The sequence below is a fragment of the Paramacrobiotus metropolitanus genome, unplaced genomic scaffold (genome assembly GCF_019649055.1).
Source record: "Paramacrobiotus metropolitanus isolate TYO unplaced genomic scaffold, Prichtersi_v1.0 Parri_scaffold0000129, whole genome shotgun sequence".
Classification (NCBI taxonomy): Eukaryota; Metazoa; Tardigrada; class Eutardigrada; order Parachela; family Macrobiotidae; genus Paramacrobiotus; species Paramacrobiotus metropolitanus.
The window spans coordinates 95,208-161,539 of NW_026570349.1; the positions used below are offsets into that span (position 1 = coordinate 95,208).

At 42.3% G+C, this 66,332-nt stretch overlaps 6 protein-coding genes across 6 annotated transcripts; 4 read left to right on the top strand and 2 right to left on the bottom strand.

The window, feature by feature from the left end:
* Window positions 1-9,911: 9,911 nt before the first annotated feature.
* On the top strand, window positions 9,912-13,162 carry LOC129598795 (uncharacterized). Its single transcript, XM_055496850.1, has 9 exons — window positions 9,912-10,037; window positions 10,106-10,170; window positions 10,264-10,361; window positions 10,451-10,567; window positions 10,642-10,740; window positions 10,814-10,913; window positions 11,305-12,178; window positions 12,407-12,557; window positions 12,710-13,162. The coding sequence occupies exons 1-9, from the start codon at window positions 9,959-9,961 to the stop codon at window positions 12,870-12,872; spliced, it is 1,746 nt and encodes a 581-aa protein (XP_055352825.1). The 5' UTR covers window positions 9,912-9,958; the 3' UTR covers window positions 12,873-13,162.
* Window positions 13,163-18,603: 5,441 nt separating this feature from the next.
* Window positions 18,604-20,771, top strand: LOC129598797 (uncharacterized). Its single transcript, XM_055496853.1, has 8 exons — window positions 18,604-18,791; window positions 18,935-18,999; window positions 19,103-19,200; window positions 19,514-19,627; window positions 19,711-19,809; window positions 19,876-19,959; window positions 20,184-20,279; window positions 20,355-20,771. The coding sequence occupies exons 1-8, from the start codon at window positions 18,713-18,715 to the stop codon at window positions 20,512-20,514; spliced, it is 795 nt and encodes a 264-aa protein (XP_055352828.1). The 5' UTR covers window positions 18,604-18,712; the 3' UTR covers window positions 20,515-20,771.
* A 4,441-nt stretch (window positions 20,772-25,212) lies between these two features.
* On the top strand, window positions 25,213-27,288 carry LOC129598798 (uncharacterized). Its single transcript, XM_055496854.1, has 8 exons — window positions 25,213-25,414; window positions 25,560-25,624; window positions 25,722-25,819; window positions 25,942-26,055; window positions 26,150-26,248; window positions 26,319-26,396; window positions 26,620-26,715; window positions 26,787-27,288. The coding sequence occupies exons 1-8, from the start codon at window positions 25,336-25,338 to the stop codon at window positions 26,941-26,943; spliced, it is 786 nt and encodes a 261-aa protein (XP_055352829.1). The 5' UTR covers window positions 25,213-25,335; the 3' UTR covers window positions 26,944-27,288.
* Window positions 27,289-28,099: 811 nt separating this feature from the next.
* LOC129598771 (CLIP-associating protein 1-like) lies at window positions 28,100-41,891 on the bottom strand. Its single transcript, XM_055496824.1, has 14 exons — window positions 40,715-41,891; window positions 38,854-38,999; window positions 37,401-37,536; window positions 36,935-37,008; window positions 36,450-36,587; window positions 34,785-35,328; window positions 33,993-34,108; window positions 33,683-33,910; window positions 32,651-33,018; window positions 31,105-31,378; window positions 30,372-30,633; window positions 29,503-29,709; window positions 28,889-29,011; window positions 28,100-28,550 (listed from the first exon to the last, which is right to left on the bottom strand). The coding sequence occupies exons 1-14, from the start codon at window positions 41,003-41,005 to the stop codon at window positions 28,506-28,508; spliced, it is 2,952 nt and encodes a 983-aa protein (XP_055352799.1). The 5' UTR covers window positions 41,006-41,891; the 3' UTR covers window positions 28,100-28,505.
* A 270-nt stretch (window positions 41,892-42,161) lies between these two features.
* LOC129598777 (heterogeneous nuclear ribonucleoprotein L-like) lies at window positions 42,162-51,211 on the top strand. Its single transcript, XM_055496829.1, has 16 exons — window positions 42,162-42,318; window positions 42,379-42,516; window positions 42,582-42,706; window positions 43,062-43,110; window positions 43,205-43,234; window positions 43,402-43,472; window positions 43,616-43,679; window positions 44,108-44,299; window positions 44,949-45,009; window positions 46,977-47,054; window positions 47,652-47,910; window positions 48,576-48,798; window positions 48,866-48,987; window positions 49,664-49,926; window positions 50,188-50,292; window positions 50,673-51,211. The coding sequence occupies exons 1-16, from the start codon at window positions 42,307-42,309 to the stop codon at window positions 50,828-50,830; spliced, it is 1,950 nt and encodes a 649-aa protein (XP_055352804.1). The 5' UTR covers window positions 42,162-42,306; the 3' UTR covers window positions 50,831-51,211.
* Window positions 51,212-51,838: 627 nt separating this feature from the next.
* On the bottom strand, window positions 51,839-56,366 carry LOC129598774 (uncharacterized). Its single transcript, XM_055496827.1, has 4 exons — window positions 56,237-56,366; window positions 55,164-55,622; window positions 53,318-53,689; window positions 51,839-52,336 (listed from the first exon to the last, which is right to left on the bottom strand). Exons 1-4 carry the CDS (start codon window positions 56,265-56,267, stop codon window positions 52,260-52,262), a joined length of 939 nt encoding a protein of 312 aa, XP_055352802.1. The 5' UTR covers window positions 56,268-56,366; the 3' UTR covers window positions 51,839-52,259.
* Between the last annotated feature and the right edge of the window lie 9,966 nt (window positions 56,367-66,332).

A 66,332-nucleotide genomic window follows, 5' to 3' on the forward strand; every position in this document is an offset into this window, starting at 1 on the left:
CTGGAGAACCGTGTCTCCACATGGACGGAGACAGTCGCTCAGAAGATGGCCGAGCGCACTGAAGCCCAGCAGCGTTTCGAGCGTGGGAGAATTGCCGTCAAGGAGGCTGTATCCAAGCTCCCTCCTAAGATTCCTTGATGTGGCATTATCTGGCGGACTTTTCGATGTGGATTTCGCCACTATTGTTAGAATGTTTGGTATTTTGTACGGAATGCCTGAAACATCGCTTCACGTCTATGATCTCCTTGCCTTCATTCTTTTATGTGTACGCTCATGCCTCTTTGGAGATCTCATATTGTAGATTTGGCGCAGCGTTTTATCTTGTATTTTTATTGTTTTGCGGTTAGTTTTCTTCGTTATTCAAGGTTGCGTTTCGCCATATGTGTTGTACACTGTTTAGCTGGTACATTATGGTTTTTGCGCTTCGTTCCGCAAGGCACTTTTGTTGTTTAGTTACTATGCGAGTTGCGAGTTTAATAAAGCAAGAGTAGTTACCGTCCGTGCTGTCTGTCGGTAATTTTAGGGCAATCTAATGCATAACCGCACGAGGATACACTTTCGTTAGGATGTTGTACTGGTTTTCATGCAGCTGGTCACTAGGGTGGGTAGGTCACAGGCACATTCACTATTGCCTAGTGTTCGTGTACGTTTTTGGTGCTGACGTTTGTCCAATATTTTACGTAGAGCGACCCCGCTAGTATAGTAGAGGCTTCCGTTGCTTCGTCATTGGAGGTCGGAGGTTCCAGCCCACATAAAAACGCGATTTTCTAAATATCCTCATTTTTGGTTTTTATTTCATGAATCGTTATATTTTTATTCGCGGGATTTAATATGAGGAATATTGGTTGAATCGCTGTTGAGAGGTGTTAAAATGAATACTGCAAGCGGTGTTTTTAACATTATTTTTGTCGATGACTCCTGTAGTCGAGTGGTCCAGTAAAGAGGACAATACCAGGCGAATCCGTTTACCTGTTGCTGGTCCTGGGTTCCAATCCCTAAAAGTTTAAAAGCATTTTCATAAAACCTTCTTTTTCGTGCTTAAATTCTTGCATTTAGTTGTATTTACACATTCGGTGTGATACCGTTAATTCCTTATTAGTTTTCAACGAGCGGCACATAGTTGTACAGCCCTTACCGTGCGGATTTTCGTATTTTGCTGTGAGACTTCGTAGTGTAGTGGTTGTCCGCCTTATCCCTGCGACTACTCGGTGAAGTTAGGGCCTTGGGTTCGAAACCCCTACAAGTAATGCACATTTTCATACACCTTCTTTTTTGCTTTTTATATGGTAAAAGTAGCATCAAATACGCGTTGCCGTTGACCGTTGTAATTTTACGATCATTTCCGATGAGCGAATTTAAAAGTTACTGTCGTAGAACAGCGTAGTATAGTGCTTTGCACCGTTGAACTGCAGCAACGGGGAAATGAAACGGTTGCGGGTTCAAGTCCCTTACAGCTAATTTGCAATTTTGACAAACTTACCTTTTTTTTCGTTTTACATTTTTGTTCTCGTCCTGGGAAAAGTATTGACAAATAGCTCCCAGAATATTAGAATTAAACTCAAAGAGCTGGGTGTAAAATTGTATATATACTCAATGGTTAACATTGCACTTGGCCGTCTGTTTGTCTGTATTCGAATGACTTTGTAGTTCAGTGGCTATGAATGACGGCCATTCGCCCCATGTTCTACCTCCTAAACGGTTAGTCTTAATCTCAGGGTTGCATGCTGCATGTTAAAAACTACATTTTTCCTGCCCTATATTTTTTTTGTACCTTTGTGGGATGAAGAGTTAATCGTTTGGTGCCTTATTGCAGTAAGGTTAAATATACACGACATGGCGCTTCCGGTGTTGAATCTAACTCGGCTTTAACGTAGAGCACCTTGTGGCGTAGTGGCTAGACTGAGAATCCATACCGACCCGCTTCTCCCAAGTCTAGAGTTCGAATCCCTAAAAGTTAATTCGTGTAATTTAAAACCTTCTTTTTCGGTTTTATATTTTTATATCAATATGCAGTATTAGGTTGGCTTCGAGATCGCTAATTTTCCGGTCACTCCCGACGAGCGAATTTTAAGTCTAACTTCGCAGATTGTAGTGGCGTAGTGCACTGAACTGTTGAACCACAACAACAGGTGCAATGAAGGTTGCGGGTTCGAAACCCCTTGAAATTAAAATTGCATTTTCTAACATCCTACTTTTTTGTCTCTATGTTTTTACTGTCACTCTTGTGGAAATATTTCCGTTGTCGGCGTGAATTCTGCGATCATGATGGTGGTGAAATCTTAAAACTTATCAGCTGCTGCAGCGGTGAATTGTTACTATATCGTGAATTTTCGTAGTACAGCGCCTCCAGTGATTGCCAAATTAAAAGTAAAATGTGGTATAGCCATGCTAGCGTATGGGCAAGAGCAGGATTTAGTTGTCCACCTAGATGCAAGGTTCAATCCTGCGTGAATACAAATTTTGCAAGTTTTAAACGTTCCTTTCAATTCTTTTTACTTTTCCTTGGTGGTTTCTGTAACCTTGTTCCCAGGATGGAATATTACAATTGTTTTTAGCATCTGATTCACGGTTCCTGGTGTGATAATTGATTTTAAGCTGCTAATTTCTCACTCTGCACTGGAATTCACTGTTGTTACGGTTGCGCATTCTGTTACACCGATTTTATTGCGGTTATTCAAATGCTGCATAAATCCAAATTAAAAACCCGAATTAAGATCTGTCTGACCAGCAAAATTAATGACTATATGAGAATCTGTACGGAATTATGAGAATTGCCTGTTAAGACATTGATGAGATCAACTCAACGAGATTAAAAGATTAAACGGAAGAAACAAAAGTCGGCCGAAAATCAGATTCAAATTATCAAACAGCCGCGGGAAACGCATTATACGCATACGTTACAGCGCTGCTATTTAGTCCAGATCTAGATTCTCCTTCGCAGTCTTCAAGTTCGCAAGACGTTGTTCCAGCGCCTCACGGATATATGCGATATGTTTAGCATCCATCGTCGCTCGAGCCTTCAGCGTATTTACCAGCGCCTTGCAGTTATCCATAATTTCCTTCTCGCGTTCAACTTGTTCTAGTAATTTGTCGATTGCGTCTGGCTTCTTAATGGCATCCGGTTCTGCAGTGCTCACTTCATTGTCAGGCTTTTCGGCCTTCTCTTTGGTCTTCTGGCCTTTCTTTTCGGTATCCGTATTCTTTGATCGGGGGACATATTTAGGACGGCCGCCCATAGCTTTTAGTTGAGTGAGCGTGATAATTGGTTCTCTCTCAATACGCCCGTCCTTGCTTGCCCGGATTACCAGATTTACGTTGGTGGTGTTGTTCTTCTCGGGCTCGATTGCGTCCAGCCGCTCCATGACGCCATCGACAACCAAATCCCCGTCTTGTCCCACGTAACCAAAGCTGCAATCGGCGACATGCTGTTTGGTCTCCTTGCCGTTTACGATAACCTTCATGGTGCCCATTTTGATATCTGCAAAATACGTTATTTTCATAGAGAGTACGATAAGTTGCAGCATGTAGAGTGATTTTACTTTCAAATGGAATTTCACACAATCAAATAAAGCAAATATTCGTCGCATATTTCTGTCTTGGACTATTTCCTAACCGAAAATACGTAATACATACTGATGGTCTGGGCCAGAGTGGTGCAGAGACAGCAGCCGCGAATGCTTCGTAGCCACAAGTCGATGCAACTATCCACGAAAAGATTCCCATACACGACGACGACATGTTTCTGGTTAACCAGTTGGCGCAGCCCGCGCTCCAGCCAGTAGTCCACGTCCTGCAGGTGTACGTCGAACGTACAGATCCAGTGTTGGATTTCGGTGCGTGACATGGCGTATCGACCGTGGTAGAGGATTACGCGAATCATCCGACGAAACTTGCTAGTTGTGTCGATTACCTTCGTCTCTGGATCGCGGTTATTTTTCACTTCCTCGGCCACCTCGAGCACGAAACGTCCATCGCGGCTCATCTTCTTGAGCAAGATACCAGCGTTAATAGCGTCGCCGAGGAAGAAGTCTACTCGTTCTTCCGTGAAATCATCATGCATTTCCACAACGAATTTCTTGATAGATGACATGTCCACATAATATCCCGTAATGTCAGCTTCAAGAATGCACGCGTGGGCTGCCGTATGCATCGCCAATTGTCGACGGTCTCGGATGGTTTTGTTTGGCTGCAGAGGCTCTGCCATGGCAAACTGAACTGATTCGCGAGTTCGTCCCTTCCAGTATTCATAGTGGGCAATCGCATCTGTTTCGGGCGAAGGTAACGGCTCTCCAGTTGGCCCCACAGGCTGTGCTGACATGATGCTCGGATGATTAGAAGTGATTAAGATAAAATTCGGCGAAGAGAAACAAGCTAGTAATTAAATGAAACAGAAAACCCGTCACCGCGAAAGGATAAATATTGTTGGGTTCCTCGCTTTTTATGAATGAACAGCTGATATTCTCTGTGCTTGCGATGCGGCATTCTGTCACTTGCCAGCCGCCCTGATATGGCAATGCTATCGGAAACTGCGCAGTCTCTGGTCTGTGTCTTGAATATTTCCCAGCCGCGTGTTTTCATTCGGACTTTCCTTTTTCGTATCCCTTTAATTGTCATGATCCGTTTGTTGTATTAAAATCCGGTTTTTGTGGTGGATATTTACAATCATCGGCGAATTAATTCGGTTCCTGTGTGTTCTACGCCACATGATCATAGTGGGGATAAAATTCGCAAAAAACGCTGGTCGCCTGTCAACCGCCTGGTGGTATACTTCGTGAATTTTCAGTTCTCGGTGTCGGTGCCAGTCGAAATTGTCTGTTGTGCTTTTTCCCTGCACTCCAGTTCTTCAATTCTCTGAATCTGTTGGCATCGATAGTACCCTGTTTTCCCTGTGTTTTTATAATTTATCATTTTCACGTTTTGAGAATGTCGCCTCCCGCAAAGAAAGCCACTGCGCGGAAGACTGCATCGCGTACACCGCGCCCGAGTCGAGCAACAGCGGGATTAAGTTTTGGCTATTCTCCGGACAGCGATGAAGCCCGTTCTTCATCGCGTGTCACTCGATCTCGAGTCTCTCGCCGTACTTCCGCGCAACCAGTGTTTTCTGCGCAATCTTCTGGGTCATCGGGATCGGTGAGTGAAGCAGAGGCTCAGCAACCTTCAACGAGTTGGGCAGATGCAGTAGTCAATGCTTTGCAGCGCCGATATGATGCACAGCGGCGACGCACAATCTTACGACGCAATGCTGCTGTGGTTCGCCGTCAGGCCCGCCGAGGATTATTTGCTGCCAGTCCTGACGTTGAGATTCGTCAGCCGTCACCGAAGAAACTGCAGACGCAGGCAGAAAGACAATTGGGTACTCCTGACTTGACTGAAGAGGAGCCTTCATCATCTGAGACTCCGTCTGTGCGAGCAAAGCGAGGTACCGTCGTAATACCTTGCTGTTTTGGTTCCCTTTGCTTGATAATAATGATAGTCCTCAGTTTCCGTCATTTCTAGTCGGCTTTATCGATTTAAAACTCCAATCTATATTATTGCGAATCTGATTGGCGCTTCTATGTGGAATTAAAGGATATTTGGTCTGTGTTCTCGTTGCATATCCGTGATACAGTTTAGCGGGGATAATTCTTTGCCTCGCTGGTGTTAATTGTTGCTTCTTGTTTATATCAGATGAAGAGCATCTGCGTAAAGGCGGAATTTTATACGCGCCCTACAACCCGGATGCACCACGGCCGGTCTTCAAGACCAAGCAGACGGCTCGCAAACGAGCGCATTCCGGAGTATTTCCACGAATGGCTGTGGCGGATAACCGGGGTGAGCATCAGTTAGTGATTACCGAGGCTTATTTTTCCGGATTAAACAGATTTCATCGATATTATCCTCGTTTATACTTGTCGCGGTTTTTGTTTACCAACGGAGCTTTAATTAATCGATTTGATTTGTGTACCATTACGCGGTCCCTGCCCACGCCTCTCGCTTTGAATTGCGTCGCCAGTATTTATATTTGAACCCAGTTTTTGTTCGTCTGTTTGAAGTTTTGGACAAGCATCAGGAAGCGGATGCAGTTGCTCGTCAAGCGGCCATTGTATCTCCTGCCGTGGAGGATGATGATCCGCAGCCATCCACTTCTGCTGGACCATATAACTTTCGCACTCGTGGGCAAAAGCGCAAGTATAAGGAGGTTTCACCGTCCTCGTCTTCGGCGCCAAGCGAAGTATCTGTCTCGGATGATGGTGAAGAGCGTGAGGATCCTTCGGCCGTGTTATCCCCTGAGCAGAATGCTGAGGTCGAAGCTGACGAGAATGCAGATATGGTGGTCGATTGTGACGATGATGATGGATCTGATTTTGAGAAAATGGATGTTGATCCGCTGCCGTCTCTGCAGCCAGTTGCCCCGGCTGTAATGCCTATTCCGGCTGTTGCGCGTGAGGATTCATCTGAAATTGCGGAACCAGCAGTTTTTGGTCAGCATCAGCCGCACTCGGATGAACTGTAATGTTATTAATGTTTGCTATTGCACTATCTTCGCTGTATTCCTTTGGTATCGTCGGTTTCTTCAATTCGTGTCATAATGGTTCCTTTCATTTTATTCTTGCAGTGATATTTTGTAGAGTGGTATTACATTTTAGAACACAACGAAAATTTTGTCCTTCAATTTTGTTTTCCAATTTTACGCGCTGCGCTGAGACATTGAACTGGTCGTTAGTGTATTATATGTGCGCGATAGCCGCCAGTGCCGAATCTTTCGTTGTACCTGGATTAGATCTGATTTTCCGATTACGTTGAATTAAAAGGATATAGCGCGAAGCGCTGATTGGTTGCTTCTCTTACTAGTATGGAATCTGCCGCAGTTTAAAATTTCGCTCCCGCAGACAGGTATAAAATCACTTGCGTGTAGTGTGCAGAAATCGGCATTGTGGATTTTTCGTTTCGGCACCAGTGGTGTATTAGATTTCTTGCTTTTCCGAATGCGATTTTGACGCTTTTCTCTCTTCACTTTTAGCGTTAAAAGGTCACTAGTTTTCATTAGTTGGGCATGCCGCCTATTGATCCTAACCGAGCCTTTGATAAGTTAGTAGACGCCATTTTTCATTCGTCTTCTAACCAGCAGCAACAACAGTATAATGCCGGTTATAATCACCGAGGAAGGGGTGGAGCCCGTGGTGCTTACCGTGGCAACTTTCGTCCGTACGGCCGAGGAAATCATAGGAATTTTGGAGACAATAACTTGCGTCGTGGAAACGATCATTGGCGTCGTAATGGCCGACCTCTGGGCGCACCGGAAGTTATTGAAGTACCTGATGGAGACGCTCACCCAGTTGCTCCAGTGGAAGCTGCCGCCGCAAACATGGAGGTTGACGACCCGGGCAACCAAGCAGCGAATGCACCGAATCCGATCCAAGGCAACGGAAATGTGGCTGCAGGTGAGCCCAATGGTGTCAACCCTGCTGTCAATCTACATGGCCCACCAGCCTTGAATGCCGTTGTCGTTCCTCTGGCTGTCATTCCGCCTGTGCAGCAGCAAGCCCCGCAGAACGCTGAATTTCCCGGTTTGCCACCAAAAGTGCTGCCGCTTCCTGAAGTGCCGATTGTCCGCGATGCCCGCGACCGTTCTCCGGCTGATCGCCCACGTGCGCCGTCTGCGCCTTCCGGTCCTGTTGGTTCTGCTGAACATAATTTTGTGCCTGGTTATTTGGCTCAGCAACAGCAGCGGGAATTGGATGCCGATCGCCGACGACAGATGGCTGCGGAAGTTTCTCGCCGTTTGGATGCCGCTGCTGCATCTGGCTCCGGTATCACTGGCCTCTTTTCATTGGCTCCCAGTGCTGGCAAGTAACCTTGACTCACCTTTGTCCTTGATCTTTTGCTTTCTTTGATCTCGCCTTTTTACTGGCCTGGTGTTGTCTAATGATTTTGCCTTACCAAAGCCGTGTTGATCTTATTGCTACTGATATTCTTTTGCTGGTTTAAATTTGCTCTCATCTACCAGTAATTTGTGCTCATGATTTTTATGCGGATATTTTTGCTTGTTTGTTGTTGTTGACTGTTGTTACTGGATGATGTAGTACTCGAGAATTCGTAAGAATACTACTGGTTGTTGGTTATCGCGGTCCCGTTCGTTTAATGCATAATTCTACAGAATTCCACATAATCACATTTTAAGATTTTAGTTTCACAATTCATAAAGCTTTATGCCGTATACTGTACATACAAAACACCATCTACACTCAAGCGACACAATGTCAGTAATTCATAGTTTGCCTTCCTGGATCCTTGGACCTCCGCCCTGCCAAACCCGTGGACTTCCGGATGCCTCTTCGCCAAGGATTCCACACTAACTCTCTGGGGATCGCGGCGTACAGTCACATTGGGCATCGGATGGACGCGTGGATTGTGCGGTGGATCGGGATCAGGACGGATGGAAGTGCACAATCGCACTGGGATGTTGCGGGATGGATTGTTTATATTGGCACGGCCAAGCATCGTTCGTGGGGGTGACGTATGGGAGTAGGATCATACGCCGGATGTACGTACGGATGCTGACTGTCCGCCTTTCACCTGCAACACAACGGATAATCTAGTCAATCAATGCTGTGATTTGCTGTTCTCTTTTACTAGCGATGTACATGATGTCATAACGCAAAGTCTATATAAGTTCTTGTTACTTCTAATATCGGAATCGGTAGTCTGAGATTTACTTCTGAGACTGCTTTCTAATTACGATTTCCTAGCGTTGTGAACTGTGATGTGAATTGGATAAAGAGACAGCAATACTTGTTCCTACTGAAGTGCATAGTTGTTCCCGGATTATCGCTTAGTATACAGGTTTGCTCGTGACACAATCGTCCTAGCTCTTGCCGATCCTCACAGGACTTACGACCGGAAGTTGTGGTTAGCGTGTTCCTGAGGGATTCCTGAGTTCCTGAGTTCCTGATTCGTTCGTCCTATTTCCACCATAGTTCTTCTGTTACAGTTTGAGAGTACGAGTGCCTACCGATTGAGCATTACAGGCGTGGAAGAGTAAAGATTGTTCATGGAGCCTTAATCGGCGTGAACGCTTATACACGACAGTACTGACGGTTGCTGAATATATCGTCAAATACGGATGCTCTCTAACCTGACTCTACGGAAGCATTCTTGATTAGAATTTAGAAACAACAAGATGCAGGACATTATCAGAGAGTCCTTTTAAATTAACTATAAACGTTTAAATTGGTAGGGTTTTCAGAGTAAAAATGCAAAATCGTGTAAACGCTAAAAATAAGCAAACTGTAAACTGATAAACTTAAGCAAACGGCGTTTAAGTTTAGCAGTTATTAAAGGAATACTGCGGCAGTTTTAGAAACTCTGAACGCGCATCCTAAGACAACGAGCAACACTAACGATTTTGGTTATTTTTCAATGTTTAAATAAGTCATTTTAATTAGTTTCCAGTGCGCAGGCAATTTGTTATGTTTGGTGGCTACTGCCAAATAAAATAAATAACAGTAAGTTTGTGAAATATACAGAGCAGTTTGTCGAATTAACGAATATTTACTTTCAATGCGACGACTAAACCTAAAGTTTTTGTGAATAGGAGAAAAGCAGCGGCCTCATTTCTTACGATCGCCGCTTCTAGATGGTGGTACAGTGGTTCTGTACGCTGAAATAAGCGTTTCCCATAACGCCCATTAGGATGTTCACGCAGCATGGCGCAATTCATATCCGTATTCCTACTGAAAATTAAGCAACAACTGCAGTGCTTCAGCACAGCTGCTGCGTTTTCGCATTGTTACGCAGACTCTGGCTTCGGCTCAACAACCGGCTTTTTGGTTTTTCTTTACTGTATGTTTTTTGACCAACTCCGAATACATATATTCGGCGTTTTAACTTTCAAGCGAACGCAAAGTCAATACCAGCATTAATTTCCTGGATATCCAGCACTCTTGCCCCGCGGTTATTACAACTGTACAGGAGAAAAATGTGCAGGATTCTCAATCAGCGCCGCTTGGAGTATTATCTGAATCCTCAATACGACAAACGTCCACTATACTCTACAGGTAAATATCAGCAGCGAAAACAGCAATTGGCGCGATGCAGTGATGCTGCCAATGCTTTCCATCTTCAGGTGACGTCGTTTGGGTTTATGCTTCACCACCGGGCACGGATATCTGGCTGATCTACGAGGCCAAGGTAGGTATTAAATTACTATGTAACCCCAACATTTTCGAAACTGTTAGCAATAGAGAAAAAAATTTTTTAAGCTTTTTGACGTTGAATTGACAGGTTAGCAAATTGCTTACGTTGTCGTCGCGCTATCGTGACGAACAACTGGAAATGGAACCTTGTTTGCCGATGTACGAAGTGTCACTGCCATGGTTACTGTAAGCTCTATACCATCTTTACTTCTTATTTCAAGCTACACAGTCAGTTTTACGTCATGAAAATGATTTTCCCTTTTTAATATTAACAGATCAGAACCATTGGTGCGCGTAACTGACGTGTTCTTCGAGAACCACATGTACAATCGACAGCGGCTGACGGCCGAAGAGATGCTGTGCATTATCGGCGAGAACAATCAGATTGTACTGTATGTTTTCCCAGCCCTCTGTTGTCTTGGTGTACTGTATTATGAGTTGTCGTGCATCCCTGCTTTTGTTGTAGAAGCGATTTGTCCGAGGCGGAACGACTATTGGTCCCTCGTGACGGCTTGGTGTTCCTGGGCACCTCACAGATGGCCGCACTACGGGACTATGTCGCTAAGTATGGCGTGACCTCTACAGAATTTCTCACGATAGCGCGTAGTATAATAGATAACGTTTGCTGTTGCTTTCAGAACGGGCGGAATGACGGAATCCGAGCATACGAACTGCTGCGACTCGGATTCGGAAATCGACTGCAGTCTTTCTGTTACAGCGACTTGTCCAGAGTCACCTGTACGAGTGCATATACTGTACTTCCCGCAGTTCAACAGTCGATGCTATCAATTATAAATGACTGAACATGCTAAACCTCCGATTAAACACACAACCAGTGACGACGATTTGTAACAATTATCCGCAAACTGCGGTTTTGCACACGGACGCTAGAAGGCGGTTTATCCGCGCCCGCTGCCTTGACCAATGGCCAATGGGCGCACGCCGGCTAAATTGTTGATTAGCTAACCACTTTCCACGCAACGGCGCTTACACTGAAACATAGCAGGCGGTTGATTTCGTATTTCATTAAAGCAAAACAACGTTTTGTTGCTTGCTAACATTACATTTATTCATTTTCAAACGTGTTGACCTCTCTTTAAGTTGCTGGTTGCGTTTTTTACCTTTGCAGTCTGGTTTACTCCCAGCAGTTATGGGTTCATCGTCTTCTCGGTCTCGTGTGCCGGATGACGAGATGGAGGTGTTCTACGATCCCGTTTCTGAGGACGATACTTTCCATGACGCTTTGGACGAGACGGATCCTGCGCCAGCAGACCAGAAATCTTCGCGGAACGATGAGGAGGAATCACCATCCTGCAGTAATAGAAGGGACTGCCTCGGTTCCCGCCCTGGGTCTTCTTGCTTTTCGTGGTCTTCGGATTCCTTGGAACTTTCGTCAGATGGCGACCTCTCGGATAACGCAGGTGTATCCATGGACAACTCAGTGCCGTCCTTCACGATCGCTTTGGAAGAGAGCCACAACACTTTTGACTGTTCACTCATATCGGAAAAATCCCAGTCAGTTACAACGGATCAGCAGCATCCGATGAACGCAAGCCTTATGGATCCCATCGAGAATCCTGGTGTGCTGAGACCCGACGCAGATCTCACCGGGGACTCTTCCGCGACTACTTCTAGTTCAGTTGGTATTGTGGCTGCCCAAGACGAGGAAATGGGAACTGACCGTGTTTCGTTGGAACGGTCAAGTGAGCCTCACGTGAACGCAGCGGGATCTTCAACCTATGAAGCCATGCCCCTGGCCATCACGGTTGCTCCTGTTGATCCCCAGCCGTTGGATCAAGCGGGTACTCCAACAGTCCCTGGTCATGCTGGATGCCAGAGTGGTTCGCAACGGACGATGGAGCGTAGCAGACGCCGCACCAAGCTGACTGGTAGTGGACCGGTTGGAACGGCCGCTAAACCGTCTGCAAAACGTTCCCAACCATCGCGGCAGCGGCCCGCACATCCGGCAGCCATTTACACTCGAGCGGCCAATTTCAAAAAAGGCAAGTGTCATGCGACGTGTTACATGCTTCATGACTTCCTCAGACATTTTTCGGTAATTGCGGTAGTTCTTCCTACGTTCCGATGTGGTTCCATCATTAACGCGACATTTTACTGCGCAACTGCAGCTGCACTAAGTTTGACTGTACGTTAGGCAGTATCTGTAGATGGTTTTCCAGATTCTTACAGCTGGGTTAAAGTGGCCCGTTAAACCGAAGTTGCTTTTCTAGGGCAAATCGTCTATTTCCCAGCGAAGCCGATAGCCAACCAGCCGCCATACTGGTATTCAGGACGAATTGTCCAACGAGCACTGGACACCGACGACCGGCCGTGCTATCGCGTTCAGTACGCTTACGGAGACGTGTCCCAAGAAAAACCTCGGTACGAACAATTTGTCGCTTCGGATTCTTTAACATTACGGTTAACCTGTATTGCATATACGTTCAGTTATAATATATATATTAACGTGTTGTAATTCCGACTTCAGTAAGAATTCCGCGGTGTGCCTGTCATCCTTCGTTTTTGTTCCACAGGCGCTTTTACAAGAAAATGGAGTGGATCTCGGCTAGCGTCTTGAAGGCGGATGGTGCTGGTGCACGGCAGACGGTGCAGCACGTCAATCAGCGTTATCACGCTGTTATGAGCCGGAAGAATGACAATGGCCGTCGCACCGGTGTGCAACCGAAGCGAGTGTAGTGTGTCCATGCGGAGACTGTTGGGATGTTCTTTCGTAACTCGTTGTATTCTAATGTAGACATTGCCATTGCGCTTGTTTGTTTTTCTGTTTTGGAACATTTCCGTTTATTTTTGCGTCAATCCCGCATAGATCTTATTATCTTTATGTATGCTTATGTGCTACCGTACATAGTAATCTTTTACAATTTCACCAAACTAGAACTTACGTCGTTACCGTTTTTGAAAGCACCGATGTGAGTGATATTTTTTCATACAGCGCGAAAACTCGTATTTCCGTTTGTGTATTAGTATTAGACGACATAATGTTGATGTGCCTATTGCTTGCTGTTGATATGCGATTTCACTGTTACTACGATTAAATTAGCAAAAAATTAAAGGAAGCTCAAGTCAAGGAAGCTAAAATGATCTCGCGTTTCTTAAATAAAGAACGGCATATATGAAGTACAAATGAAGTGAATTTAGGTAAGCGTAAATGACCCGTTGTATCATTTAAAGTCTGAATCGGCAGATTTTTTGTCGGCCGCATTTCCTTCCGTCACCGCTACTAGATCGTGGTGCTTTACGCATAACCAAATAATTCCAGTAATTCTCATTAGAAGGGTAAAGCATCTTAGCGGCGCTTACAAAGTTAGTGAATCACGTTGTCTTCCACCCGATTCCCGATAGCGTCCGCACAGTGCTTTTTGGCGCCACGCTGATACCTTTCAACAAGAAAGCGGGCGGGATACGGCCCATAGCGGTTGGCTGCACTATAAGACGCCTGTGCGGGAAATTGATTAGCAGACGTGTACAGTCGGAACTGGGCGGCATTTTTCGCCCAGTGCAGTTGGGCTACGGAACACCGGGAGGAGCAGAAGCAGCTGTTCATGCCACCCGGAAATTTCTTCGAGCCCACCCAGCCAGCCCTACCGTGGTGTTAAAGCTTGATTTTCGTAACGCGTTCAACACCATTCGTCGCGATGTCGTTCTGAAAGAAGCTGCTGATAAATTACCGCAATACTTCCATTTCATTTCTCAGTGTTATAGGAATTCCTCTACCTTGTTCTGCGGCGAAACTACGATGCCATCCGCTCATGGGGTGCAGCAAGGTGACCCTCTTGGCCCGTTGCTGTTTTGCCTTGCCTCGTACAAGCTGGCAAAAAGTCTCCAGTCCGATCTCAATGCCTGGTTCCTCGATGACGGGACAGCAGGAGGAGACCCAGAAGTGGTCCTGGAAGACTTTATCAGAGTTTGCAATGATGCGCCAAAAATTGGTCTGGAACTCAACTTCGCAAAGTGTGAGCTGTATGTCTATGGCGGGTCTGAAGCGGAACAGCAAGACATATACGACCGGTTTGCCGCAGTCGCACCTGGTATTCAAAGGGTTACCCCAGAGACGTTGGAACTGCTCGGTGCTCCCCTTACGGACTGGTCCATTGGCCATTGCTTGGACGGTAAAATTGGCCAAATCAAAAAATTGACAGACTCATTAAGCGTCTTGCCGGCGCAGCAAGCGTTATTTCTCCTAAGAAACAGTCTGTCATTACCGCGACTTATGTACACTCTTCGAGCGGCCGCTTGCTACAAATATCCGGAGAAGCTCAGGGAGTTCGACGAAGTGATTAGGTCAAAAGCTGAAGAGATTACGAATGTTGTGATGGACAACTGCACATACGTGCAAGCTTCTCTTCCGGTGAATTCAGGCGGTTTGGGTTTGCCTAAAGCCGAAGAAATCGCTACGCCGGCTTATCTTTCCTCGCTTTATTCTACCGACGAGCTAGTACGTACTATTGTGCCCGAAGATTGCCCCGACGAGAGGTCTGACGTTGAGCTGTGCTGGGAAGAACGTACAGGAAAGAGTGCACCTGCGATGGAAGACCGGAGCAACCAACGCTTGTGGTCGGATATGCTGACTGTCGGGAAACTGGAAGCCTTAAAAGAGAGCGCCGACGTTATTGCCTCTGCTCGTCTGTTGGCTGCCTCTGCTAAGGATGCCAGTGCCTGGTTGTTTGCATTGCCGGTCGCCAGCCTTGGCACACTGCTGGACGATGCCGGTCTGCGGTTAGCTGTTGCTTTGCGGTTGGGGGCACCTATTTGTAAGGAGCATAAATGCCGGTGTGGTGAAATGGTTGATACAGGCGGCTTACATGGATTGTCGTGCGTCAAAAGCCAGGGAAGGTTCAGGAGGCATGCGAGTTTGAATAGCGTGATTCAGCGTAGCCTGGGATCAGCAAAGGTGCCGACAATCTTGGAGCCTCCCGGACTGTGCAGACTGGACGGGAAGCGGCCAGACGGCTTATCGCTCTTCCCATGGAGAAATGGTCTCCCTCTGATATGGGATGTGACAGTTTGTGATACATTCGCTACTTCGTATATAGCTGGCTGTTCAGAAGCAGCGGGATCGGCTGCTGAAGACGCGGAAGTGCGGAAGCGAAACCTCTATTCCGAACTCACTGATCGGCATTTTTTCCAGCCAGTGGCACTCGAAACTATGGGAAGTTGCGGCGAAAATACACATCAGTTCATCAGTGAAATCGGCCGGCGTATCAAAGAACAAACAGGAGAAGCGCGCGCTGTTCAGTATTTGTGGCAACGTATAAGTGTGGAAATTCAGCGCGGAAACGCGGCTTCTGTCCTGGGGACGGTCGGGTGTTCTCGAGAGTTAGAAGAGTTATTTTTCTTGTTCTGATTATTGGGTATTTAAAGTTTGAATGTAAATGGCATTGGCTTGTACAAGTTGAAATAAAAATACACTCTTGGCGCAGTTCGTATCCGCATTCTTACGGAAAATTAAGCAATCATTTGTTGTCGGCCTTGGCTCAGCGCAGTTGCTGCGTTTCGTATTACTACGCAAGCCCTGGCCTCTGCACGACAACCGGCCTTTTTATTTTCTCGTCATATTATTCAGCCAACTTCGAATGTCTGTTCGGCGTTTTGCCTTGTGAGTTCAGCAACCCCGGCAAAGTTAATATCAGCATTAAATACCGGACATTCAAGCGCTTCTTGCTCCGCGGGAGAAAATGTGCAGGATTCTCAATCAGCGCCGCTTGGAGTACTACCTAAATCCGCAATACGACAAACGTCCACTATATTCTACAGGTAAATCTCTGCAGCAAAAACCACAGTTTTTGCCGATGCAGGTATTCGTAAAATAAACGCTGCTTGCTTTTTCTGACGTCGTTTGGGTATATGCTTCCCCGCCCGGCACGGATATCTGGCTAGTTTACGAGGCCAAGGTAAGGTCTATATAATATTACTTCTTTAACCTTAACGTTTTTGCAACCACCAATATCAATATCACCAATAGAGAGCGAAGCTTTTTAATTAAGCTCTTTGACGTTGAATTGATAGGTTAGCAAACTGCTTTCGTTGTCGTCGCGCTATCGTGACGAGCAACTGGAAATGGAAGCTTCCTTGCCGATGTACGAAGTGGAACTACCGTGGTTTCTGTAAGTCTCTATACATACTACTTACATTCAGCTACGCAGTGCTGGTGACGTCATGAAAACAAACTTGAACATTTGACCTTTCCACTGTCAACAGGGAACAACGGTCGGTATGCGACACGTTCTTCGAGAACAATATGTACAATCGGCAGCGGCTGACGGCCGAAGAGATGTTGTGTATCATCGGCGAGAACAATCAGGCAGTACTGTATGTATGCTTTCCTGGCAGCCTGTTCTCCCGTGGTGACTAGTGCCCGATGTCGTGCATCCGTCTGTTTTTTTACAGAAAGGATTTATCCGATGCGGAGCGGCTTTTAGTCCCTCGCAATGGTCTAGTGTTCCTGGGCACTTCGCAGATGGCCGCTCTGCGGGACTATGTCGCTAAGTACAGCGTGACCTTTGCAGAATTTTTCATATTAGCGCACATGTTTACCAGACAACGTGCGCTGATGCTTGTAGAACGGGCGGAATGACGGAATCCGAACATACAATTTGCTGTGACTCGGATCCGGAAAGTGACTACAGCGACCTTGAACAAGAAGAAAACGAGTACAGGTAAGTGTCCAGTATTTTATTTTTTATGCTATCAATGGCGTTTTGCCGCTCAGTATTATTGCTTGTGATCTGCATGTGTGCCGTTCGCCATTTTTATTAACAAAAATTGTGTTAGATAAAAACAGAGAAAAAGTTGCAAGAATTTGAGTTTTGCAGGGCAGCCGTCAGCCGAAAGCTCGATCTCGTCGCAAGGTCGCGCGCAACTTCTCTTCCAGTAGCAAGCTCGTTGGTGGCCGCATCGAAAAGCAAAAAACGGTAGACGACATCGAATGGTTTCCTTATTCCGTAGTTTTGAAAGGCGAATAAAACGATTTCCGTCATTCTGTAGACCGGATGCGCCACGGTCCATGTTCATCTGTCCCTACTGTCGAAAGTATGCGAGACAATCCTACAATGTCGTTCTGCGTCATATGCGCGGAGAGTTCCGGTCCAAAAGGGTGCAGTGTCCTTGTCGGCCGGCGATAGCCAATGAGCACGATGTCCCTGAAAAACTGTAGCACCGTTTAAGAATTGTCCCAAATGAAAAGATTCACCAGTTGCAACTACCTCCACCCTCCAGTTCTTCAGAGAACCATGCGACGACAAGTCTTCTTATGTTTATGTACGCCTGGAAGGGTTGCAACTAGAGTATTTTTTGTGGACAATGCTTTCTTGATACAAAGAATGAGCGGCATAGTATTATACTGTGTCGCATTTTGCATTGGCGCGGAAGTTTTAATGAATAATTAAACTGATAGTTGTAATACCACCGTTTTGATCTAAACGTTTTACGATAGCTTTCTCAATAATTATTTTATCATTGTTATCAGTGAACGACGAAGCGCTGTCTGGTGTTAACCGAATTAAAGCGTGAAGAGTGGTGCTGGTTCCTGTCATATAAGTACTGTCTCAATTTTGCGCAGCGGCGCTTTGGCTACAACCAACGAGTCCTTTGGGACTGATTTTTAATAAAAAAGATGGCTTAGGCCGCTGAGCGGGCTTCCAGGGAGAAGATTGGGAAATACAAGTCTCTCATTGATCGCTGTCACTTTGTCGCCTTTGCATGCGAGACTTTTGGCACTTGGTGTGAGACTGGCATTGTCACGTTAAAGGAGATTGGAAAGAAATTGTATTTGAGAACGGGCGAGAGTCGCTCGACTTGTTCTTTGTTTCAACGTATAAGTTTGGAGATTAAGCGTGGTAATGCTATGAGTGTATTGTGCACAGTCCCTTCTCATGTAAATTGGGACACATTCTTCATTTGATTATAATTGTTGAGCGAAGCTCGCTTTGTGCATATTGAGAAATAAAATCTTATAAAAAGATTTCTTTAATTTCGTCAAACATATTTTCCTGTGATGGACTGTCGTAGAAAATCTTACGTTTGACGCTTGAACTCGCCTATACACTACAACATTCCTCTCACGTACACATAACACACTCAACAAAAATTATCACATCAAGAAAATGTTGAATGAGATTTGCCGAATGAAAGTTGTTCGAAAGGTGCGGATTATAATTTCAACACAATAATTATACTAATAAGAGAATCGCAACGCAGCTGCAACAACCTGAAATCCCGGACGTCGACTTGCTAATACACTGTAAGTATTCATATCCAAAGCCGGAGACAATGTCGGTTTATTGTTCACCCGCACTGCGCCAACCATATATCCTGGTTCCCATGGCATCTGCAGTTTTAATTTTACGTTGCTTTTTGCTGACTCTGAATGCTGCTGTTTAACAACCGTCTGCAGTCCGTTTCTTGATCATCGTTATCGCAATCAACAGGCTTTAAAAATCTGTGCGTCGTACTGCAGCGCGTTAAAGCGTCTGAAATTTCAGGTGTTCCTCGGGTTTCCCCGTTAAACTAGAGCAGAAATGTGCAGGATTATCAATCGGCGCCGTTTGGAATATTACACGAGCGTTCGGTATGATAAACGTCCTTTGTTCGCCGCAGGTAAACCAGTTCGCCGTGCCAACGAAAACCCGCAATTTTTGTACTATTATTTTAATAATGGTTATACGTATGTCATTTGTTGTTTTGCAATGTAATATTTAATATTGATGGGTTTGTGTGAAAAGAATGCTGCTTGTCATCAGGCGACGTTGTCTGGGTGTATGCATCGCCGCCCGCCACGGACGCCTGGTTGGTCTACGAAGCCAAGGTACGGTCTGTAATCTACCTTCTTTGTCTGATTTGTTTTTCCAAAACGTTGGCGCCGGAGAGGATAGTGTTTTGTTAACGTTCTTGATGCTGGTGATTATTAGGTTATTAAACTACGTTCCTTGTCATCCCGCTATCGTGACGAACAACTGAAACTGGAAGCTTACTTGCCGGCGTACGAAGTGCAACTACCGTGGTCGCTGTAAGGTCACAGTACTATTTTCTGTTTACTTGAAGTAAATAGCGTATAAGTGACCACCCCTTCCGTCACTTCTTGCGTTAACAGTGCTGCTGCGAGGAGGAAGAAAAGCGGCGACCATTATCATAGCACAAAATTTGATTACATAATACGAAATGGCACTGCGATGCCGTTGTCGCAGGACGTGAATTATTATAGTGTCTACCGATTTGCCGGCTCAGTTTATTACAGTACCGAAGTACATGTATGATTAACCACGGAGAAATGCCATTGTGTACTGGACGTTACGTCATCAGAACAGTTTGTCGGTTGACAGGGAACCATCGCTGCATGCTACCGACACGTTCTTCGAAAACCACATGTACAATCGGCAGCGGCTGACGGCCGAAGAGATGCTATGCATTATCGGCGAGAACAATCAGACTGTACTGTACGTGTCTCTTATACCCTGTCGCCCTTGTTAATTGCCTTGGTGTGACTCTCAGTTTCAGTATACACTCGTGTTGGTTGCAGACGCGATTTGTCCGATACAAAACGGCGGAAAGTCCCTCGCGACGGCTTAGTGTTCCTAGGCACGTCACAGATGGCCGCACTGCGCGACTATGTCGCTAAGTATGGCGTGACCTTTACAGAGGTTCTCACGGAGACGTGGCAGACAGCGTTTGCTTGTGCTTGTAGATCGGGCGGAATGACCGAATCCGAGCATACGGGCTGCTGCGACTCGGATCCGGAATTCGACTGCGACATCGAAGAAGAAGAAGAGTAAGTGTCACGTCAAATCTTTCTTTCGAATTACAATAGTGTTGTCAATTTTGTTCCTAAAATGAGCATATTAGTACAGTACATATCAGTACCGTTTATCTAACTTGTGACCTTTTGTTATGAATCTTTTGATTTAAATCTTTAGTAGCAAACGCTAATAACTATTAGTTTCCTTAAATGGTTGGTTTCATAGTCAGTACATGTTATGTTCCGCATTTCTTCAGAGAAAACCGTACCTTGGATCTCGATCGTATAAGGTCACGCGCCAAATCGCTTCCCACACCGAAATCGTTGGCGGCGGCATCCACTAACAAAAAGCGGTGCGTGCTTCGAATTTTTGCCTGATCAATAAGTTTTGCGAATGGCAAATTAAAAACACTTCTCTCGTTTTGTAGACCCAAGGACCGGCCAACCATGTACATCTGTCCGTACTGTCGGAATTACACGAAACAGTGCTACGGCGTTGTGCTGCGCCATATGCGTGGACAGTATTCTGCGAAGTGTCCCGCTCAGCCGGCGCGGGCCAATAAGAAGGACGTCCCGGAGAAGCTGTAGGGCCTCCCCTATAGAGGGACGGTCACTGAAGGCATTCTAAAATGTCCTCGTCGTTCGACGGATGAGTTTAGCTGCAATTATACCAACTTCCGGGTTTGCCGCATGGCCTTTCTTCGTGTTCCTTGTTCTCGTGGAACCATGATGTGTGCTTCTTGAATTGGAATTCCGTGTCATAGTGCGATTTCAGTACCATTTCTTTATTGTCATCTCTCTACAGTAGCCAACTCCTTTCCATACCCAAGCAAAACGAAGGTCGGAATTTTTTGGGAAACACCAATGGGTTTAGGTGACCCGCGGAAACGGGAAATACAAATTAAAAGCAATGTTGTATTTTAACTTGAAAAGTTATTTAAGCTTCTGCGACAGTTTTTTTGCTGAAAGAACTTCGAGCACCACGGGCCGAAACGAAAAAAAAAGTATGAAAAGAGAGATTCACTTGCTATGCTACATTGGCTAATATTTAATGTACCCATCCCTAATTAGACCACCCATATGTTGCCACTGCACTACGCCCAGATATGATACATACCCAACTACATGTGCAGAAAATTTGATACCAATCGACTAACACAGAGTGATAGCTTTCGTGTCAAAATCTGTTTTACCGTATTATTGCATATTGACTATTGAATAATTATATTTAATATTTACTTTTGAACCTTTAAATCTATTTAACCTGTTCACCGTATTGACTGTTTAAGTAATTAGATTTCATAATGACTGCTTAATCGATTATTATACTCGTACTTAATAAAAAAGTTATTTGTAACAAATCGGCCAACAATAGCAAATTACAGCATCAAATTCTTATTTCATAACGTAAATATCGGTATATCATATCACCTTATCGAAAATTCTCATATTTGTTTTAGAGAATCCCATCTTCTTTTTATTCCATTTCTTTAAATCCATTAATTATACTATCTAAAAAAGAAACTGCCGAAAACCCCAGCAACTGATTATACAATAATTAATTATAGCACCTGTCCAAAAGGAACGCCTCACTGGCAAAAAGGGGGAAAAACTCTAAGCGCGCCTAATCTCACAGCAAAATGAGAACACACCCAGAAAAACTAGAGAAAAATCACAAACTATTATTTCATTTCCAGGACGTTGGGGCTGCAGGGGGCAACAAACGAAGCCATCTTCCAATGCCATCACTCAAACAGGGACGGACTGGAGATTAAAAATTAAAAGCACACCAAAAAGAAAACGTCAAAAACAGCGAACCACATGTACAATCGACAGCGGCTAACGGCCGAAGAGATGCTGTGCATTACGGCGAGAACAATCAGATTTTACTGTAAGTTTTCCCAGCTCTCTGTTGTCTTGGTGTATTGTGTTGTGAGTAGTCGTACACCCCTGCTTTTGTTGTAGAAGCGATTTGTCGCGCGCGCGCAGACAAGTTAAAACATCAGCATTAATTTCCTGGGTATCCAAGCTCTTCTTGCCCCGCGGTCACTACAATCGATGCAAGAGAAAATGTGCAGGATTCTCAATCAGCGCCGCTTGGAGTATTACCTGAGTTCCCAGTACGACAAACGTCCACTATATTCTACAAGTAAATCTCCGCAGCGAAAACCCGCAATATTTGCCGGTTCAGGTATTCGTAACAAAAATGCTGCTTTCCATCAGGTGATGCCGTTTGGGTTTATGCTTCACCGCCCGACACGGATGTCTGGCTAGTCTACCAGGCCACGGTGGAGTCTATATTACCGCATAATTCTTAGGGTTCGGAAAGTGTCCTCGCTGGTACTAAAATATTTAATCAAGCTCGTTGGTAATTTGATAGGTGAGCAAACTGTATTCCTTGTCGTCGCGATATCGTGATGAGCAACTAAGAAATGGAAGCTTGCATGCTGATCTACGAAGTGGAACTACCGTGATTTCTGTAAGCTCTCTACATTGATATTACTTACATTCAGATACGCAGTTACTTCGACGTCCTGAAAATCATTTGCCCTTTCGAATGTCAACAGGGAACAACGGTCGGTGCGCGACATGTTCTTCGAGAACGAAATGTACAATCGGCAGCGGCTAACGGCCGAAGAGATGCTGTGCATTATCGGCGAGAACAATCAGGCAGTACTGTACGTATGCTTCCCCGACAGCGGGTTCTCCTGGTGTGGTGCCCGATGTTATGCATCCCTGTGTTTCTTGTAGAAGGGATTTATCCAATGAGGAACGGCGATTAGTCCCTCGCGACGGCTTGGTGTTCCTGGGCACTTCGCAGATGGCCGCACTGCGGGACTATGTCGCTAAGTGCGGCGTGACCTTTACAGTTCTCACGGTAGCGCGAAGAGGTAGCAGACAATGTTTGCTTGTGCTTGTAGAACGGGCGGAATGACGGAATCCGAGCATACTATTTGCTGCGACTCGGATCCGGAAATCGACTATGTACAGCGACCTGGAACAAAAGAGAACGAGTAAGTGCCCAATATTTTATTACTGATGGTATCAATCCCGTTTTGCCACTCAGTATTATTACTGGTAATAATGTGAATGTAGACTGTTCGCCAGTTTTATAATAAAATTCTGTTAATTGAAATAGAAAAAAGTTACAAGAATCTGAATTTTTCAGGGCAGACGTTAGCTAAAAGCTCGATTTCGTCGTACGGTCAAGCGCAGCATCGCTTCCAGTACCGAGGGCGTTAAGGACAGCATCGAATGGCAAAAAACGGTACATAAGTTTGTTTTCCCATTTCTTATGTGTTGTGAAAGACGAATAACACACGTTGCGCGCACTCTGTAGACCGGCTGCGCCACCGTCCATGTTCATCTGTCCCTACTGTCGGAAGTATGTGAGACAATTATACAGGTCGTGCTCCGTAATATGCGCGGAGATTTCCGGTCCAAAAGGGCACAATGTCCTTGTCGGCCGACGACAACCAATGAGCAGGATGTCCCCGTGAAACCGTAGCCCAGTTCTATGAACTGTGACAATTGTCCTAAATGAATGATCAGCTGCACCTATTCCCACCATCCAACTCTTCAAATTACCACGCGACAATTCTTCCTATGATTATATAGACCTCAAAGGAGCATAACTAGAGTGTTTATTGTAGATAACGCCACTGTTTTTCTAAATACAAAGATTGAGCGGCCTTGGTACCGTATTTGTATTGTGTCGTACGACGTTTTGCATGGTCGCGGAAGTTTTACTGAACAACTAAAGTGATAGTTTTAATACCACCGTTTTGAACTATGAGTAGACATTTTACGATAGCTTTTTCGCGATGATATTTATTTTGTCCTTCTTATCAGTGAGCGGTGTCTGGTATGAGTATTTACCGAACTAAAGCGTGATGAGTGGTGCTGCTTTTCTGTCGTCCGTAATGTACTGCCTCAATTTCGCGCAGCGGCGCTTTGACTACGGCCAGCGAGTACTTTAAGGGCTGATTTTTGAAAAAAAAATTCTTAAAATACGGGAAAATTCGTAAATCGTATTATTCTGTGAAGGTTATTCGTAGAAATTCTTACATGTACAGTAACGCCGGCGCCAGTGAACTCGCCCATACACTACAACATTCTTCTTACATTTGGTCACCGAAGTCGAGAAGATGATATAACAGGAAACAGGCGAGATACAGGCGACAGAGTATCTGCGCCAACAGATCAGCATTGAAATTCAACGCGGGAACGCGGCCTCTGTCATGGAAATAGCACCAGCATCGGCTAGCTTAGACGAAATGCTCTGTGTGATTAGGCCGCTAATTTTCGTAGTCGGATGAGGCTGTGTATTCAGTACAAATCTTTCACTTTCATATTAAACTTGTGACTGTATCGTATCGCCAATCTGAAATAAAGAATATAAATAAAGAATAATAATAAGAGTATGAAAAAAAGAATGGAACAAAGAATATCTGAAATAAAGATCGATGTATTGAACTGTACCTATGGTACGGTACCTAATCGTAATTCACAAACACAAGATTGCCATGGCAAACTTCTGCACACAATTATCAGATCAAGAAAATGTTGAATTGAGGTTTACCGAACGGAAGTCGTTCGAAGTGAATTTTACAAAGGTGCGGATTATAATTTCAAACGCACCATATGCGTACTAATAAGAGAATCGCAGCGCAGCTGCAGCAACCTGAGAATCGGACATTGGCTGGACATTACACTGTAAGTATTCGTATGCCAAAGCTGGAAACAATTCCGGTTTATTGTGATTTTATTTCTCAATATATACAACGCGAGCTCAATATATACAAAGTGGTGAAACACGCTCGCATGAGTTTCTACGACAGCGGTTGTCGATAGAAATACAACGGGGTAATGCAGCGTCAGTGCTGGGTACTATGGAAGGAGCTGATAAACTGAACGAGATTTGTTTTTGAACAAGATTTTTTTAGTTTTGCGTGTTTTCTCAGAAAACACGCAAAACTATAACAAAAAAATTATATTGTATGCACAAATTATCGGTTGTGATCAAATAAAAATTCCTTTCAAGCCAGCTTCGCTCAACAGAATATAGATATAAATCAAATGAAGAATGCCGGTTTATTGTTCACCCCACATTGCGCCAACCCTATATTCTCGTTCCCATGGCATCTGCAGTTTTGTCTCTGCCGTGCCTTGCTGGTTTCGGTTGTCTGTACCGGCGTATTGCCTGCGTTGTTTTTTTTTGCTTTGACCCGAAATGCTGTTTAACAACCAGCTTGCTCATTATCGTAATCGTTTCCCATTATCGTTTCTTGCTCATTATCGGCTTTAAACATTCTGTGCGTCGTACCGAGCAACGCGCTTAACGCGTCTGGAATTTCACGCGTTCCTCTGGTTTTCCAGTTACAGTACACAGTGTACACTGGAGCAAAAATGTGCAGGATTATCAATCGGCGCCGTTTGGAATATTATACGAGCGTTCGGTATGACAAACGTCCACTGTTCGCAGCAGGTAAACCAATCAGCCATGCCAACGCAAACTCAGAGATTTCGCAATGTACTATTTAATATTTATTACATATTTATTATTTTTGCAATCACGTAGTATTCATTATTTCTGAATTTGTGTTACTTAAAAGAATGCTGCTTGTCATCAGGCGATGCTGTCTGGGTGTATGCATCCCCGCCCGGCACGGACGCCTGGCTGGTCTACGAAGCCAAGGTACGGTCTGCATTCCTCTTTTGTTTTTCCAAAGTGTTGTCACTTGTCACTGGAGAGGACAGTGTTTCTTAACATTCTTGATGCTGGTGGTTATTAGGTTATCAAACTACGTTCCTTGTCATCCCGCTATCGTGACGAACAACTGAAACTGGAAGCTTATTTGCCGGTGTACGAAGTGGAACTACCGTGGTTACTGTAAGCTCATAATACTAACGATGTAACATGTAACATCTATGTTTACTTGAGGTGAATAGTGTAAGGTAACCTCTTCCGTCACCTTTTGTGTTACGTCATCGAAATAATTTGTCGGTTGACAGGGAATCGTCGCAGCACGCCACCGACACGTTCTTCGAGAACCACCTGTACAATCGGGAGCGACTAACGGCCGAAGAGATGTTGTGCATTATCGGCGAGAACAATCAGACTGTACTGTATGTGCCTCTCATTTATACTGTCGCACTAGTTAACTGCTTTTGATGTAACTGGCAGCCTCAGTACACACTCGTCTTCACGTCTTGGTTGCAGAAGCGATTTGTCCGATGCGAAACGGCAGAAAGTTCCTCGCGACGGCTTGGTGTTCTTGGGCACTTCGCAGATGGCCGCACTGCGGGACTATGTCGCTAAGTATGGCGTGACCTTGGCAGAATTTCTCAAGGCAGCGCGCAGGTATAAAAAAGTGTGCTGTTGCGTGTAGAACGGGCGGATTGACGGAATCCCAGCACACCACGTGCTGCGACTCGGATCCGGAATTCGACTGCGACATTGAAGAAGAGTAAGTGTCCGTCACGGCGAACCTTCGACCAGTCTCATTTCCTGGCTGTATACAATGTTATTAAATACTTTTTAAAAATGTAAATATCAACTGTTATCTCCCCATTGACCTTCTGTTTTTGATGTTATCATTTAAAAATTTTCAGTATCGAGCGTCAATAGTTAGTTGGTTTCCCTAATGGTTATTTCAGTAGTCATTACATTTTATAGTTCGTATTTTTCAGCGTAAATGGTAGCTTGAACCAGGATCGCCCGAGGTCACGCGCCAAATCGCTTCCCATACCGAATGCGTTGGCTGCCGCATCCTTGGATAAAACGCGGTACATGGAATTTTTGCATGGTCAGTAAGTTATGCGGATGACGAATTAAGAACCCTTTTTCCGTTCTGTAGACCGGATAATCCGCCCATGTACATCTGTCCGTACTGTCGGAAGTACACGAAACAACGCTACGGCGTTGTGCTGCGACACATGCGTGGACAGTATTCTGCAAAGTGTCCCGCTCGTCCGGCGCGGGCCAATAAGAAGGACGTCCCGGAGAAGCTGTAGGGCGTCACCTATAGAGGGACGGCCACAGAAGGCATTCTAAAATATTCTCGTCGAAGGATGAGTTAGCTGCAATTATACCAACTTCCGGGTTTGCCGCGTGGCCTTTCTTCCTGTTCTTTTTCTTGTGAAACCATGACGTATGCTTCTTGAGGTGGACTTCCGTATCATAGTGCGATTTCAATTACGAATATTCATACTTAGTCTACAGATACTAGAGTAGAGTAGGGTACTATTTCTTTGTTGTTTATGTTGAAATAACTAGGCAGGTATTCTTGTTGGACCTTTACATTTTACTATTATTTTCAGTACACCTGTCACGTATCCAAGAACGAAATCTTTTTTTAGTTTGACCGCGCTTTTGTTGTGACCAGGATTTGTTAGTTCTCTACCTATGCGAGCTTAAGGTCGCAAACACCAAGGGATTCAGGTAACACATGAAAACGGGAAAATAAAAATAAAGTACTGTAATGCAAGAAAATTAAGCTTCTGTGGCAATTTTTTTGCTGTAAGAACTGTGAACACACGGGACTGACATGAGAAAAATGTAAGACAAGATGAATCGATTTTTATACTAAAAAAACTAATTTCGATTAAATTCGTGATAAATGCAACTCGGTGCACTTTATCAGAATACAGTGCCTTACCTGCTCGGCCCGCATCTTGCCATCGCACTACACCCAAACATGATGCACAGCCAACTGCACGTGCAGAAAATTGGATAACAATCGGCTAACTTGAGTGACAGCTTTCCTGTTTTAATCTGTTTTACCGTATTGATGCATATTGACTATTTAACAATTATGTTTAATATTCACTGTTTAAATCTATTTTACCGTAATAATCCATATATCGATTATTTATTAAAAAAGTCATTTTTAAAAAATCGGCCAATGTTCTATGTTGTTCTATGCTTCTCTTTTTTTTTTTACTTATGGCGTGTCTGCTACCCCGAATTGGGTTTGAACCCAGATTGTGTGCGGACGTTAATGAATTAAAACAAAGCAGTAGCAAATTACAGTATCGAATTCTTATTTCAAAACCTATGTATCGGTATATCATATTACCTTATCGAAAATTCTCATAGTTCTTTCAGAGAATTTGTTTTTTCTATTTTTTTGTTTTTGTGTCAATATTCAGTTTTTATCATATTTTATCCCATTTTATTTTTATTCCATTTCTTTAAATCCATTAATTATACCATCTAAAAAAGAAACTGCCGAAAAAAGCCAGCAAATGATTATACAATAATTAATTATAGCACCTGTCCAAAAGGAACGCCTCACTGGCAAAAAGGGGGAAAAACTCTAAGCGCGCCTAATCTCACAGCAAAATGAGAACACACCCAGAAAAACTAGAGAAAAATCACAAACTATTATTTCATTTCCAGGACGTTGGGGCTGCAGGGGGGCAACAAACGGAGCCATCTTCCAAAATCCGTCGCTCAAACACGGGACGGACCGGAGATTAAAAATTAAAAGAACACCAAAATGAAAACGTCAAAAACAGCGAACTTCGCACAATCCGCAACGGGACACCGCCAAACGGTTTCCACGAATTTTTCTTCAATTCCCTTGTACGCGCTTCTCGTACACTTTCAACAAACGCACCTGCAAACAATGTCACTGTTACTACACCCTAGGATCGATAAACAATGAAATAAAATTCAAAAAAAATTAATAAATCAAAAATAAATTTACCACAACAATACAATCAATTAATCTGCGTAAAAAAACCCCGAAAATTATTCAAGGAAAAGCATCAGAACTGAAAACCTGTAAGAGGTGAAGACACTATACTACACTTACATAATATTATATCACCCCGTTAGGAAAAACAAAATCGGAATCAACAAGGCAAAAATAACAAGACACCCGTATTTCTGAAGACCAGAAAGATATCCGAAAATCACAGCCAATTTTATCAGTCGGCTTTTTTTTTAACGCACCTTGCTGGGCGACAACGGGCTGATGTAGGGCTCCATCTGCTCGTCGCCCACCTTCATGCGAGCGTAGACGATGGCGTACACGCATTCCTTCCGCATCGCCGTATCGTCGCTCCCGGCGAATGCCTACCAAGCCAAACAAATCAATTATCTGTACAACCGGATTTCAATACAAATAATGTCACCATCCAGCCATGCAGGTACTGTATGCAATCGAAGCAAATTGAAAATAAAATATTTCTCGACAAGATCGAATAAATAGTATTCAACTTCGACCAAAAGATATTTAGAAAAATATTTAGATATTCCTTTTCACCCATAACTGTACAAACTACGCAAGCTTATGGCTAGCGACCGGCATAAGTGACATGGATTCGAATGTTTTTATCCACTGCACTACGATTTCATCGCAGGCACTGGGTAGTGGGTACACATACGATTACTCGAACCGAACATTCTTCTACTGTATGTACTTTGTAACTCCAGAACATTCACCAAAACCACGCGAATTAAAAATCGGCTTAAATAAAACTGAAACCAAAATTTTCGAGATAAAACTGAAAGACTATATTGAGCAAAAAGAAAAAAAAACACTTTTTTGGTTTTCGCGGGCTTACGCTGACAAGTTTGGGCAAGATGGCCGGCAGGGCGCCGACGAGATCCTCCTTGGCGGTGGCCGACTGGCACAGCGTGGCGAAGAAGCGGACGGCGGCCGCGGCGTCGCCCTCGGCCTGCGCGACGATGGGCGCCAGGATGCTGACGGTGGTGGCCGGCGGGAAGCAGCGGACGGCCAACTGCACGCACTCTTCCGCCGCCTTCATCACCTACAGAAATCCAACAACAAAAATCAACCATCCGGTAGGAAAAAGGCGTTGCGCGGTAAACACTGCAGCTAGTTTACGATAAATTCCATACTAGGAAAGTCAGTTTCCCACCAATAAAATAAAATTAAAGATTAAGCAAACTGTTTCAAACTGATTCTAATTTTTCACAGCGCTTCCCTTCGAATATCCGTATCAGTAAAAAAAGAAAAGATATTAATATAATACAGTACTATTATGTTTAGTTGAACTGACCCTTCAGTTAAAGTTAACTGCATTGCGCAACACAACACAGTCGGCATGCCAAGCACAACCGGCTTCAGGTTTGCATACCACTGTACTACGATTCCTACGATTTCACATACAAAGCTCACATCGCCAAGCTCTCGATCAGCCAACAGCGTGTCGTTAATTAAAAGCAAAACAACCGGTTCTCTGATAAACAATAACTCATTTTACCTTTTTACAACTCATTATTATAAAATTCGAAAGTAACCGTCAACACGGCAAAACTGCATTACCATCAAAAATTTCCCTGTCACGCGTTTATTCCTTGTTAGTAATAATATTAACCGATTTATTTTTGACACTAAATTCAGAAAATTTTCCAGAAATTTTTAAAATTAAGAAAAAATTCCAGTAGCGTTACATTACCAGGCACGTACCGAATTGACGGCGTTCCGCTGAATCTCCAGCAGATTGACGATGGTCAGCTCGGGGAACTGGCGCATCCGGTCGGGTTGGCTGCGCAGCAGAACGGCGAAGCACAGAAGAGTGGCGGCCACAATGCCGGCTTCGTGCTGCACACTGGGATCGTGCAGCAGATCGAACAGCATCGGCAGCACCACCATGAAATGCTCACTCCACAATTTCTCATCCAGACCGCCAAGAACCACGCCCAGATGGTCCAGCAGATCCACGCGTTTTCTGCAACAACAAAAAAATAAACCAGTGCATTTAATACGTTTAAATATAATAGAACCAGTCAGGAAAATTAATCCACAACAGAAAATAAAAATATCAACAAAACTGAATACCGAACAAAAATATTGACTAAATCAAACCACAAAAAAGACACCAAAATATCAGAACCGTTACCGAAAATGTAAAAAACAAAATTAAATTAACTTCTTTAACAATTTTGTAATTTTAACGATCAAACAATGTTCTCTCCCTCTCACGATAAAAGTAATAACTCACACTACCAGTCTTAGCAGAGACGGTAATAATTTCTAAATTAAAGATTTCTCCCGTCATTTAATCACAGCAGTTTAAATAGTAATAAAAAAATCCACGTATTATTAAAAAAGGAATTAATTGTAAACAAACTGCAAATAAAATAGCTACTAAATATTAGTTACTCAATTAACAATCCTTTATGAATATGATCGTTCTTACATTTTGGGACAGCTGGCGAACATCGTGGACCACTCCGTAATGTACTGTCCCGCATCCACCACCCGGCCGTCCTTCAATCCGGCCGAGCCGACATTGCGCGTCGGTGTGGCTTTGACCGCACTTTTCGGCAGCTGCGGGTTGATGTTCTCATCGTTGGGCTTCTGGCTCTTGCCGTTAGAACTGATGGGCATCAGCATTTTGGTGCCGTTGGCCTTCAGCGGCGTCGTCGTCGCCGACACACCTGGTTTCCGCTTCTCCACGTCCGCCAACACACCTACATCAAAATGGGACATCAACCACAAAGAAACAGGTCGCCAGAAGAATTCAACAATTTATGAACTGGCAGAACAAAGCAGCAACATAAAACGTGCAGTTTTGAATTACAGATCACGTGACAAGCTAAAATCGAGCAAACAAGCAAACAAACAAAACCAAACCAATACGTATTCCTCAAATGCCCATGATTAAATTATTACGTACGTTTTAACCCTAGAGAAGATACAGATTTTGGTTGTTTTTTTAATGTTTAAATTTTAACTATCAAGTAGTGTACTGACATGCTATGCGGAAGTCGCACTACGACTACCGCACTAGATGACCAAACCTTACTCAATCGACAAAGTGGGAAAATAAGAAAGATAAATGTTTTCTTATGTCGAAGCTCTACAAACTGTTACCTATTCCTACGTGCACGAGAGTTATCTGGAAGATGTAATTATCCAGAGTTAGTAAAAGGGATGTGACTTCCGGTAGGTACACGCTAATGCTTTCGCTACTAGAAGACACGAGAGATCTCAGATTCAGGATGTTGTTATTAAATTGCAATTCGATAGATGTTCCAGTCCAGACTAAATTGCACATCAAAATTCAAGAGAGATAACACCGCCATTAACATGGGATCAATCTGGCGCTAGTGAGTCATAGAAGCTAGCAATTATCAACCAATTAGCGGCAACATAAGCAACACCAATCTCGTACAAAAGTCTACATGTACGACGCTTCCTACCACCACAGCGTCAGTACCGGCGCTTGCAATCATTGTTATTTTGGCAGCTATTGCCCATTAAAGTTTTCAGTTACATACGTACACCAAAAGTCCAGTACAGTATTTTCAAAGCAAAGTATCGAAATCGCAACAACTGAAAAATCCCACTTTTTGGTAATTATGCGGTGTGCGCACTGAATCTTGGACAACAGCTTCAAGTTCCATAAGTACCTTTTTTAATTAGTAACACACATTCTTTCTCGGCGAATGTTAAATATTTGCAGACAATTATAATAATAAATACAAAATATCTGAACGATGAAATCTCAAAAACTAGATAAGGAAGAAAATAAACGATTTTAAAAAATAATATTATTTCAATTTTATTAATAGCTTTTTCCAAGTCATCTCGCGAGAATTTTCCTTTGGTGCAAAAAAGAATTTTTAAATTCTGCTACAACATTTTCTAATTTTCTGTTTAGGACATTAGTAACCTATGCTCGAACAGATGGATAAAGAAGCCCACACACTACAAAATCGCTCTTGCTTCGAAACACTCACCCGACGCGCGTCGTGGATAAATACTGATGAGCTTCATGCCGGCGTCCTGCAGCTGCTCATCCAGCTCACTCATGACCGCCTCCAGCTCGGCGTGATTTAGCTGGTGTAGCAGCACAAGTAACTGTTGCGCCAGGCGGCGCACTTCCGGCGTCTTGCCCTCCAGCGACCAGGAGATGGCGCGCATCACGCCCAGCCGTGTGATGCTGCTGTTGTGCACGTCGCCCGGCTGCACCACCTTCTCCTCTATCAGCGCCACGGCATAGCCCAACACCGCCGCTTTGGTTTTGTTCGTGCAGCTAGGCCCCGTGGCCGGGTCGCTGATGAAGCGCAGCGCGTGCTCCAACTGCTCCGCAGAGGGAAATGTGTGCCTGTAATGGTGTAGTGTATTTCATATAATCCATTTTTTGATTGATTTGTTTCTCGATTTATTTCTGCATTCCAGTTTTTACATCTATTTTTAAATTACTGGATTTTATTTCATTTTTATTACACTCTTATTTTATTGATACTGTACCTAATGTACGACAGTACGAGTATGATAGGTAATTTATCACCACAGCATGTATGTGGGAAAAAACCAGCAATCTGAAAATTAAATTTTATTGTCAAATTTTCGTTCTCATCATAAAATTCTGTGAGCAACGGCATTACAATTTACCGCTATAATCACAACTCAAATTCCTACAGTAAAGGAGTCAAAGAAACTGTGAGTGTATTTAGCTGGATGGACCAAAAATTTCTGAAGAAGGTAACTGATCATAGTGCACGGGCCTCTAACGGACAACGACATCTTCTCTGAATGCCACCACCCAACTTTCAACCGCGATAGCAAAGTAAAATAGCTTCTAAAGTTTTTCTTTATTTTTCCCTAGTTTTTCTTTAGTTTTTCCATTAAGATAATGTACCAATTTATTTTCTTAATCATTATACTGATCCTACAAAAACAATACAAAACCACTTTTAATAAGACTAAATCTGATAATATTTTTTTCCAAAAGTCTGTGTATTCCGAACGAAATTATCCGCCTTTACCGTATAAGATGCAGGAGCTTATCCACTTTGATCCCGGTGCTCTTCGACTGCTCCGTGCCCTGTTTACTCCACAGCCGGCTCAGCAGGGTGAACAGCCAGCCGTTCAAATCGGCATGACATATCCGGACAAAATCATACAACGTATCCAGCATCATCACCACCACATTGCTGGCATAGTCCGTCAACAAGCGGGTGAAACTCAACCGCAACAATTCCATTTCACTGGGCCTATAAAATTACATAAATCCCGTAATTTTCTAATTTCACTGGGAAATATTATTCACAGTTCAAGTAGTTACAGTCCGCTTACAAGAAGGAATATCCATTGTTCATGTATTTCTGCAGATTCAGCAGGCCGTCGCGCTTGGTCAGCCAGTTACTGCTGCCCATTTGCGCTACAATATCCGGAATATTGTCCACAATATTCTGCGAAGAAAAACGATTATTATGTCTTATACGACATCTGAAAATTTCTTCTTGTTCATAAGACAGTGCGAAGACTATTAACGACATTACCGTTTGCCAATATAAGAGAGAAAACTGGTAGAACAACCTCGATGCATAACGAAATCCACAAAAAGGAAATTCAATAATAACCAAATGCACAACAAAAAAATTATAAATCAAAATTTTAAAAGTAGATTAAGTAAAAAATGCCTCACAAACTAATGTGACCCAAACAGAAGAAAAAATCTGGACAAACTGCATCTCAAAAACTCAGTAAAGCAAAACAAAAAAAAACTTAATGCAAAACATTACACTACTAGTAAACCAAACCATACAAGAACATTCAGGAGATGTATGAGTTCATGTGCCACGGTCTAGTATTGCCGTATTGGTACCGGCACAAGCCATCGCACTACATTCCATTCCAGCTAATGAGTATCGTTTCTCTAGGAAATTACCCTTTTCAAAAACAATAAGCCGGCAATTGCTGGGCGCATTTATTTAAAATCATTTCATTAAAACCAGCAGCAAATATTGCCCAGATTACTTACCGAATAAAACCAAAGCAAATGTTTTTCGTAAAAAACGGCCAATGATTTTTAGTAAAAATAACCGATAAAAATTCTCATAAAAATCTAAATACCGTTATCCTTACCGATCCGCCGGCTTCCACAGTATCCCGCCCACCGCCATCCCCGGCGGCGGGAACTCCCCCATTGACCACTCCACTGCGCACCGCCCCCACGGGCGTCGCCTTCTCCCCGCTCTTCTCGGAGGAATACCGGCGGAAACTGCGTCGCAACGCCGTCGTCTTGGGCAGCGCCGAGGCGGTCTGCAGTGGCGGCCCTCCTCCAGCCAGCACCCCCACTTTCTCGCGGGCCCGCCGCACGGCGTCCTGGTCCATGGCGCTGATGGAGCGCAGACCGCCGCCGGGGGGCGGCATGCGGGCGGGCGGGGTGGCGGCGAAGCGCAGCGGCAGCCGAGGCATGGCGAAGGTATCCGTAGTCGTCGATTTGACCATGGGTTTGGCGCGCGGGGCCGTCAGAAACGGTAGATGACGGGCGGGGGTGGAGTTCAGCGAGGATTGGCTGGAATGCAACGGGGCCGGGTCGTCCAGGAGGCGCTGCTTGGCCGGGTCCAGCTCCTGGTAGATCTCGTGGGCGCAGGTGGGAAAGCCAAGGGCCAGGGCAGCGTAAGCACTGGGCATTAGAAAACAATTATTAGAAATTACTAGAACATTAATCTACTCATTCACTAACAATAAAATACTAAAAATAACTATAAATTGCGCCAAGGCAGCCTAAGCAATGCGCAGTAAACAATCATTAGAAAATTAATATACTGATTTATTACAATTAAATTAAACCTGATAAATAACTATAAATGCGCCAAAGCAGCGTAGGCGCCGCGCAAACATTAGAAAACAATTATCAAAAACTGTCAGAAAATTAATAAACCGATTTACTACCTCTAATTACCATTAACAAATAATTACAAAATTATTACAAAATGAATAACTCACTACCCTGAAACTTCTCACATCGAATACACACATCGCATATTTTATGTAATTCAAAAGTGTTTCTGACCTGATAACTTGTCATGATTCCCTCTCTTAATCAATTTCCTGGGACGAAACATTTTACTGTGCGTAACTGATCTTACTAGCGCTTCCGAAGAGATTACGATAAACGAATTCGGCACCAAATCTTTCAATGCTAAGATAATTTTTCAATCGGATAAACTTGTTGAAATTCCCGATATACAAATTACGTCTGTTTTAGATTTTTCAAAATATCAGTGTTTTTATTTTGAAAAAATTCTGCTTTCGCATGCCGTTAAAATTAAACACGAATATCGATCGCATGCTATTTAAGTTCTAAATTATGTTGTTAAAGCTAATGAATGGTTTAAGGATACGCCGCAATACGTCAATGCCAGCATACTACAGTTTATCTCGCTAAACTTTAATAATGCGATTTAATAACAATGATTGATTATCAAATCACTAATTTTTTCCATTATACATATTTAATTTATAATTTACTTAAACACGACATTGTATGTTCCTACTATACAATGTCGTGTTACTTATACTTATACACGACATTGTATATTCCTACGACATACTTTCATTGTATATTTCGCGTAATAACACAAGTGCCAATACGAATAAAAAAGTCCATTTTCTCGTACAAAGTATCATCTAACGGCAAACCACCAACCGGAAACCGCCAGGACAATACTATCGCGATGTGCCACCCCAATTCAGTGAATTCACTAACCAAGTTCTGATCTTATGCGAAACCAGGCAACTTACGATCTGGCCAAGGCGCGAGCATCCGAATCAGCGTCGGATAGTCCCTTTTTAACGGCATCCCGAATGCCGCCCAGATGCCGGTCCAGCGCCGATTTCGGGAAATTCGTCAGGACTATTGTTAAAAATTCACAGCAGGCACTGCAAATTGTAGCAACCGCGTTAATTTCGGAATAGATTTCAGATTTATCAACCAAAACTGCATTTCCTATCGAAAAAATCAGTTAAAAACTTCCAAAAGCCGCTTTAATTCGGAATAAAATTCAGATTTGTTAAGAAAAAATAAAGTTTCTCCTCAAATAAATCGATTAAAAAATTTAAAAGCCACGTTAATTCGGAATAACGTTCAGGTTTATTAAAAAAAATGAATTTTCTCATCACGCAAATAAGTTAAAAAAATTTTAAAAGCCGCGTTAATTCGGAATAAAATTCAGATTTATTAAGAAAAAATAAATCTTGTCATCACGTAAATCAGTCGCTCCACCAACCGGCGGGTTTCCTTGGATTTGGACGCCAAAAATTCCGCAGTAATTATGGGAACGAGTTTTGGCGAAGGGACATTCTACAAACCCAACACCACAGCGATACAACAAGGTTATCCCGAGAAAACCAATTTACTTGTATTTATTGATTTTCTGTGCCGATTTTATGCGCGTATTTTAAACTTTAAAATAACTGCGTCTTTCTAACTTGCGAAATACGATACAAAATTTACAATAATTTCAAATCATTTTAAAGCCAGAAGAGCTAGTTGTAGCCGTAAGAATTATGAAGCCAAGTTAACGCTGATACAATTAAAAATTTAGGTAACTCTCCAAGCTGATTCGTCATTTCGTAAGATAAATGAAATAATTTTCGACTGAATATTAAGTAACATTTAATGCAAATTAAATAAACGGATCGATTTACCCGCACCAAATAAATAAAAATAAAATTCTCTGAAGAGTTACATACCTCGAGAATGAATCGGACTGCCACCAGCCCCGACGTGGCCATCACCTTAGCGGAATTCGGCAGCAACAAGAGAAGAACCGGCAAGGTCATTTCTGCCGTTCGCTCGCACTTCAAACCCAATTGTTCCGACATGAAACTGCAATTACATGAGTGCGTGACACACCTGATCAGCAAAAAAATTTCCCTGCATCTGCACAGTGTGTTACCAGAGACTGCCTAAGCGCAATATAATTTACTTCAACCATAAAAAAGCAAACGTTTTTACCACTGCACTGGACTAAAAATTACAACGAATTCTGGCTAATAATGACAAAACGATAAAATTATGAAACGAAAAATACTTTTAAGTTTCAAATTCTACGCAACGGAAGTACTGTATTTTCACGAGTTTAAGGGACACGAAAATGCCCTAGGTCTGCTCGCAGCCACCTGGGGCCTGCAGCTACGTTCAAACTGGTTCACTGACAATGCTGTTCACAACTGCAGGGAATTTTCAGTTTCGAAAAAACTTCCACTTCGAGTAGTACATATTTTTCCTTCTTTTTTGGATATCCACTACGAAATTCTGAACGCAATAATTCGGAAAAACCAAAAGTAACTCCCTCAACTCGGCTTTTGCACAAGCGCTTTGCGACTTGAAACGGCGGCCTAGCTGCTGATAGGACAGAACCACTGATAGATTTTGTTCGTGCTGATCACCACACAAGATTGGCACAAACTGATTGAAACGGGCTTACCTCGCTCAAATTAAGAACTCATGCACTCCGAAAACCAAAACAAATGATAGAACATAGAGAAAACCTAAACGATTCTGCAGAAACGCAAAGGAACAATGTTGCCCCTAGTTCCCCCCCTGGCCAGGGGTAGCCACTGGCACACAATGCAGCAGTCAGAATCATAATTTTGGGCCAATTAGCAAAGCGAATTTGCCATTATAAATTCTGCTAACATAACTTGTTAGATAATCATGGATATCCAGAAACGAAGAGTACTACGGATTGTGAAACTTCAAACAGTAGCCCGTAATGAGCAATAGCAAATTCAAAAATTAATTTTTAATTTCAGGGCTGAGTGAGCAGAACTGAACGTAGCTGCAGGCCCCGGGTGGCTGCGAGCAGACCTAGGGCATTTTCGTGTCCCTTAAACTCGTGAAAATACAGTACTCAAAACTAACCACATTTAGCTGCATTCCAGCTATCATGCCTTTAATCGCAAAGCGCTAAAATTCGTACCATTGAAACAAAAAAAACTCTCATATTTTCACTATTATTAATAAATTCTTGGAACAATTAAACTCGAGCGATTCACAAACGAAAATTCAAAGAAAAGTATTCTGCTAAAATAACTGGAGAATAAGCAAACACTCAATCTGATGTTCTAATTGTCAGCGCCACCAAAAACAAATTAGCAGCCAACATTAACAGTGGTCAATAACAGTCTAATTTCCACTTACGCAACGGTTATGCAGGCCTCACGAACGAGTTGCGAGCGGAGATCCTTGATGGCCGCTTGAAGAGCCGTGTCAACATAGCGCATGCCCAAACTGAATTCCTTATAGTCAGCAGCTCCGTTATGCAGCAGGCCACGCAGACGTTTCAGCTGAATAATAACGGCCAAATTAAAATACCGCCATCACATCAAAATCCTTTAGAAAAACTAAAATCCGGCCTAAAACGACCAAGTAACTCTCCCGACTTTATACAACATCGTCAAATATGCGAAAGCCAGCGACAGTTCCAAATTAAATTTTCAACGGCAAGTCAAACAGCGAGAAGACTTTATATTAACATTAACTGAGCTTATTTGTACTAAAAAAATCGATACAAGTATAAGAGTGTGAACAAACGTTTTTAATTAACAGCAGAATCAGTATCATACAGCACATCAATGTCACCAACAGTGCACACGGACGTTGCCCATCTACTACGATTGCTTACATTCCACTATTTTTAATCGGTAACGGTCAGTTCGCGCTCTGATACGCGTGCTGCTTACGTCTTACACGTTAATTAAAAATTAAAATTATAAATACAAATTTAATTTCAGTTAAACTTAGTTGCATTCTTATCAAACAAAACATGCAGCAGATAAGCCACTCAATCACACTGCCAATGATGACAGCAAAAGAGAAACAAACCATAAATTAAGGAAACTGGTAGCTTCACATCATCACAATACTTGTCCAGTATTTGTACAAATCGCAATGCTTCCCATCATTCGATTGCGCAATAAATAAAGATCAACTTCGCACCACAAACATTTTTCTTGGAAAAAATGTCTTCCTTTTAACCAAGATTTCGGAGATAAACTAAAACGTTCATTTAACAATTTAATAATTCATATAATTATTAATTTTCAGAAAATATGAATAATTCTTATTATTTATTCTACCGGATTATGAGAGCATGCTCATAATCATGAAAATATAGCCGGTGGACAGTGGTAATCTGACATCTAGTAAAGTTATAATTTGCTAAAAAGACTAATAAGAACTGTTAATGTTGCCGCGACTCCTAAGAGGACACGGATAACTCGGGAAATTCAAAATTTATCGATCCGGAAAACACTTATGCAAAATCCCCACAAAACATCAATAATTAAATAACCCGTACAACAAGCATCGATTACCATAATTATGCAACCCTGAACCGTAAACGCACGCTCAAGTACCGCGCATTTTGACACCTCCGCGGTTGTCATATCTAAATCGGTAAATCCATTTCCCATCTATCATCGTTATAATAACATTTCATCTGTCATGTTCAAATGCACAAGTTATGCATTTACATTAACAGGAAATCCCAGGATTAGTTACAATACCAAATTCTAAACAAATTTAAAAATTAATACAATTATTATTAATAATAACACTTTAAAAAAAAGGAGAAAATAAGACGACAAGCAAAACGGGCGTTACTTTTAAACTTTCATCAGTTATCCTCGCTTACGGAAATGTAGGACACTTTTGCTAGTTCAAGTTGTTAAAAGAATAAAACTGTCAACTATGAAAAGACCAAAGCAATTTTCAATTTACCAAATTAAGAAGAAAATAAATTACAAATACAGTGACACGCTCTGAATTTTGGTCTAAACGAAAGCACAACCCTGTCACTGTACGTAAATACGATACAGGATGAACACAGACCGTTCGTGTGCCGCCACAATTAGCACTGCACAAAGATTCTGCAGGTTGTTTTGAGCGTTAGAAATGTCAAAAAATCTGTCTGCGCGTCAGACCTTCTTAAAAAACCGTAATATCAACAACAAAAAATCAGAAAATATTTACAAAAACGAACAGCTGCAACGCAACGTACCTGCTCGACACGACGATCCCAGTCCGCGTTGGGATTCCCCAGGAGCGTGTGGATGCGCATGAGCTCCTTGTCCAGCTCCGCGCCCGACTCAATCTCCACCGGTGTATACTGCTCGAAGGCCCGCCGAAACTGCTCCTTATCCACGGCCCCCGCGTCGGCACTGGCGGGGCCGGGGGTGGCCCCTTTGCGCGCGTGCATATCGGGGGAAATGCTGTTGGCGCGACGGTGATTGGTGGTGTTGGATGGTGCAGCAGCAGCGTTCCTTTTGTTCCGCGGTTCAGTCCGTGACATACTGTCATCAGTCCATCTTTTTCGCCATCAACAACGCCAAAATTCAACCCGGGAAAGATAGACAGAAAAAGGAAAACATCAAAACCTGTCTAACTAGTTTCCACGCACAGATGAATATTCATAGCGTTTTTCCATTTGACGCAATAATCAGCATAACGGCTTCTCGTGCTGAATAAAAATATCGAGCGATCAAGCGCGTGCGCACCTGCTCGCGATTTAGCCGCGAGCAGAGGCTGATTTCACGGGAATGTAAAACGGACTCGTTATCGTTGTGCACAATGTGGCAGCTTATTTTTCAGTTATAAAATCACAGATTTAAAAACTTTAATTGTCTTTAAATTATTAATGTTATTTCTGAGTTTGTAATACAACGAACAGGATTCTTTGCAGCAGGAGGCGGCGCACACGAGATTCGTGGACCCTAAAGGTAAATGCCTCGTTACGCCACTGGCCTTATGCAAGGACGGCCTTTTGTGCGTGTTTATGCTTGGCACTCAGTTGGCAGCTGCCAGCCAGCGCAGACAGCCGGGACAAATCAATCGCGATGAGATTATCGTTTTCACAGGGCGCACGCTTCTTATGGCATTTTGATCGCAGGATTTACAGCCGCAGCGGTTTATTTAAAGAAATCCGATACGCATTTTGACCTTTGCACGAACGGGCAGACCGTCTTACCCGCGCAATGAGCATTATTCAGGCAGGAAAAAAGAACTTCCGGTGCGTTCGGGCAACCGCCTAGTATGCTGAACGTTTCATATCTGCCAATCTGTGCGCATTTCACAAATACGTACTCAAACAGTCAAATAGCATCGAAATTTTTAACCTTCCCTTTTTCTCACTGCATCACGATCGAAAAAAATATTTTTATTAACCTTTTCAAGGTTTGAAAATGAATTTATAATTTCCGATGCCAGACAACGAGGAAGCGCACATACCGTTGTGTGCACAACCGGAATTCCGGGAATAAAAACGATCAAAAACCAAGTCGACTATGATTGGTCGATGTCTAATATGAAGGCGGTACCAGGTCGGAATCGGTCGGGCGGACGGTAACCCGGACCGAACCGATACCTACCATTGCATTCTATGGAAAACCAGCCCAGCGGGTTTGCAGCCGAACCTCTTGATGTGTGTCAGACGCCATGAAAATTTTTGCTTGACTTGAAATATTTCACCAGTCAAAAATTGAAAATCTCGCTCCATTTTCGATATTCGGACGTTAGTTGACGACTTTGTGACTTTGTCTTGATTTTTTCTGAGGAGTTTCCAATTGATGAATAGTGTATTTTCATCCCCAAAACATGCAGCAAGAGGTAGATCTTCATAAAACTGAAATTGCTGTCGTGGCCGTTACGAAAGTGTGTGATTCGCAGTGGAGGAACGACGACTACACACGGGATCGTCTGGACGACCCAGCAGCGAAACGGCCCCGTTACGAGACGACCAGCGCCCAGTACGGGAACGGGCATGCGTATCCGTCGCAGCAGCCCGTGCAGCAGGCAGGGGGCCGGGTAAATCTCGTCAATTTCGTGGTGCTTTGGTCCGTGTGCAGCGCTGACGAACAGGGTTTTCGTAGGGAGACGCCTCGTTTGAGGACCGCGCGAACCCGCAGCCGTCCCCCGTCGTTCACATTCGCAGCGTCCCTGAGACGGCCACGGATAACGAAATTATGGACGCGGCGTCTAAATATGGCGCAGTTAGGTAAGCCAATCGTCGTAAAAAGAAAATGTAAAGGAAAAGGGAAAAATGAACCCTTTTCGTGTGTCAAGTTCGCCGTATACTACTATGATTTCGTCAGAAAAAAAACCCGCTTTATGATTTTATTTAATTTTTGTTAGGAAATTTCCGTGATATTCCGTAACATTTATCTAAGGCATTTTTCAGATATTTTTCAACAATTTTTTGTATTAATAAACCCGTTTTCTTGTTTAAATCCCGTTGTAATGAGTGCTCAGTTTTTTTCAAAATTAAAAAAATTATTTTTCCTGGTTTTGGCTGGAACATTCGGTGAAGTCGTACATACCTTTCAGTATTTATTATCTTATTTTTATTCTAGGTGCGTTTTTGGTATTCAGAAGAAACGCATGGCTCTTGTGGAGTTTGTGGTAAGAAAATCTTTGCTGTAAAAATTTGCTGATTTTTGCTCTTACTTTCATCGGCAAAGCCGCAGTAATAATTCCATTTTTATCGCATTTGTAGGATATGAATGACGCCATCCGCTTGGTGAAGGTAAGAAACCCATAAAGCCCAATTATTAAAAGCTTGATGAGAAAAACGCATAGAAATTATTGAGATTCGATTTTTCTGCTGCGTGGTTGAGTTTGAGTTTATCAGTTTATGTTACAACAAAAATACGTTAAAGTTCTGTTTTGATGTTACATAGCATTATTTTTCAGAGTCAAGGGTTGAACATTGCTGGCGTGGATACGCAGGTGAATTATTCCACAAGCCAGAAGATCAACAAACCGTAAGTTACAATACTTCTGTGTGAAGGAATTGTTAGAATTATTGATTGATTCTATTTTTATTGATTATTATTAGAATTACTGATTAAGCACAAATATGTTGAGGAGTAAAATCAGATTATTAACGTTAATTAATGTTTTTCAGAGAGGACCCGCCCAAGAATATCCTTCTTATGACGGTTCTGAACGCACGCTATCCGATTGATGTCGTGAGTATTTCGTAATAATTAATCAGTATCCCAGTGATTTTCAGCGTATTGTGGAGTGCAGTTCAAAACTGATTACCGTATCTCCTTTTGTGACACATAATAAAATGTTGAAAACTAGCTTTTGGAATTAGGTGCATGATTATTTAGCGTTTGAGCGATTGTCTAATTGCCCTGTTACATCCGAAAAATTACAAGTTTATTTTGTGAATTAATAAAATTTTGAAGAGTTTTAACCTGTTGTGTGTGAATGTTTTTGAAATTCCTCCTAGTAATTTACAGTGTTACTCTCGGAAGATGTATCTCTGCTTCCTGGAAATTTTTAAAACATTGTTTTATTTTTGAGAAATTTTGTTGGCAGTTGTTTTACTCGTCACTGGATACAAAGTGTTCATTTTGTCGGATTTCTATTTGGTCATTGTTGTGTACAGGAAGTCATCCATAAAATCAGCCAGCCACACGGCCAGGTGATCCGCATCGTTATCTTCCGTAAAGCCGGCCAAGTGCAGGCCATGGTGGAGTTCGATTCCGTGGATTCCGCGGTGCGAGCCAAATCCTACCTGAACGGCGCCGACATCTATTCCGGCTGCTGCACACTGAAGATCGAGTTCGCGAAAATCGCTGTAAGTTCGAGCTGATTACGCGGGTTATTTTACATTTCTATTGCTACTGCGTAAAATAAATGTTCGAAATGATCTTTGTTTGAACATCAATAATATAAAAAGGGTTAATCAATAATATGCTTACAAATCGGTTTTAAATCTTAATTTTTCAAACAACGTTGAATTTTGATGGTATGCATTAGCATGTTTTCGTAATACTGTTGCTGTAAACAAATATTGTGCAGCTGTACCCGTGGTTTGAGTTGTTTCATTGAAATAACGAAGAATCTGCGATGTTACGTTGTGAAACCTGAACTTTTTTGCTGCAGTTTAATTCCGTTTTTTTCAAATAAACGTTGAATTTGATATTGTACATTAGCATGTTTTCGTAGTACTGTGGCTGTAAACACGAAAAGCTGTGCCTGGGTTTGAGTCGTTTCACTGAGATGACTAAGAATCTGCGATGTAACGTTGTGAAACCTGAACTTTTTCGCTGCAGTTTAATTACGTTTCAGCTTTTTACAGATATAAGGCAGATTGCTGGATAGAATTATACATTTATAGTGGTATTTCGTTTCGGTAATTATGGATGATCTGAAAGTTTTGATATTTTGAATTCCGTACTGACTAACATTTTCATGTCAGTTCGATCATCCAGGATATTTTGTAGACGCAAACACTGACCGTCGTGCGCAACGATAAGGACACCTGGGATTACACACGGGAATCACGTAAGTCACTGCAGTTTCCTCTTGTACGGTTTGCCGATACACTGGCTGTGAGAATAATATTGAATTTCAAGAAAAGAAGAAAAAAACATGAAAAAACGGCATCTGTTCGGCAGCGAACAGTGGTTGATGCCACTGCAAAATTAATCACTGACCGCCAAAAAAAAGATCCGCAAATCGAACAAAATGCTGGAGACCAGGCTGACTTTTGAAACTGTATACAGTCTGGTGGATATTGGTTTATTATTTATTTCTCATTGCAGCACTCCGAAAAAATATCCCAAATTCTTAATAAGTTTTGGAATATTTTTATTGGAATATCAGTTTTATTTTCTTGCAGTTCGCAAAAATTTTATAGGGATAAAGAATAATTTTCTAACGCTTAAAAGCTGAAATGTGAGAATTTGCGTGGTAATTATTGCACAGACATAAGCTGACTTTGTGTAAGCATGAACGATTTGTCTCTAATTTTCGAAAGTTAAGGCGCATTGATCGATAGGGTACAGATTTCACTAATTTCTTCAGTTCTAGGAATATTTTTTAAAGGCACCAGAAATGAAATAAAAAGTGAAATAATGTTATTTAGCAAAATAATGATTTCAATTTTATTTCCTAAATGCAGTATTTAATGATTTGTCATATTATTGGCTACAATTACAAGTTTGTTCTTAACTGTCTTTGATCATTCATGAACAAGCTCGAACCACAGCACCAACACGGGCACCAGCCAGCTTCCACGGAAGACCCACACACGCCGGATAAAATACACCTCGTCACTGCGGAGATAAAACTGACTTGTGCGCGTGTTCAGTGTTCAGTTTTCACAAACGGTATTTCGCCACACATTCGGGGTTGTGTTCAGCGCAGCCGCCCTGCAGGCGTCGCCGCACATGCATCGATCACAAGGTGGCCGCGTTCTTTTTGCAGAGTCCATGCACCAACACCGGCATACTTAATTTTTAATTTTCATTTAATTACTTATTGAAAAATCGTATTGATTGTAATCGTTGAACCTAATTTTGCGGGAATATTTTGAATTTCAAAGCAAATTTGACATTTCCTTCCTTTTTGGAAATATTTTTTTAGTTAAAAAGGGTTTGATATTTTTGCTGACATCCGTTCTTTTCTGTTGCGCTACCTAATCTGGAAAATTGAATATAAACAATCTAGCAAGTTAGTTCAACGAAATACGCCTAAATAGCAATTTAATTTGCAGAATTTTATTAACTTAATTTTTTAGCTAATAAATGCTAATTGTGGCATATCATTTGATTCACATTCCACCGTACTAATTGTAGCATACCTATCATGGTTTCATGTAAATTTACATGCATGCGAACGTGAAAATATTTGATTAACAAAACCTTCGCCATGTCGACATAATCATAAAAACCCCGACTGCCACTGATCAGGATCAGAAACCAGAGACTTTTAAACCACACAGCACAATTTGACAATCCGGAGACAGACTGAACTGAACGCACACTCCACTATCATTGCAATACCGCACAAATCTCCAGCCGCGAAAGTGAAGGCAAGTGTTGTATAAATATAAATGCCCGCATATTAATACAGCATATATAATACATCCTCGTAAGGCAGTTGCATTGACAATCATAAGATCAAATTTAATTTACCACTCATTTCATCGGGGTGAATATTTAAAAAAAACACGTATGGGGCTTTGCTGGCTGCACACCACTACACTGTCATGTGAAATATCTGCTTCCCCCCGTCTTGTGCCCGCTTGTGTGATCTGTGCATGTGCATGACCCTGGCTACTGTGGCTGCTCTGGCTAACACTCACCTCCATCCCTTTTTGACGGACCGTTGTATGCGGAATATCTGATTGTTGTTTGACCGCAGCGTGGATGGGTCTCGGTGCCGTGGATGCCGGCTGATGCCCGTTGGAGTGCTGGGATATCGTGTGGATGATGGAGCAGGGTAATGTGACGGGTGGTGTCTTGCAGTGGGGGAGCCAGCACGACCACCGCCGCTGCTGGAGAAACCGGCGGATATGCCGCCCGGCCATTATGGCGATCCGTACGGTGAGGAATTCGGTGAAAACTGTTGTGAAAATGTTGATATCTTTGGGCTGCGGTTGTGACTGTGGTCAACAGGATTCCGTTATAATGATATCACTTAATGATTGCAAATTTTCTTGTGAATTCTGGAGCTAATTATTATTTAATGATAATTCATATGATAATTAAGGAAATTATCGTGGTAAATACCTTTCTTTGTACCTTGCCATATCGTAAAATCGCCATGTAACAGTACTTAGCACCACGAAGAGATTATTGTAGGACCGTGGCTGATGGAAGCGGCACAACTTCGAGACATACCCGAAATTACTACTTGTTTGAAAAATTGTTCGTGAGACCTATCATTAAAATAGTTTTTTCATTTGCAACTTTTGCGATATAGCAATAATTTATCTACGTGAGGTTGTCCCTATGTCCAGTTTAGAAGAACTTAAATATACTTTAGCATTTCATGTTTGTGAGGAAAGGCATCCGTGATTATATAAAAATTTCCCAAAGGTTTTTTTTACGAACGTTTCCAAATTTGCTTGAAAATCTTGAGATATTGTCTCAGTTAATTTATAAAAATTAAATGATGATTAATTGCTGAAATGTTGGCAGGGAATCGCGGCTACCAGCCCGCCCCGGCCTATGATCAGCGGGCGCCGTACGGCGACCAGAGCCGGCCGACCAGCTACGACCAGTACCAGCGTCCGGCGCAGCCCGTGGCGCAGGGAGCGTACGATCGCGGCGGATATGATCGACGCACACCGCCGCCGCACGGCCAGTCCTATCCGCCGGTGGATCCCCGGGGGCGTGAATATGAACGCGGTGGAGCGCCGCCGCCGCAGTACGACAGCTACGGCAGCCGTCAGGAACGGTATGAATAATCGGCACTTTTTACATGACCATTTTTTGTATTAAATGTCGCTCATGTGCATAGTGAAATGCCTACAACATTACGTTTAGCAACACAGTTAGTAAATTATACGAGCAATATGGTTTTTCCTTAGCTGATTCGGACGACATGCCTACATGTCTGCGATACATAAAACAAAAATAGAACTCACTCAGTAAATTTAAAAATAAACAGAACACATATTAATATAGCCGATAATATTTTCTTCCGGTTAAATTCGAGCTTAGATCCTGGCAATCGACGGCTTGAAGCCACAAGACTACGATTTGGCGCTAGTTGGGTATTAGGGTTTCTTAGTTGGAGTCAATTATTATTGAATTAATGATTGTTATTATCGAAATGTTGCAATACTTCACAATAAAATTGCAAGAATTTGCACACCGAAGCTACCGAGTCAGTTTTTCACTTATCCTGAATTTTAAAATAGTTTTTGAATAATTTATGTGGATGATCGGATAATGTTTTTTTCCCTTTTTTATGACATTTTTTTCCGCCGACTTCATGCGTTCTGGTATGATAATTAATACTGAGATTTAGTTACAACTCTGAAATGCCACAGGAATCGTTATCTTGGTGATTCTTGGTTACTTATTCCGTTTGTAATTTGCGTTTTCATTGTGGAACAGACGCGATCAGTACGGCGGTCCGCGGGATGATCGCTACGACAGCCGCAGCGGTGGAGGAGGCCGGTATGAGGAGCGCGGACCGCAGAGCGGCACTCGCTACGGCCAGCCGGGGGGCGCCCAGGAGTCCAGCGGCGCCGTGGTAATGCTGTACGGACTGAATATGGATAAATTCAACTGCGACCGATTGTTCAATCTCTTCTGCATGTACGGCAACGTGATGCGGGTACGTGACGCTCTGGACCGACGATCGGCTGCGGATTTAATGGAGGTATGGGTGGTTATGGTTTTAGGTGAAGTTCCTGAAGAGCAAAGAAGGCTCAGCCATGATCCAGATGGGCGACACGATCTCCATGCGGCGGGCCATTGAGAATCTGCACGGGATTACCGCGTTCGGGTCGAAGATTCAAGTGACGTGAGTGCTGGAAATATTCAGTAATTAATTCATGGGAAACGTTGAATGGTACAGTACTGTACTTCAAATTTTCAATCTCCAGTATTACTGCGGCAGTTTGTGATTGAAGGATGTTCAGAGTCTCAGATATACAAATTTGATGATTTTTGTGAGCTATAAAATCAGAGTAAAAAGCTTTTTAATGTAGATCAACGAAGTGTGGTTAAAAACTTATTATAAATAAGTACATGAAAAAATTTTTTTCAAAACATTTTATCGTGGAAATTCTCTTACAATCCTGGGATCACTCCATTTAAGTTCTATTCCCTGTTAGCCCTTTTACTACAATTTTGACTATTTCTACGATGATACGTTCGGTCCCATAGCACGTAATTTTAAAAGACTCATCTGCTTCTCTGTTGATAAGTTATTGTCCGTTGGCACATTGTTAAGACTTTACATTGTTTTTCCCAGATTGTTTGTACTCGTATTTACGTAATATGACGCATAGCCACGTTCATGTGTATGTTTTGTACCTCCAAAATGAAGTAATGCTATTATTAAACAGTTACAAGCGGCCTTAGTATGGCATAAGCCAGTCGCGGTAGCGTTTTGCCGATGCTTTTGTAATTTTATTAGTGCTTCGTTTAATATTATTTGATGATCATTCGCTGATGATAATAGTGATTGTTATTAGGCAATCGCGGCAGCCGTCGTTGAACGATGTGCCCAATCCGTACACGCTGCCGGACGGGACGCCGTCGTACAAGGACTACAGTAACGCGCGCAACAACCGCTTCAGCACGCCGGAACAGGCCGCCAAGAACCGCATCACGGCGCCCACCAAGTGTCTGCACTTCTTCAACGCCCCCGCCGGCTCCGACGAGGCCGAGGTGGAGGACGTGTTCGTGCGCACCACGGGCCGGAAGCCGGACACGCTGATCATGATGAAGGGCAAATGTACGTGCCGGTGCAGTTTATCTTACTATCGAATGGCGATTTAATCTGTAGGAAGCGAGGAAGATTGAATTGAAAATATTTTAAACAACGAAAATTTAGTCAATTGATTAATAATTTTAACCAACGAAAATTTCGTCAATTGATTAATAAATGAATTTAATTAGTAATTAAATAATTTTTATGATTTCGGTTATGTAAGGATAATCATACAGCTGCGGGCTACTTAATTTGGTATTAAATGCACGCTGTTTGATGTTATAGCGGAGCGCAGTGAGTCGGGATTCGTGGAGTATGAGACACTGGAGGCGGCTGTCGAAGCGCTGGTGCAAGTTAATCACACGGAATTGCCCAACAAGAGCACGCAGAGTACGTCGAAATTATTTTGTCATAGTCGTAAAATGCCCTTTATATGATAACGTTTAGTACCGAAATGAATTCGCCAACGAACGTTTAAAAATTAAAAAATCCCAGTTTAAATTTAACGTTTCAAAACAATTTTTTAAAAATTTAAGATAATTTGGCAGTATTATTTTCGAACTAATTTTAAATTTATTGAGAAATAAAAATCTGTATTTTTAAATCAGTATTTTAAATCAGCTTTTTAGTTGATTTAGCGTTTAAATTTATTTATTTAATCGGAATTCCTGTTGCAATTTTTTATCTGTAGTTTGAATTTTCTGAACATATTTCCTTTGTCTTTTTCGCCATTTTGTTGCTGTAATTTGGTGTTATTTTCGTTTCCACAGAGGGCGCTTTCCCGTACATCTTCAAAGTGTGCTTCACGACGCCCAACGTGCACACTGCCCGCCGCGAGGGGGGCGGCGCCATGGGTGTGGCGGGCGGCGGCCATCCCGGGAGCAACGGATCGCAGTCGTCGTCGCATCCGCCGCGACGGAACACGTGAAAGCGGACGGTCACCTGGAGTTTTTTGTTAAAGCTGTTGTTATTGCGTTTCTCTCATGATTCGAACTAGTACTGAGCCACTGTACACCTGTATAGTAATCGCTGCTTATTCGTTATTGGTATTCTTTTCTGCAGCGTATTAATGTGGCGTTTTTGGGAGAAAATTGCGCGGTCACCGCGGTAGATTTCGATTTTTGTTACCTTTTTCTTTGTGTGAATATTATCACGCTTGCTGTTTTTTTTCGGGGCATTTTTGCGGGCAGAGTTGATGGACAAGTAGATGCTAGCGTTAACTTACGTTCGTGTCAAGGAATTATTTGGTATTTTATGTCCGCTTGCGGGAATAAAACTTGGCGGATTTTTGAAGGATTTCTCGGTGTTATGCGCATCAAAATAAAAGAATATAATATTATGTGTATTTATTACAGTCTTCAGTATGCAGCAATAAATTGCAAGCAAACACAAATAAAAACAGACTTAGTTTAGCCAGTAAAACATCAGATAACGTAGAAAAAAAGAAAATTTAAAGCAATTAAAAATACAAATGACAGCATCTGGGCGGAACAAACCGATACTCCGCGGTTTTTCAAGTTATTCGCAATATGTAGTTGCATGAGCTATGAAAATCGCTCGCAAACAGACACAGCTCAATCTTGAAATACTCGCAGTTAATTAACTGAGAATATTTGAACATTAAGCAATTGCTTGTTAATAAAAATAAGCACAAGAAAATTGCATGATATAACTAAAACCGATACAGAATGCCGAAATCTTATCGCTAATTAATAAACTGTCAATAAGAAACGCCAAATTATTTAGAAATGAGCCGTTAAAAAATTGCGCGTTGTTTATTACTGTAACTTATACACACTTATTTTTTAGTGTTTCCAAGTACGGAAAAAGATAATATAAATATGCTTCACAAATTTTCTAGTAATTTTAAAATTTTTGTGTTCTTAAAAAGCTAATGAATATTCGCTTTGCTACAGCGCAAAAAATAGCTGAAGGATAAGTCCATAACTTTATTGAAGGAACTGGTAATAAATCACAAAAATCAACTATAATCCAAACAGCACACAGCAGATCCAACAAAATTAATCCAAAACATCTGTAACGCTCGAATTAATCAAGCTCATTAGTAGAAATGGCAACAAACAGGGAATCATCAAAATACTACAGGTTAACGGCAATTCACGACACTCATCAACACAAAAAAATAATCCAATCTGTTTTTGATTATGCGGTTAGAGATTCGCGGGGAAAATTTGTTAATCATAAAATGGAGCAAATGCGGTCAGAAAAATTTACGGGTCGGTTGGGAAGACACTTTTGTGCAAAGAATCCGCAGAATCACAATTCCGTCACAGGCTGACTTTGAGCGTCAATGTAGCGCTGATTGACGTAGCAGTCGCGCTGACGACCACTGCCGATCACTTCGTACAGGAATCCTCCTCCTCATCGTCGCTCGCCGAGTCGTCGTTCTTCTCGAAAACGCGTCGCGGATCTCCTGCAATATTAAAATACGACGAGAATTATATTATAATTTTCCTGAATTTTTAAACATTCAATTTTGTTATTCTAAGATTATTTGTTTTAAAAATAATTTTGTTTTGAAAAAATCAACGTCTGCTTAATTTTCAGGTTCTGAGGTTTTTGAGTCTTTTTCATATTTTTAGGTTGTTTTGATGTAATTTTTAAGAATCAAATTTAATCAACGTTTGCTTAATTTTCAGGTTCTGAGGTTTTTGAGTCTTTTTCATATTTTTAGGTTGTTTTGATATAATTTTTAAGAAAATCAAATTTAATCAACGTTTGCTTAGTTAGGTTGACCACACTTTACAAACTCATTACAATAAAATCTAACGATAAGTGACGCATTCTTATGTAAATAATTTCGTAAAAGTTACTGCTGGTTTCGGAGCGAACGAATTATAATGTTCTTCGCCGCAACAACTGCAGTAAAAATATGAAAAAAAATGTTTACTTGAGACACACATAGAACCAGTTTACATCAGAGGCTTCATAAAATCGTTCGAATCAGGACTGGGTACCAACAGCCCATACACTACGAATTTCTCACGAAAAACGAGTTAAACGGTACAACAATGCTTTTTCAGCCAATCTTCCGGGCCAATTCGGTGTATAAAAATATACGTACAATAGACAAACATGCAGCTACTGTTTTAATAAAAATTCATTGAGAAAACCGGCACAAAACGAAATTTATTAAAAAAGCACCAATTTCTCCAAGCAGTCGTTTAAAGTATTTCTGTCATCTTGACCACAAGAATAAAAACATCAAAGTACGCACAATGCAACAAAAAATGCGCATTCAACAAAACCCTGATAAATATTTCTAAAACATTCCCGTAAATTCAATTTCAAAGATTTACCGGCTATTTATCATTTTCAGTGAATTTTATTTGTTTAACTTCACATAAATCTATTTTAATAATTTTTTATTGATTTTTATGTCTTCCCATCGTACCTGCATCGTGTAGCACGGGCTGCGCATGCGCCCGGATAAACTGGGCCGGATCGTGGAGTTCCGGCGTGGGACTGACGCTCTGCATGGTGGGCGTGCTGCTGTTGGTGGCCGACACGAAGGCCATCAGTTCCGACGGCTTCCGGTCCTCATGCCGGTTCCCGCACAGCTTCCGCAGACAAGTACAGCGCAGCCAGTCGCTGTACATCTGCGGACGGTAGCGGTAGCACAGATAACAGGAGAACGCGGCGCCGATCACCAATAAAGCGCCGATAATCACCAGAAGGGGAAGGAACAGGTGGCTGCCGACCCCGGGGGCGGCGCACAGGGCGCGGAGGGCGGTGAGGCGGGCGGGGTCGGTCATGCAGTCCAGACCTAGTTGAACATCGATCGAAATTCTCCAAAAATGGATAAACGCGAGGAGAAATTGTGGAACTATTAATTTATGTACTTTTATTTTCACAGCGCCATTTTATCATTAATAAAACCACAGCATGCTTAAATTACCTTTTGACGCGTAGTTCGCATTTTTCATTCCTTTTTTCGAAAATAGGGTGCGACTATTGTCACCCCCTCACACCCCCTTTTGGCTATTGTCACCCCCTTTTTTTAAATAAAATAAACACCCCCTTTGACTGTTGTCACCACCTTTCTCACCCCCCTTTGGCTACTGCCACTCCTCGGTCATTTTTTTTCAAATTGTTGCTGGGTTGACCTTTCAGCCAACTTAGAAATAGTATTTTACAGCTTGATAGTAAGTATACTTGACAGAATAAAATTTGCATAATTATAGTACTTATTGTTTTGGTTTCCTAAGTTTCTTAGGTTTTCGTTTTCGTTGGTTTTATTTGGTTTATCTTAAGCCACCAACCAGACTTTCGTCATTGATCGATCGAAAAAGTTGCCAGAAACGATCCCCAGCGCAGGACTCTAGTTTATAAATCCGCCATAAAGCGCACACGGCAAAGACCTCGGGCGAACGGCCGTTCCAACGCATGCTAAGGGCAGAATGCTTAGTACGTACATTCTGACAAAAGCACCATGCGGTATCAGTGTGACTGTCTCGCGTCATGTACATACGGGCTTCCATGTCGTCACACGATGGCCTCGAATGTCCACCGGAAGGAACCGCTGTTTCGTGTAAAGGACTGCCTCGATTGCTGGTTAAGAACTGCCAACCAAACTGGCAAGAAGAGAATTGAAAAAGAGCCGTTTATGGCAAAATTATAAGAATAAACTGAAAGGTGGTGACAATAGTCAAAGGCGGTGCAGGGGGGTGACAATAGCCATTTCCTTAAAAATATGCTATAAATAAACTGGAATATCAGAAAAAATATGTCCCAAAAAGCTAAAAAAGGCATTAATTAGTTAGATCAGGACATCAGGTTACTAGTTGCTTGTAATACGCTGTTTCTGCTCATTGATTTTTTTATCAAATGTATCGTAGTTCAATGGCTCGAACCTGTTGGGCGTCTTTACGTCAAACTAAAATTCTTTCAGAAACAGCCGAACTAAAAATGAACTCAAATACTGTTTTTACGTTTTTCCAATACGTTTGGCAGGCAGAATTAGTTCACATTTCTTTAGCAAGACAGATAACAGGATGGCATTATTTTTTTGTCATGTCCCCATCACAACTTCCATTTAAAATAATAAATTTTAAGCAGGATTCCAGTTTTTATTCATCCGCTTGTTTTCGTGTAATATAAAACAGAATATTAGATATAAAAAGTATTTTAAAAAAATTAAAAAATCTATAAAACTATATAAAAATATATATGAAATACAAGAGAAATAAATCAGTAATTTACATATAATATAAAAATAAATATGAAAATATAGATCTCACCTTTCCACTGCTGTTCCCCGGCGTCCAGCACCCCCACCATCCAGCACGCACACTGCACATCAGTCCCGGCCACATCCAGGGTGATCCCCTTCTTCCGGGGATAATCCGTAATCTCTGTGAACAAATTTCCGCGCAAGACCACCTCCCGCAGCTGCACACCGGCGTCCAGCCCCGCCAGACGCCCATCGTCGATGCCGCAGTAGGAGAGATTTAGGGAGACCAGGTTGGGGAAGTGCTGGATGACCAGCGGGAGACTGTCGACGCCAGTGTAGGACAGATCCAGGAATTGGACGGGATGCCCGAGGAAGACGCCGGCGGTGTCGGTGGTGGTGTTCGTGGCGTTGGTGTCGGTACTGGCGCGGAAGGAGGCGGTCGTTAAGTGGTTGTGGTGGAGCGATAGGCGGGAGAGATTAGGCGCCGATGCGGCGGCGAGATTACTGGCGTATAAAAGTTCCAAATCTAAATAATACAGCAGTTGTTCAGTAACAAATCCCCGTTACGCTGGTTAAGTCAATTTAGTGCAGCATTAAATTAATCAATTATTAAGTCAATTAATTACAGCATTTAATAGAGCAATCATTAAGTTAATTAATTCCAGCATTTAATAAAGCAATCATAAAGTTAATTAATTACAGCATTTAATAAACAAATTATTATAATTTATTATTAAAATCATTTCCATTAAAAATAGTCTCCATGATTTTTTCACGACATTTTTCGAAATATTCGAGCACGGTATTTGTTGAAATAATCCAGCGGGTGCTACCGCTCGATCATGGATGAAATTCACGCACAAAATAATTTATAAAATCCTGTACAAAATGTGGCACGAATCTAATACCACGAAAAACAAAAACAAAAAAATTCGTTTATAAAATTATTAATTCGAAAATTGGCAAGCTTTTAGGCTGCCGGATCAGTCGCAAAATCTGAATTAAATTGTAGCAAATAATAAATTCAAAACCTGAAAAACTGAAGGAAAATATGACATTTTGTCGAAAAAGATTTTACGAAAAATCCCAAAATCGAAGTTAAAAAATCGCTAATTAAATCGAAATTAATTAATAATTTACCTGTCAGCTGATTTTCAGCCAGATCCAACATCTCCAGCGCTTGCAACCCCACAAAATCCTCCACGAAAAATTCCCAATAAGATTCCCTTTTAAAATCAGCACCTTCAACAACTTCAACTGCTGAAACGAGCCTTTTCCAGTCTGCGAATTTTATTCTCCGACAAATCCAGTCGGCGCAACATCAAATTCCCCCGAAAATCCTCCCCACGGATTTCCTCAATTTTATTCCCGGATAAATCCGCCCATTCCAGGGATTTATACGTCTGCAAGTCATGGCCAAGTTTGGTCAGGAGATTCCCGGAGAAAACCAACGAACGCAGCTTAGGATCGAAAAAATGCGAGATCGACGCGTAGTCTGTGTTGACGCATTTTGCCACGGGAAATAAATTTTCTTCCTTCAAATCGTTCTTCACAGCATCACTATTAATGCAGGTACAATTCTTCATAAAAGTACATTCATCAGCGGCCGTAGAAATCCCGATGAACGCGGCGAAAGATAAGAGCAACACCGAGATAAACAACAGGTGGTGCGACACATCAGATGGAATCTTATCGCAGAACGGCATCATTGCGGGATGCACTGTACAGTAGCAGATGGAGAATTATCATTCTAACACACTGATGTTGGAAAGATGATTAAACTGGCTGATTAAAAATCTCGAGAAGAATGTTTCAGAAGGGATCCCGCTGTGAGCAGCATCGCTTGATGCGGAGATTGTGGTGGTAAAAAGCAGACCCACTGCGGTGTGACTGACTGCAGCCGCAGATGAAATCATAATCGAACAGGTCGAAAAAGATCGATCGGAATGTGCACGGGTAAACCGCAGTATTAGGCTGACCGCCCACGGATGGGGCCTGCGTTCAGTATGGTGCCGTGCACGTTGTGTGAAGTTTTTTCATGAGTTAAAAATTAGAAGATTATTCCTTGTAAATGGATGCTTTTTGGGCTCTTTTTATTGGTTTTCTTAGCTTACCTTGGTTTCTTACGTTGGCTTCTTAGGTTCTCTTAGGTCTTATGTCGGCTGTTGTTTTATATATTCTCTTACGTTTTCTGATTTTTTCGTATAATTTCTTATGCTTTTTATAAACATTTTTGCATGCCTTCTTATATTTTCTTGTGCTATCCTTTTGTTTCTTATGTTATTCTTAAGCTCTTATTGCTTTTTTTAATGTTTTCTTTTGTTTCTGACGATTTCTTAATTTTTATGTTATTTTATGTTTTAAAATGTCAGCAGATTGTCGTCAGCAAAATGTCGGAAGTCGGCACACTCTCGTTCGTCCACTTGTCGGTCACCGATTTGTCGTTGCAACAAATTGCCGGGTAAACATTTTGTCGATCCTCAAAAAGTCATCAGCAAGTTGGTGGTCAGCAAGTTGTCAATGTGCCGCTATAGGGGAAGGCTAGCGGCATCGCCGACCGTGAGCGCGACGGCGTAGTTCACCGCAAAGCAGCAATAAAACGTGGGGTGCACATCGCAAGGCATTCGCCCAGATGTCGGTATTTTCAAGTGCTGTATGACAGACAATGTTGAACGTTGGGTTGGGTTGGGGCGCAGACTCTGTAGTCCGACTCCAGAGTGTGTTTCTATTAAATAACATGCTCGTATTGTATGGAGACGTGATCATAGACTCGTAGTACCTAATGTCACACAAGTCGCGTTGGTTTCCGTTGCACATCGACTGACGTAGCTACTCCGTCGCCCGCTTGTTTTCTGACACATCTTCATCCGGTCTTCGATGACCAAGTTTTAACGTACAAAAGTAAGTACTTACTGCTCTCCACAATTGCCTGTCTATTCCAGTCTCGAACGGCATTTCATCATGGCACCTCCGCAATGTGTGAGGTGACGTCGCATACCGGCTGCCATAGCAACCATTTTTATACCAGTACTAAGATTAGTACGATAACATAGCCAGTCAGGCAGTGAGTGGCCTTGCGTGCACATTGAAGTTTCAAAAGAAAATAAGTGGTGTAAGTCCTTTCAATAGACATTCACAGTACTGTCTGTACATGATCAATTTTTCCATAGCGGTTCGTGCTGCTTTACAAAGTCCCATTCATTCACCATCATGTAGCCCGAAAATGATAAAGACGTTTCTGTTGCATACGGTTTGATGTGCACCTGATTCTGTGTAGTCGGGATTTGTAAAGTATGCAACTGGGAACAATTCACGAGTGACGTCCGAGCAGAGAACGTTTACGCCAGGTTGCGATGCTCTTTGAAAGATGCTTCAGTTACCGAGCAGGTAAGCGGCTTACGTATTCATATTGCATTTGTGCGTGCCACAAGTGCACGTAGGAAGATCACGTTCCAATAACCTCTTGTGAAGGCTAGTACAGTATATTAAAATATTTTTGACCCCTGCATTTGCTCCGTTTCTTCCGGTGCATTCAGCTTGTGGCAGTGAAGCTTACTTTCGGAATTCCCATTGTGCTAACGCTTATTTTACGCGTTTCGTGGGTATGGGCCTGGATCCGCGTTTCGATTTCCGCTGGTGGCTTTGTATTTTTCTGGGTGCCGTTTTATAATACATATGTTGATTATTAAAATACAAGTTCTTAAAATACGTCTTTGAATTTGTTTTAAAATAAATATTAACAGAATTAAATATAATACGAATTTTAGTACGTACGGTAATTTGATGCCGATGAGTTACTGATTATTTTTTGAGTTCACCTGCTGCGCATAAGTAGTGTTTACTTATGCGTCGGCGTTTCCCATGAAGTTGTTATTAAATTTTATTTTGAACTTCAACTGTTTTACGTCTCAAGCAAACCACAATACTACTTTGTACATGCAGGTAAGTACTGTATTCACGGCTGTGCTGCAATTGTTCTGCAGAGTGCGTGAAATGCGCAGTATAATTAGTTTTATACCAGAATTTAGTGCATTTATATACTCGAAGATGTTGTACTGCGTGACCGTTGGTACGTCAAGTACCAAATTTCTAAGTGCAATGGAAGTTGTGAATTGTAATTTTGATAAGCTTGTTAACATAAACCGGGCTTTTCACCTACTACGTTTTTTATTCGCGTCAGTAGCAACAAAATTTTTCGCACTTTTTACGTAAATCGTGAGAAACTAAAACACAAGCGAGTTACACAACATCTACAAACACAGGCGGGCGAATGACAGAGAATATTTCGTCTAAATTCGCCGCCGGTGGTGCTGTTCCCAGTATAGATGCTGTGTTTCCCCGCTGTATTTCGATGCTGATCCGTTGACGCAGAAACTCTAGTGCTCGCGGTTCGCCTGACTGCTGCTGGATCATCTTTCCTAGCACGTTCAGTAGCTGGGTGGTTTCTGGTCCGAAACCACCCAGCTACTGAACGTTTTTTCTCTCGGGCTTATTTTTCTCCTCTTCGGTTCACAAACTGTACACTGGCAGATATTTCAGAAGCAATATTGAAATCACTTACTCTGTGATAGTGTGATTTACTACTTACTCTGTGACTGTGAACTAACCGTAAGTGTGATGCGTGATGCGGTCGATATAAACCAAAAGTTAACGCTTTCGAGCTCTCGGTGCTCTCGGTGTAGGTGTTTTGCCGCTTGACGGATTCCGGGGCTTCCAGTCTACTGCTTCACAATATCGCTAACCAGAGAACATTTTCCGCCTCCAAATTCAAAAAATTCTCATGTTTTGTAAAATGGTAGTCTACTATTGTAGTACGCTTAAAAAATTATTTATATCTGCCATCGTCAAGGGGGCGTGGCCAGACAACAATCAAAAGTTTGCATACTATCACATACTGTGTAATGCAGTGCAATATAAGTTTACTGTGTTAACGTTTCCTGCAGCACCGTGGACTTTTGCAGCTGTCGAGTAATGATGTAAAAGAAGCCCACGTTCTACGGCTCGCGCCATTGCTGCCTAAGAAAACATTTTCAAAAATTTGTCATCCATTTATGTTGGGAACAATAAGTTGTGCAATAAAACTTTTTTCTCCTAATACACAGATACGTGCTTCGTGACGAATTTTTGAATTACGAATAACATTTGTGCTGCATTGCGTTACACAGTATGTGATAGGATGCAAGCTTTTAATTGTTGTCTGGCCACGCCCCCTTGACGATGGCAGATAAAAATATTTTTTTAAGCATACTACAATAGTACACTACCATTTTACAAAACATGAGAATTTTTTGAATTTGGAGGCGGAAAATGTTCCCTGGTAAGCAGTTCAACATCCCCGTCATTGTTGACCATGTAAACAGCATCTATTCCGGGTGTGTCACGTATTGCAAATAGTTAATAGGGATATTTTAACGATACGATGTGAAGGCTAGCTAGCCAGTATGCGAACTGAGCATAAACAGACATAAATACAACCAACAATCAGGCCAGCAATCAACGCGCTGCGTAAGTACAGCAAAGCAGAAATACGGGAATACTACAGGGTGGTTTCTGTGAGGAAAATGGAAGCTCGTGTTTGTGGTACAGGTCTTCTATAAGCATACTGCCGAGCGAGTTTTATCTCCTCGAGATGGCCACGGGATCGAATTCGGGCAAGCGCATTTTCTGGTATTGTTCGGAAGTAAAGGTTTTGATGCTCGAGCGGTGGTCGTGTTTGTTCATAATGTCGGTATGTGCACTGCAGTTCGTCGAACGCTGATTGAGGCAGTTGTCTTTCCAGAGCCAGTATTGCCTTTGATGTAAAAAGCCGATTCCTGAACTGCCCGGACCGGAAGAAAATTCATAGGTATCAATGTACTGGTTTGCGATTAACGTGCTGGCAGTTTAGTTTAACGTGTTGTCAGTTTGCTCAACAGTGCTCCCAAAAAATGTAGAATTGTGCCGTAAATTCAATTAATTTGCTGGTAATATGCCAGTTGCGTTAAATTAAAAATCTCTTTTTAAGCGACGGACCATCCGGCTTCTCCGTAAGGGCAGATTAATATACGTTCCGCAAAGGCAAATACAGGTCTGAAGTTGGCTCGATTAAACGGGGTGTTTCTTCGTTAATTTTCCAACGAAAAATCACCCTTTCTTGCAAAGGTTGATTTCGCTCAGTTACGATGACCGCTGCTATTTCGTCAGAAGTTGATTCGCGTAGTTCGAGTCGTGCTTCGTCACTGCAATGTCAGCATCGAATCTCGGGTTGTTTGGTAGTGCGAGTTTGATCCAGGACGTTTTGGGCGCAGGGGGCACATGAGTGGTTGATACCGCCATCCCACGACATTTGTCTTTAGCGCTTTAAGCTCCCACTTTAGCTCCGATGTACGGTATGACAGTGAACTTTACTTCAACAAAGTGGCCTTCCGTTGCTGAAATTTAAAAGTTCGCAAATCAAGTTCTTCCCGATAAATTTGCTTTCAACTTTCCTGGACATAAACGATTCGGACTTGCAGTTTGCATTAAAAACGTTATTCGAAGTAAAGCTGAAGTGAAATGTCGAATGTCGAATGATTAGACACGTGCAGTGCAGTTCGCTGCAAGAAAATACTCTACTAGCGATGAAAAACGAGCTGGCTGTGCGCCCCAATGACCGGGCGCATAGTACTTCTCTTTGCGCCCCAAATTTCCGGTATATAATTTTGGCAATTTTGCATTTACGGATTTACCCACGAATATTTTACATTTTATTGTTTGAAGTGCACGCGACAGCCGACCAGGCAGACGTTGATAAAGCAAAAAAATAGAAGATGGTGTTTGGACGATGCGAGTTCAGCGCTTTCGGATATAAGTGCCCACTTAGAGTCCAACCAGTAATTACTAGCTGTTCAGAAAATGCAAACCGGCCGCGGTTTCCTCCATTTCTTCCTTGATGGGACACTTAGAGTCACCCGCAGCTGTGTTGCTTTCTGTAGCGTCCAGACAGTTTAAATCGGCGATGTTAACAGGCGATGCTACTTCCTGGTTAGACGATCTACGTTTTCTTGGCGTTTTTTCGCTATCTTTTCGTTTTCGAGGATCTGCTGCCGCCATCCACGGAAATACTATTTATTTTTGTAATTTGACTTTCTGGACAATGTCCAATGCAGATCCACAGCAATAAACTGCGCGGTCATTGAATCCGGAAGTGTTAAGACTTGAAAACGTTTCTTTGCACTTTTTGTTACCTACGAGTAGACTTTGATTCGTGCAACATTTTATCGGCTTCTCTGCCGTCTTAATCACCGAAACCCTAAAAATAATGTTTCGAACAGAAGCCAACTTAATCATACGTTTGGAAAAGATCATGAAATTCTCGGATCATGAAGCTTATTTGTTGGTGTGGAGGCGGCACAATAGAACTGTATATGACCTAGGGAGGTGATTGCGTTTTGTGATACTTAGTAGTCTCGGAAAGTGTAGTGCATAGTGTGATGGTACTAGTACGCTGTTTTCCGGTGGTGATAATTCAAGTACTCAATAACCAAAGCTGTAGAAAAATAACGCTGCACGTTTGGTTTCTCCATTTGAGAAGAGGTTCTGACTTTTCAAAAAAAATAAAAAGTTTAATAAAAACTGAGGTGAAATCAATACTACTGGACTTAATTAAAACGTTTGCCGAGTGGGTTGAGAAGACCAGTAAGACGAACCTCGGCTGGTCCATTAAGAATCCTGGTTGTTAGACGAATAAGATTCAATAGCTGGGACTCCATTTCGTGATGACGGCTTCCTACAAAACATCATCGGGCGGCAGCATGGAATGACTCAACATGACCGCTCTGGTTTCTACATCGTGCCAGAATTTGCACGCGATCCGCGAAATGGCACCATGAATCGGTGAAGGATTTTCCACTGCTGTCCATGTGGTAAGCAGATAACAAAAACAAAGGAAAGCAAAACAATTTTCATTGATACTAGCGGTGACCTTTACAAATATTACTGACCACCATCCACTGATCATCAGGGGATATTTATAAACTTAACAGTGTCAGCACGGAAGGGACAAGGATGAGCTCAGCGGACATTATGACACTGAAAGCTTGAAGCTGGGTCGTTAGTCAGTATCGGTTGTTCAATTAGCGCATCTAACTGTGTAATATTACTGAACGGTCGTAGATACTGCATTTCCCTGCAGATTGAACCAAACCACTGCTTGCTCCTTTTGCAGTGCACGAATCATGCTTCTGATTATCTTGTTAACCTGTCCAGCATAATGTCAGTAGAAGCTTGAAATTCTAATCCACGTCAAAACAGTGGTTTCGGTTTGGTGGAATTTCCTTTTAAGATTTACAGCCATCGAGCATGGACTGTTCTGAGGCGTCAATAATTTTCTGACAACAATTTGTCGTCGTTGCACCAAAAGATCAAACGCCGCTTGTAGCGTAACGAGAGCCTCTTGACACACGCTTTCTTTTACATAACTGTTGGCAAAACACAGGTACTACAGAAGCTGCCATTGTAATTTAGAAAAAAGCAACGTTAAGGTTTGCAAATTTGCACCGTCGTTGTTTTCTGCATGCCGGCCATTTCCGGCCACTTCGAATACGCATCTACAAGTAAGAAATGTGCCACACCGATTATCAATTGGCTACTTATTAGGCCATCCATGACTCCCATTTTTTATTTAAGTAACATTAGGCGACCCTCAGGATGCAGCACTAACAGGATGTTAAAGTATATATCATCTGTTTCCTATTTAAAAATAAGATTTACAACTGCTTCCTTGTTAACACAATTACATGCAATTCAGATCTACCAAAAAGCCATTCCTCCCATCCAAGGAAAACCATTTGCAACCGCTGTGCATCGGGTGCATAAAATCCTTAATGCCGCTTTCCTTGTTACTAACAGCTTTGTGGCCAGCTTGTTCGAAATCGTCGAGTACAGCAGCACGTTCGTTCTACTCCAGCCCGTATTATCACATCCAGAATTTTGAATTTTTAAGGCCGGCTTTGGAATCATCTCAGCATTGTTGTTACTGTATAATACTGATACAATAAGTTTACTTCCGCAATATTGTACTAATGCATATTATATTATGCTGGTTTCATGTTATGCCTTCAATGAACACGAAACAAATCATATAAACCAATAAACATGCCTAGCATAATTCTGATCCTCGCGCAATCCCCTCATCCACCTAATACAGAATGTCCATCAGACTGGTTTTACCGCACCGCGTCGAGATACGGTTGGACGCAGAAAGGCAGACTATTTTCGCCTCAAACCTTGCTGTCCGACAAGTCAAGTCGGTTAACAGTAAGCGACTTAATTTCCCTGATGTCAGGCCAGGGCACCGCCTCGCGCACAGACTGTACGCCAAGAAAACATTTTCGCTGTTGACGGGCCGTACTTTAGGCTACGCGCAATGCTTCCCGCATCCCTACGTCAAGTTCAGATTTAGATTCACTTTGTAGACAGTCAATACAGGCGTCCATGTATGAGAAAGTTGTTGTCATCCAGGACAAGCGTGTAAATTTGTGAGGAATGGCATCGCGTTCAGGTTGTAGAGGTCACAGTTTTGCATGCTAAGGGTGTGTAAGTGAGGAAACCATGCTGACGCTTCAAATTCCCGGCGCCTGTTGACACCAGCACCGACGCGATCTAGGGCATCTCATAGAGGCTGTGTTCCCTTTTACCACCGCTTTGCCGATAAATAGACAGAAGCGAATTAGAGCGAAGTCATCTGGTGACAGTCTGGAAATGTAGAGGATATGACGTTTCTCTATCGATCTTACATTGGCGCGATGGCTGTCCAACTGCAGTCTGTGCGCCCTGCAGTTTGTTAAATGCTATTTTGGGGCAGCCATCTGCGCTTAACCTCATCCAGGCTAGAATAATGATCTCAGTTAACACGATGCCAATAAGTACAATTATATTATATAAATGGTATAGTCATACTTCTTTAAATAAAATTTTTGAAAAAGGTCATCAGTTTGTAAAAAAAGATATTATTATTATTACAGACATAATTATTGTTGTTATTATTATTATTATTATCATCGTTATTATTAGAGTCAATGTAAGGCAATTTACTCGTGTAGCGTTCGATTTCCCACTTGGTTTTGAAGCATTTTAAGCCTGCTAAGTTGACGAAGCGAGCACACATTTGCTCTGTTTCTTCGATGTCCCCGAAATTTTCCACTTCTTTTATTTCCTGCTGGAATCGGATGAAACCTTTAAGCGCCAACGGGACGCTGGCATAAGTGTGGACGCCCTCATTACAGTAGTGGAAAACTACGCGCGCCACAATGTTAAAGTTAAAAGAGTTAATAATTTTCAATAACTTTATATAAATTATAAAAAATTCGGACGGTAAATATGTACAATTTCTTTAAAAAAATATTTATTAATGTCGAAAAACAACAATGGTTTACTTTTGGTTGCAAGTTTTCCTTGTTGAGCTGGACGGGTTCCTGCCAGGAATCGAGGCGACTGTAATGCAAATGGTTCACTCCTCGGTCAAGATATCTCATTTGACGAAGGAACATCTTCCAAGGACCCTCAAAACAGTCACCCTGACTGTGAAAGTCATACGCAACTAGAATACAAAATAAGAAAATTTATATACAACAAAAATAGTACGCAAACAGTTAGGCAGTTGCAAAATTTGTCGTAGTAATAAAGGTTACCGTTCCCGTGCATGACCGCTAATGTGAGGTGCACCTTTTTCTCCTGCTGTCTAGTAATACGGGAAGTCGTACGGGAGAAGAAATATTCTTATTACTTTCTATGGAGCATTTACTGACGAACTTTTGGTGATAACTACTGAACTGTAGCATATCATTGTTCATTTGATATCTTGATATTTGATAGATAGATTCGATATATTCGGGTCACATTCAGCATGTAATGCTGTAATTATCAGGACCAGAGCGTTCGACTACAAATGCTCGCAGGTCATCGGCGTCAGTTGGTGAACTAAGGTACAGTACTCTGTATACTGCTTTCATAAAAACGTAATTCCAACAGAAACCTAATGATTGTGGTGAATGTGTGCAATAACTATGTACGAGTTAGAGTACATGCATTTATAAATATAGATTTGTTCTCTTCAACGCGCAGCAGACTAACTCTTAATCTCTTATTCCACGATAATGTAGTAACACCAACTTCCGTTGCTAATACAGCAATGTCATCAAGTTTACAAATTAATACAATTACCTTATACACGTAAAGTAATACTGCCGTAATACAATTAAGTATTTTTTCCTCCTTG

What these genes read in the sequence shown, in the direction of transcription:
- LOC129598795 (XM_055496850.1), top strand. Translation starts at nt 9,959, where the DNA reads ATGTGCAGGATTCTCAATCAGCGCCGCTTGGAGTATTATCTGAATCCT. An exon ending in GTGTCACTGCCATGGTTACT is followed by an intron (nt 10,362 to 10,450) that starts GTAAGCTCTATA and finishes TAATATTAACAG; the next exon opens with ATCAGAACCATTGGTGCGCG. An exon ending in AGCGGCCAATTTCAAAAAAG is followed by an intron (nt 12,179 to 12,406) that starts GCAAGTGTCATG and finishes TTGCTTTTCTAG; the next exon opens with GGCAAATCGTCTATTTCCCA.
- LOC129598797 (XM_055496853.1), top strand. Translation starts at nt 18,713, where the DNA reads ATGTGCAGGATTATCAATCGGCGCCGTTTGGAATATTACACGAGCGTT. An exon ending in GAGAACAATCAGACTGTACT is followed by an intron (nt 19,628 to 19,710) that starts GTACGTGTCTCT and finishes TGTTGGTTGCAG; the next exon opens with ACGCGATTTGTCCGATACAA. An exon ending in CTGCGCGACTATGTCGCTAA is followed by an intron (nt 19,810 to 19,875) that starts GTATGGCGTGAC and finishes TTGTGCTTGTAG; the next exon opens with ATCGGGCGGAATGACCGAAT.
- LOC129598798 (XM_055496854.1), top strand. Translation starts at nt 25,336, where the DNA reads ATGTGCAGGATTATCAATCGGCGCCGTTTGGAATATTATACGAGCGTT. An exon ending in GACTGCGACATTGAAGAAGA is followed by an intron (nt 26,397 to 26,619) that starts GTAAGTGTCCGT and finishes CGTATTTTTCAG; the next exon opens with CGTAAATGGTAGCTTGAACC. An exon ending in GCATCCTTGGATAAAACGCG is followed by an intron (nt 26,716 to 26,786) that starts GTACATGGAATT and finishes TCCGTTCTGTAG; the next exon opens with ACCGGATAATCCGCCCATGT.
- LOC129598771 (XM_055496824.1), bottom strand. Translation starts at nt 41,005, where the DNA reads ATGTCACGGACTGAACCGCGGAACAAAAGGAACGCTGCTGCTGCACCA. An exon ending in GAGGCCTGCATAACCGTTGC is followed by an intron (nt 37,537 to 38,853) that starts GTAAGTGGAAAT and finishes ATGTAATTGCAG; the next exon opens with TTTCATGTCGGAACAATTGG. An exon ending in GCTCGCGCCTTGGCCAGATC is followed by an intron (nt 35,329 to 36,449) that starts GTAAGTTGCCTG and finishes TCTAATGCCCAG; the next exon opens with TGCTTACGCTGCCCTGGCCC.
- LOC129598777 (XM_055496829.1), top strand. An exon ending in ACGCCATCCGCTTGGTGAAG is followed by an intron (nt 43,235 to 43,401) that starts GTAAGAAACCCA and finishes ATTATTTTTCAG; the next exon opens with AGTCAAGGGTTGAACATTGC. An exon ending in GGGTCGAAGATTCAAGTGAC is followed by an intron (nt 48,988 to 49,663) that starts GTGAGTGCTGGA and finishes GATTGTTATTAG; the next exon opens with GCAATCGCGGCAGCCGTCGT.
- LOC129598774 (XM_055496827.1), bottom strand. Translation starts at nt 56,267, where the DNA reads ATGTTGGATCTGGCTGAAAATCAGCTGACAG. An exon ending in CGGGGAACAGCAGTGGAAAG is followed by an intron (nt 53,690 to 55,163) that starts GTGAGATCTATA and finishes ATGTTCAACTAG; the next exon opens with GTCTGGACTGCATGACCGAC. An exon ending in GCCCGTGCTACACGATGCAG is followed by an intron (nt 52,337 to 53,317) that starts GTACGATGGGAA and finishes TTAATATTGCAG; the next exon opens with GAGATCCGCGACGCGTTTTC.